The sequence below is a fragment of the Euphorbia lathyris genome, chromosome 5 (assembly GCF_963576675.1).
Source record: "Euphorbia lathyris chromosome 5, ddEupLath1.1, whole genome shotgun sequence".
Taxonomy (NCBI): Eukaryota; Viridiplantae; Streptophyta; class Magnoliopsida; order Malpighiales; family Euphorbiaceae; genus Euphorbia; species Euphorbia lathyris.
The window spans coordinates 10,826,935-10,896,617 of NC_088914.1; the positions used below are offsets into that span (position 1 = coordinate 10,826,935).

The window sequence follows — 69,683 nt, forward strand, 5'->3', positions numbered from 1 at the left end:
GGAAGCAGAGAGAATTTGCAAGAAGTTTTAGAGGCTTTTTGGCTTAGTTGGCATCGTAGGAGCAAAGAGAATAAATGAGTTAATGAGTTCTAATTATCTATGTATAATTAGTACTATATTAATACATTATTTATTTTCAATTAATAGTCCATCAATTAAGTAATAAAATAAAGTAAAAGTTACAGGAAGATGAAAAAACACAAACCAAAGGAAATCCAAAAGTCCACAAATAAACCTATATATAAAGCATGATAGATAGCATTCTATCATTATATTCATTGGCCACCGAAAATCAAAGTCATCATCGACCTTTATTTTTTTTTATTATGTATTAGTTTTATTCTTAATCATATAATTTTTTTTATATAATTTTGTTATGATTTCATTAAGAGATTCATATTTATTTAGGAGCGATTTCCATTGATAAACTGTATTAATAGTATTTTCTTCAAGAATTGTCAGAATTTAGACTTTGATATCTCCAATTGAAGAAATCTGATGGAAATAAAAGAGGCATGAACAACTGAAATCGGAAAAAGCAAAAGAGTAAAAAATTACAGGAAATCGTTATGTTTCCCAAGGTAATATTCTATCATTATATTCATTGGCCACCGAAAATCAAAGTCATCATCTACCTTTATTTTTTTTATTATGTATTAGTTTTGTTCTTAATCATATAAGTTTTTTTTATAATTTTGTTCTGATTTCATTAAGAGAATCAGATTTATTTAGGAGCAATTTCCATTGACAAACTGTAGCATTTTCTTCAAGAATTGTCAGAATTTAGAATTTGATATCTCCAAATGAAGAAATCTGATTGAAATAAAAGAGGCATGGACAACTGAAATCGGGAAAAGAAAAGAGTAAAAAATTACAGGAAATCGTTATGTTTCCCAAGGTAATATTCTATCATTATATTCATTGGCCACCGAAAATCAAAGTCATCATCGACCTTTACTTTTTATTATATATTAGTTTTGTTCTTAATCATATAATTTTTTTATATATAATTTTGTTCTAATTTCATTAAGAGATTCATATTTATTAGGAGCGATTTCCATTGATAAACTGTATTAATAGTATTGTCTTCAAGAATTGTCAGAATTTAGACTTTGATATCTCCAATTGAAGAAATCTGATGGAAATAAAAGAGGCATGGACAACTGAAATCGGGAAAAGCAAAAAAGTAAAAAATTACAGGAAATAGTTATGTTTCCCAAGGTAATATTCTATCATTATATTCATTGGCCACCGAAAATCAAAGTCATCATCGACCTTTATTTTTTTTATAATGTATTAGTTTTGTTCTTAATCATATAATTTTTTTTATAATTTTGTTCTAATTTCATTAAGAGACTTAGATTATTTAGGAGTGATTTCCATTGATAAACTGTATTAATAGCATTTTCTTTAAGAATTGTCAGAATTTAGACTTTGATATCTCCAACTGAAGAAATCTGATGGAAATAAAAGAGACATAGACAACTGAAATCGGAAAAAGCAAAAGAGTAAAAAACTACAGGAAATCGTTATGTTTCCGAATGTAATATTCTATCATTATATTCATTGGCCACTGAAAATCAAAATCATCATCGACCTTTACTTTTTTTTTATTATATATTAGTTTTGTTCTTAATCATATAATTTTATTTATATTTTTTCCTGATTTCATTAAGAGATTCAGATTTATTTAAGAGCGAATTCTATTGATAAACTGTATTAATAGCATTTTCGGCAAGAATTGTCAGAATTTAGACTTTGATATCTCCAATTGAGGAAATCTGATGGAAATAAAAGAGGCATGGACAACTAAAATTGGGAAAAGCAAAAGAGTAAAAAATTACAGGAAATTGTTATGTTTCCAATGTAATTATTCGATTTTTTTTATATGTAATAGTTAGTTTGTTCTCAATTGATGTTTTCTCATGATTACTATTCTAAGTTTCTTTCTCATTTTAATGATAGATTATATATATATATATTATATAATAGTGGAAGTAGAGAGAAATTGATATTGACTATGACTGGGAGTCAAAGACAGGCTCCTCACGAATGCAGATAGACACAGAAGGCACTTGGCTGTATCTGGTGCCTGTAGCAGATGCAGCGGCCATGTGGAAACCTTGTGCCATGCTTTGAGGGATTGCCCGAATAGTAGAAAGGTTTAGGAAGGGGTCCTTCCTCACCACATCATTCCTTCCTTTATGGGGTTCTCTGATATTGACTGGTTCTCTGAAGGCGTTAATGGGAATTTGTTGGCCAGTATGGAGCACGTGGCTATTCTCTTCGCTATTATTTGTCACCAAATGTGGAAATGGAGGAATGAAGAGTTATTTGCTGAGAAGACTGTCTTTATTCCTGACCTCCGGTGTTACTTCTCGAAAAAACTCTCTGTTATTACAAAGAGTTTTGAAGGAGAGCCCCTGGTTCACCCCTCCCCGGTTAAAGAGGTCCAGTTAGTTGGTTGGAGGAAGCCCAGGGAAGGGGTTGTCAAGTTGAATACGGATGGCTCCTGCCTTAGTAATGGCAGAATTGCTGCTGGTGGAGTTCTTCGGGATGCTGGTGGCGCCTGGCTGGCTGGGTTTACCCATAACTTAGGTACGGGCTCCTCCTTTACTGCGGAGCTCTGGGGGATCTTATCTGGCATTAAACTCGCCATTCGCATGGGTGTTAAAAGACTTTCGGTGGAGTCTGACAATTTGGAGGCTATCAACAGGATTTCGGATAGACAGGCTGTTTGTCTTAAGAGTCAGAATCTCATTAAAGCCATCTTGAGGCTTCGTCCTGCCTTCGATTCTCTTACCTTCTCCCATATTTATAGGGAGCAAAACCGCGTGGCGGATCGCTTGGCAGCTGCTGGGCATGGGGGGATGTTAGGTGTTTCTACCCTTTCCGTTCCTCCTTCTTTTCTGTTACATTCTCTTCTTGAGGATAGGATTGGGGTCAGTCTTCCTAGACTGATCCCGGGTTAGGTTTTTGTTTGTTTGTTTTTTTTCTTCCCTTCTTACCAAAAAAAAGAGAGAAATTGATGAGGAGAGTTTTACAGGCCTTTTTGATTAGTTACAAAAATAGTAACAAAAGAAAATTATAAATATTACTCTAATTTATATTTAATAGATATAATAAAATAACTTATAAAATATCAAAACGAAAAAAAATATGATGACAACATATATGTAAGGATCCATTCAAATTCCATTCATTTAACTTTAATAAATAGTATTAGAACCAATATAACTGAAAAAATTATATTTATATTTAATAGATATAATAAATTAACTTACAAAATATCCCAACGAACACAAATTATATAACGATAAAAAATATGTAAGGATCCATTCAAATTCCATTCATTTAACTTTAATAAATAGCATTAAAATCAATATAACTAAATTTTTTTATAACACATATAATTTTTCGTTGTGATAATTAACACAATATTTAAACCTCCAAACTACTATATAAACTAAATAAAATTTAAAAAGAAAGACATACTTTTTCAAATTCATGATTTATCAAAGGATTTAGAAAGCACGTGAATTTTTTTTTTTTTGAGAAGAGCTAGAATTTGATTGAAAAAATATCGCTACAAAGTGTAGTAAATATTTTAAAATTACAAGATTATATAAAAAAAATATTATACAAGAACGGAAATGAAGGACTCTTGCAAACATGTCAACATGGTCAATTGGTTATAACTTCAACAACTTCCAAAAACTATTATCAAGCAATTATAAACGGTTGTTAGTTCCCAGGCTAGGTTTTTGTGTTTCTGTTTTTTTCCTTTTCTTTTCCTGTTTCTACCAAAAAAATAAAAATAAACGGTTGTTAGTTAATTTATTTATAATTTTTAAATTTAAATTATTTTAAATCAAAATATTAATATCACTATATATAAATAATATAAAATATTAAAAATATTAAAATGTTAAATTTATGTACAAAATATTTATCATCCGCGCAATGCGCGGGCACAATGCTAGTATATATATATATATATATATAATGTTGGTTATGAAAGAGAACCAAATCAACAAGTTTTCCTGATCTATCTTAAGGAATTAACACAATCAAACAATAAACAAAAATTGGCGATAACAAACCAATCCTAAAGAATTAAAGACAATGAAAGGAGATTTAACCTTACACATTCCAATAATTAAATTGGAACCTGAGTGTTTGGCGATTCACAAGTACCTTATCAAAATACTTGTTCACGATCAAGATAATATTGCAAGAATGATGACCCGGTCTCTCAAGCTCACAATAAAGAATTCAATCCCGGATTGAAAATAATTCCCAAAGGAAAGAAGAACTTTTGTTCATAAAAGTATTGATATTCGATTGATGAAAAATAATGAAGAATACAAGCCTTTATATAGGCTACAAAAGAAACTAAACCTAAACTAAAAAGGAAGTCGAATCCTAGTGCACCAAGCTAAAAGAAATCCTAATTAGACAAGGAAAAACATGAAATTTGTTTTTGTCCTTTACAACCCAATTTCAGCCCACTAATTAACATTATTTGCGCCTTTTAATTAGTTAGAAATAAGCCCAGTCAAACCTATAAGGCTATAATATTAATTTTAATGAGTCCCAATGGGTTTTGCACATGCCAAACACATGCAAGTCCAAAGCTTCTCTTAAAACATGATCAACCTTTTTACATATCACTATTATGGGCTTGAGTTTAGATACAACACAAAAATACACCATCTCTAATAACTTCGTTAGAATCAATTCCTTGCTTAAAGAAGCTCAAGACGAGTCTATTAAGCATTTGTTGGTCTTTCTTTGCACGATTCTTCGTCATAGGTCCAATTGGCAGCTCCAATAGATCCCTCATGCTTCTAATACTAGGCTCCTTAACTCCGAGCTCTTTTGTTCCATGCTCTTGTGCTTTTGATATCACATATACTCTCTGACCGATGCATCTCTTAATCATTGACCAATCAGAAGCTCTGTCTAAATAACAATCTATTGAGTGCATTCTTCCAAATCAGAGTCAAGCTCAGTAGGCTGTATTACTCATTGATCTGAACTTGCTTCTGACTTTGAATTATGCCTCTGTGCTAAGCAAACAGAAACACGTCAAGTGAGTAAATTAGAAAAAAGGTTAAAATTAACTAATGGTTCCATTCACCCCCTATTTGGAACCAATCTTACCTCACAAGGGACCAACAGTAGCATATTCTCTGACTCCGATTTAGGCTTTTCCATTTCTATTCCTGAATCATTGATAAATACCATTGACAAAACCCTATAAATACCATTGAAATAGGATTGATGAACTAAAAGGAGTGACATTTAAGAGAATGAGATTCTAGAATCTTTAATCACGAGCCTCGCTTATTTCGTCCCTGTAACCGATAATGACCAAAATCAACATTGACATACCCAGGAAAGGAAAAACATCCATATTAGAGTAAAAGATAATTAAAAAATAGTACTCAGTTCATAAACCTGAAAAAAATCTAGATGATGAACTACGAAGGGTATAGAACGAGCAACTAGAACAACATAGAAAATTAAAACAATGAAGACGGAGTAAAAAGTCACGAATTGCGATTTTTTTAAGAATTCATAAGTTCCAAATGGGGCTATCAAATCACACAACTCAGTTTAATGATTCATGAATAGAAACAAAAAAGCATACATCGGAGTCGGAGAAGATGCTACTATTGTTGGTTGATGAGATAAAGAAGATAGATTAAAGAAAGATGTGAGAGAAGGAGGAGATTGTGAGTTTGATTTTTGGTTCTTATTTTGGGGTTTGTTTATGATAATTAGATATTAAGGGGGTTAATTTCTAAAATAATTAAATATAAAGACAAAACTCTTTGCCCTTTGACTTTTTTTAATACCGTTAGTCAATTTGGACCGTGTTTGCTAACGGAACTAGCCTCAATGTACCTTTTATCTTATTGAAAAATCCAACAAAAGACATGGATCCTTACGTAACCTCATTAATTTCTTTCCTATTATGAAAAATCACAAGGCTTTTGAAGTTGGGGAAAATAAGAAAACTTCAACCAATTGTTTTTTGATAAAGAATATAGAATCCATGAAATACAAGACCATCTGTTTCATTCCGCTTCTCATATTCTTCATAGTTAACATCATTAGGTTCAGTGTCTTTAAGCTCACAAGTAGCTTTTCTATCAACATTTAGTGCTATTAACATTTACCTCATCCAGGAAATATAATTGTTGCTGTTGAATTCGACCATAATTTTCAAGAGTTTTTTTATTCTGACAAAAATAAATTAATTAAGGAAATTAGATCCCAAAAAAATATTCAAATCAAGGAATTAAATTAAAATTGATTTAAGCTAACATGTTTGTTAAATGATTAAATAGATTAGCTTTAGATCAATGCAAAAACAAAAGGCCTTATAAAAGCCAAAGGCCCAAAGGCTAACTTCTGGAACCCAAAGTAAAAGCCCAAAGCAAAAGAGATGGACAGCTGACGTTGACCTTATCACATCACACGTATTCCCCAAACTGGTAACAAGTATACGCTACAACAACCTTATCCCCTCAACGTCTCTTTACACATACCTAAGATAAAAAGTTGGTAGACTGCACGTCTGCTGTTTCAGAAGCGCGACTCAAGACAGAAGAGCCCATCCTTTTGCAATGGAAATTTTTTGAACAAAAGGACACAGAAGTCAGAAGCTGATGTTGACATGTGCTGTTTCCCTCCAAACGGCTAGTTTAAAATTCAAACGGAACTTCTGTCCAACCTCTACTATAAATAGCAAGAGACATGCTTATTGTGAACTTGACGAAATCATAAGCTGCAAAAAGAGATCAAAACTTCCAAGTGTTCTTAGAGAAATATTTGTTATACACAATCATTGTAATATTTTTGTTCGTCCAAAAAGAGATTTAGATCTTCATTGTGTTCTATATTAGAACTACTTTTTGTTCATAGTATTTCAGAAGCTCTGTTGTTTGCTTTGGTTATAGGCAAACAACTGAGAAATAGATAGCTGAGTGAAATTGTAAAGGAAGGTACTTTACAGAGGCTTTGTCTATTGTATAAAGGTTTGTGCTCTACCCGTGAAAGATGTTGAAACACAATTTTTCAAGAGTTTTTGATTCTGACAAAAATAATTTAATAGAACCCCAAAATTCAATTAAACAATGAAATCTTAAGTTTAAATTAATTGTTATTCACTAACATGTTTGTTGAGTATATTAATGAACTTAAGTGCAAGCAAATTAAATGGGCTTGAGAAATAAAGAAGCCTGAACAGCTTCTAGAGGTCTCAACAAATCCAAAATCCCATAAAGCAAAATAGATGGACAGCCAGCAATGTACTCATGTTCCCAAGACCTGATAAGAAATACAACGCTACAGAAGGAGTGTCCCCTCACCGTACCTCTGTCACAACCACAGTAAAAAAGGTTGCAAAAAACCACGGCTCAAGACAGTCGAGCCTTTGGGTGTGCATCAGAAATTTTTGCCTAAAGGATAAAAGGTGCCAGAAGATGATGTGATAGGCTCTATTTGATCAAACTGGCTATTTCAAAATCAAACGGATCTTTTGCCAGCCTCTCCTATAAATACCTGATGCGCCTCCGTTAAGAAGGCTCACTAAAGGATAAGTGTACCCCGTCGTTATCAAGTAATAAAATCTGGACAAGTCCAGGTATCGAATCCACAGGATTTATTTACTACAAGTATCGAGCTACTTGGTCTCAGGTGTTATCTAGGCTGTGTGGGTTTTGAGTTTGTTTTGATTAAGTTAACCTACTCCTAGTTGAATTACTCTACTCATAGCTAAGTTATTCTAATTCTAATTAAGTTAAACTACTCCTAGGTGATCTTTTACCAATGTAATTACCCGAAGGGGCATGAGGTGATACGATAATAATGAGAATAGATTGTTTAGACAACGGAATTAAAACCTAATCTAAGTCACTTGTGTCCGAGGCGATTAACCCTACCTATCCTCCTGAGGTCCCTAGTTCGTGATTCCCTTGTAAGGCTGAAACTAGCTCTAAGGCTCAGCAATTTGGGCTTAATCTTCTATAGGGTCGTCAATCCTATAGGCACTGACTAGGTCAGATTCAGCTCGCAATATGTGCCAACTTAATTTTGGGATTATCGAATGAGTTAAACCAATCAGACAAAGCGTAAGACAAAGAATTAAGCAATAAAACAATTGAATAAACGAAACTATAACATATATTAAAGATGGAAAGTATTATCACGAAGATACAATGAGCCTAGGATTCATAACATGGATCAGAGGCTAGACGGAATATAAAAGAAGAAAAATCTCTTTCAGGGAACCTGTCTACCAATGCAGGCGTCTTCCTAGGACTTAAGGATGGAACTTGAGAAATCCTCGATGAACGGAGCTTCGGAGGTGTCTTCAATGGAGGTTGAAGGAGATGGAGGAGGTGGAGAGGATTTCTCAAGGTGGAAGCTAGGGTTTTTACAAAGATAAAAGATATCTAATTTACAATTGAAAAGTTCTATTTATAGATGCGGTTCGGGCCCTCTTTCGGACCTAATTCGTATCGTTTTGCAGGTGGGAAGTCGTGGGGTCAATCGTGACTTCGTGGGGCTGAGAATCAGTCTTTTGACTGATTCCCGCAGGGCAGCTCACCGAGCTGGCGCTAGCTCGCCCGAGCGGGCCCTTGAGCCAGCTCGTCGAGCTGGCGTCCAGGGGCCAGCTCGCCCGAGCAGCGCCTGGGCAGCTCGCCGAGCAGCGCCTGGGCTGCGCGCCGAGCAACGCCTGGGCTGCTCGCCGAAGCCTAATTCACCGAGCGACTGCCGGGGGTCCCCGAGACGCGATTTTTGCCTGAAATTGATCATGTTTTAACCTGCACACGCACATAAACTCCAAACAACATTAGTTCCGAGGCTAAATTGACCCGCCAATCGCTCATTTTGAGTAAACACTCCGTTTGGTGCGACTTTTGGCGGATCAATTAGCTGTAAAAGATAATGGAAATTTAAGGTGCATGCTATTTTGGCCATATTTGCCTAAAATAACCAGAAAACGAGCCTAAACAACGAAAAGTAAATAAAACATTTCCAATTTCTAACTAACTCACACAAAAGCATATAAATGCGAGAATTGCTCGCTTATTCATGAAATAACGCTAAAAACCGTCCTAAAACCGTACCCAAAGATAGGGGTTTTTGACCCCTATCAATACCATGCCATACGCTCCACTTGATGCCGACGAAATTCATAAGCTATCAAGAGAGATCAAATTCTTCAAAAGAGCTAGAGCAATATTCAAATACACAAGTCATTGTTCATATTTGTGTTCGTCCAAAAATATTATTTAGATCTTCATTGTGTTCTTTAAAAGAAATATCTTTGTTCATAATATTATTTCAAAAGCTCTATTGTTTGCTTCGGTCATAGGCAAGCAATAGAAATATAGATAGTTGAGAGATTGTAGAGGAAGGTACTTTACAAATGCTCTATCTATTTGTATAAAGGTTTGTGCTCTACCCGTGAAAGAGTGCTTTAGTGGATTAAAGCTCAAAAGAAGGTATTTTGGGGACTGGGCGTAGGCTAGAGGCCGAACCAGGATAAATCTGCTGAGTAACTATTTTCTAATCTCTAACCCATTGCTTCTGATTATTTATGCTGTATATCTGGTCTCCTATAATTGCTAAATTGTTTCTGTTGCATTATTGTTTATTAAAGCACTACACACCTTAAACAGAAGCTCTGTCAAACTAGAAAGGCATTCTCAAGTATAATAGTTAATATCAGAACTGTCCGTTTAGATAGTCTACTCTGATTATTGTGAATCAGCATCTGATATTAATTACCTTGCCTCTGTGTCTGATAAAGCTGTGCCAAGCCAAGTGAGAAAATTATAAATCATTAAAAATTGCCTAATAGTTCCATTCACCCTCCTTTTGGAACTAATATTACTTCACTAGGGACTAACAAAAGAGTGCTTTAGTGGATTAAAGCTTAGAAGAAGGTATTTTAAGGGTTGGACTAGGCCAGAGGCCGAACTAGTATAAATTTGCTGAGTAACTATTTCCTAACTCTGCCTTTTACTGCTTCTGATTATTTTTGCTCTAACACATTTATCTTCTATATATTGGCTCTGACTCATTAAGGCGCAAACTTTAATCACTGCTTAGTCAGAAGCTCTGTCCAATTAACAAACTATTGAGTGCACTCTTCCAAATCAGAATCAAGCTCAGTAGACTATATTTGCCGCTGACTTGAAGTTGCTTCTGACTTTGAATTCTGCCTCTGTGCTAAGCAAACAGAAACACACCAAGTGAGTAGAAAAGAAACAGGTTAAAAATAACCAATAGTTCTATTCACCCCGCTTTGGAACTAATCTTACCTCACAAGGGACCAATAGTTGCCACTCAATGAATTACTTATATAAAAATTAAGCCTAAATTTTTATGTCCTTAATGTGACTGAATTACTTATAAAGATTAAGCCTGAATTCTCATGTCCCTGATGTGATCGTATTGAATTAGAAGATTTGTTATTGCTAGTATGCAGATCACTATCATGAGATATTCCTCGGGAATTTTGATTTTTACTTGGTGTATTATTTGTTGGTCCCTAGTGAGATAATATTAGTTCCAAAGGGGGAGGGGGTGAATGGAACTATTGGGTAATTTTACCTTTTTATAAAATTCTCACTTGGTTGGCACAAAGTTGCTTTGAATGCAAAATAATTAGTATCAGAGGCTGGCTTAAGATAGACAGAGTGATCTATCCAGTCTAGCAGTTCTGATCTTAACTATCAGCTTCTGAGGTTGGCGTTGAACTTATCAAAGGTCTGTTCACAATGTGCTATACTTAAATGAATAAATAATGAGATAGAGGCAGTTATGCAGTTTATATGAGATCAGATATAGCACATGAATAATCAGAGGCAGCAGATCAGAGATTAGAAAAATAGTTACTCAGCAGACTTATCCTGGTTCGGCCTCTAGCATACGTCCAGTCCCAAGAATACATTCTTCTGGGTTTTAATCCACTAGAGCACTCTTTCAGAGGTAGAGCACAAACCTTGTACAAATAATTAGAGCCTTAGTAGAGTACCTTCCTCTACAATCACTCAACTATCTATACTTCTATTGCTTGCTTATTACCGAAGCAAACAACAGAGCTCTTGATGAAAAATATTATGAACAATAATTTTTCTTTTACAAGAAATACAATGAAGATCTAAACAATACCATTGGACGAATAAAATAAGAACAATGCTTGAATATTTGAATATTGTGTTTTGCTTTTGAAGATTAATTTCACTTGAGAGTTTTTGGATTTCGTCAACAGCAAATGGAGCTCCTTGCATGGTATTTATAGGAGAGTCAGGCAAGAGATCCGTTTGAATTTGAAATAGCCGTTCTGAGCAAACATAGCCTGTCTTATCAGCTTCTGACATCTTTTTGTCTTTTGTACGAAAAGTTCTGCTACACGTTCAGAGGACCCTTTTCTCTTGAGCCGTGGTTTTCTGCAATCTTCTTGACTGAGGTTGTGACATAGGTATGTTGAGGGGACATGTCTGCTGTAGCAGTCTCCTTCTTGTCAGCTCTTGGGAATAGACGTTGCCAGTTGTCCATCCGTGTGCTTGTGGGCTTCTTGAAATATTAGGGCCTCTAGATTGTATCTATTGGGTTTCCTTTTCTCTAGCCCATTCCTTTTGCTTATACTTAAATTCATTTGAAGAAACACTTAACAAACTTGTTAGTGAATAACAATTGAATTTAAACCTAAGATTTTAATATTAACTCAATTTTGGGTTTCTGATTTTAAATTATTTTTGTCAGAATAAAAAACTCTTAGAAAATTGTGTTTCAACATTATTTCCCATGGATTCCCCATATTCCACTTCAACTTCATCTTCAATGTGAAAAGCTACATCCAAGTAACCCAAGTAACTTCTTCTTTTCGAAGAAATTCTCAAATCAATTTGAGAAAAATCAATACAATTTTTTTAAGAATAACAAAATGAAGATTTCTTTAACAAGCCTCGATACCATGAAAAATGAACAAGGATCAAGAAAACATTAATCATAAATGCATAAAGGAATAATAGTCTTCATATGCCGCATAAACATAACATTTTACAACTTCTTAACAAAGTAAAAAAGAAAACTATTTCTTCCCGCCAACTTGTTGAAGTTTATGGTGATTGATAGGGGTATTTTACCCCTATCTTTTAGCGTGGTTTACGGTTTATTTTCGAGCTAAATAAATAAGTTTAATTACAAAAATATTACGTTTTAATAAAATAATGAAATAAAAATAAAAACCGAGCTTTCGGGTAATTTCCGCTATTTTTAGTTAAATTTAGGGAATAAACGTCAAGCTAACTCGACTCGTGAGAAGTGTATTTCGCAGGTACAAAAATACAATACACGTAGGGCGTATTCCCATCCACGCGGGACGTGTAGGCAGGCGTGTCAGAAATGATTGATCAATCCTGAACCACCACATGGAATCTACTCAGCACACGCAGGGCGTGTCAACCACCACGCAGGGCGTAGGACATCTGTCAGAAAATGATTAACCCAATCCTGAAAGTCAGACTGCATTGTCCCCTAAGTCAACTATCAATACGCAGGGCGTGTTTTGGGATACGCAGGGCGTACATAGGGTAATTCGAGCAATAAAATGCCAGGAGCTCAAACACGCAGGGCGTATAGCAAGACACGCAGGGCGTCTCCTCCCATACGCAGGGCGTGCCCTGAGAATTCTGCACCAAATAATGTACCTCTATGATTGTACTTTGTGAAATTACCACTCCACCCCTAGCTTGATGTATAAATAGGAGTGACTAGCACTCATTTTAGTATCTAGACTTGGCTATAGAGTTTAGACATTCAGATTTTGTATAGCTTTATTCTATCACCTTGAGAGCTTGTTTGTATATCCCGTCATTCCATCAAGTTCCGCTCCATCATTCGTCACCAAGCTCGAGAGTTCCACCTCCAAGTCCTAAGAGACGGCTTTGAGTCCGGTTAGCTAGTTCCAAGGGCGGATTTTCCCTTTTTACTTGCTAATTAGCTTGTACTCTTCCTATGTACTAGGCTTGGTTGTATTTCATCTAAACACTTTCCATATTTATAATTTATGGTTTATAATCTCTATTTCCCTTTACGTGTTAATGTTTATTGCTTGTTTTGATATTGATAATTGATTATTGTGTAGGAGCACGCGATTACCGCCGCCATCCGGGCTATCTTTAGGGAATTATATAGGTGTTGCCTTACCGGAAGTGACAAACCGGAAACCGTAGGAATTGACAAGCCACGAAACTTACGGGCCCTAATTTCTAGTTCCCCCCGCATTAGACACGCCTTGACTAGGAATCACGTAGTCTAAGTACTTCACGGGTCGGTCTTACTACACTTGGTCATCTTTGCAAGAATAAACCATTATCCGTATACAATTAGAGTCGTTATTTATCGTGGTTATAACTTATCATACACGCCCCGCTTCATAGAGTTTTAGCTACACGAATCTGTGTCGCCAATAGTTAGGAATAGTGTGTAGTTGTGTCTTACTTTACCCCAAAGTAATCACCGCTTAAATAACATACGAAACCGAGTCGTCTAATACTTGTAATTATAAATCCCGTGGATTCGATACCCGGTCTTAACCGGATTATTACTTGATAAGACGGGGTACACTTGCCCCTAAGTAGTCGTAGCGTCTAAGTAGAGTCAAAGAGCAATTTGTAAAGACCATATCCATAGACATAGCACATTCACCGCAATACACATTTAGTCGTCGTAAGAAACTCTACCACTAGATCCTACGCGCTATCAGTGATCAGCTACGTCTGTCCTATGTTAATTTGTTGCTCTTCCTTTCCTTTTTTCCAACAAAATCTCAAAAAACGACGAAAAAGGAAAAGAGCCAAATAGAATGCCTAACCGATAAAGATAACAAGACAAGAGCAACCCATATAAAGTTATTCAACAAATTCGGGAGATTACTACCAAAAAAGCTCAGAAAAAGCATTGGACGCCTTATGCGTAAACAAATTTGAGATTTGAAATTTCGTTCTCAATATCTTAGGGAAAAACATCGACTTTCCCTAAAACGCTCCATTGGATCTATCCGGTTTGATTTCCCCCTTAGAACTTGAGTTGACTTGAAAGAAAAAAACAAAATGATTTTAAATAATTGAGTAGTATATTGAATCATATTTTTGAATGTAAACAAAAATAAATAAAAAGAGAAAAGAATATAAAAAAGGGAAAACCTGAAAACGACCATTTATTGATATAAATGGATTTGGTAATGGAGAGGTCCACATATCTCAAATGGACTCTCTTTCTCTGATTTAGCAATTTTGCACAGTTTATTGATCTAATCTAACCGATAACGTTGGATTAAATAAAAACATCATATGCCAAAATAAAAATCCCAACTTTACGTTTTTCTTGCTGTGGTTAATACAAATTTCCCATTTTTGTTTAAATTATTTTTCTTTAATCCTCTAAATTCTGATGGGTTCCATTTACGGTCTGTGAGAGAGTGTTAAAGGAGGTTGCTTTGGCCACTTGTGCTTTCTCTTTCTCTTTCTCTCTCTATCTGGCCCATACTAATTGAGAAAAAGGAAAAGGGGGAAACGAAAAAGCTTTTCGGAGCACTGCTTCTCCTTCAAGTCTCCTGTAAGTATCAAACATTCTAGGGTATTTTGAAATTTCCCCAATTTTATTTTGTAATTTGGGGTTTTTTTTTTGTTTTGCTTCATTTTAATCTCTTCCTTGTTTGATTCATTGTTTATTTCATTCAATTCCGGTGAATTTTCGTGTAGTAATGCTATTTTGTTGTTTTGATCGAATCCAGATCCTATCCCTCTCTGATTGAGCTGTGTCAGCTGTTTTTTGGGGTATAATACTGGAAAAGGAAGAGTTTTCTGGTATGAGTGATTAGAGGAGCAGTTCTTGGGTGTTCTTGAATTTGAGGTCAAAAGGTCTCAATTTGCTGTTCTGGTTTTTTTTTTTATAAGATGAAAAAAGCTTGTGGACGATTCTGTAATTGGTGCTTAAATTGATGCATCTTGGTTTCTGTAGATATGAAGTTGGTTTGATTATCCTGTTGTTTGATATGGATCTTTGATTTTGAAGTTGAAAATCTGTTGTTTTGATCTTGAAAACAACTGGGTTGGAGGTGTTTTTTTATGGTTGTATATAGAATTTTGAGTAATGTTCAAACAGATACTTGGTAGGCTTCCAAGGAAGCCGTCGAAATCGTCTGACAATCGCGAAATTGGCAGTCAGTCTGCTCTTTCTTCAAATAGTTCATCTAGAAGCAATAATCTCGGTAATGATTTGTCTGGAGGAGCTGTAAACAATTCGTCGAATTCGCTTTCTGATTCTGCTCAACATTTAGGTTATAATCATGGAAGTAAGGTTGTAAATCCGAAACTAAATAGCAATTCAGTAGTTGCTCCTTACGAGGCATTGCCGGGTTTTAGGGATGTCCCTAGCTCTGAGAAGCATAATTTGTTTATTAGAAAGCTTAACTTATGTTGTGTGGTGTTTGATTTCACTGATCCGACTAAGAATTTGAAAGAAAAGGACGTTAAGCGGCAGACGTTGGTTGAACTCGTGGATTATGTTACTTCTGCAAACGGGAAGTTCACCGAAACTGTTATGCAAGAAGCTATAAAGATGGTATCGTTGAACTTGTTTCGGCCGTTAACTCCACAACCACGTGAAAATAAGACTTTGGAAGCCTTTGATATGGAAGAGGAGGAAGCGTTAATGGATCCTTCGTGGCCTCACTTGCAAATTGTTTATGAATTCTTTCTGAGATTCGTTGCATCGCCTGAGACAGATGCAAAGTTGGCGAAGAGATACGTTGATCACTCGTTTGTTCTGAAGTTGTTAGATCTCTTTGACTCTGAGGATCCAAGGGAAAGGGAGTACCTGAAGACGATTCTACATCGCATCTATGGAAAGTTTATGGTGCACCGCCCGTTTATCAGGAAGGCTATCAACAACATATTCTTCCGTTTTATTTTTGAAACGGAAAAACATAACGGGAGTGCCGAGCTTTTAGAGGTTTTAGGGAGTATAATCAATGGTTTTGCTCTGCCACTAAAAGAAGAACATAAATTGTTCCTTGTTCGGGCGCTAATCCCCCTTCATAAACCGAAATGCTTACCGATGTATCATCAGCAGTTATGCTACTGTATTACGCAGTTTGTCGAGAAAGACTGCAAGCTTGCAGATGCTGTTATAAGGGGTTTATTAAAGTATTGGCCGGTGACTAATAGTTCTAAGGAGGTCATGTTCTTAAGCGAGCTCGAAGAGGTCTTGGAGGCAACCCAACAGGCCGAGTTTCAAAGGTGTATGGTGCCACTTTTCCGTCAAATTGCTCGTTGTTTGAGCAGTTCACACTTCCAGGTAATACTTAAATAATATCTTTTGCAATTTAATCTTTAATATATTACCTAATGCATATACTTGCTCGTGATGGAAGTTCGATTTTGATTTCGTTTTCCGATATGATATCGTAGATGAATTTCCATGTGTGGTGCTAAGCTTGATAACTTTGATGATATGCAAAAGCCTAATACATTACCAACTCCCTGAACTTGTCCAAAACAGTAGATTGACTCCCTGAACTTTGCAAGTGTTTCACCAGCTCCCTAAACTTGCTTATTTCGTATCACCAGCTCCCTAAACTTGTCCGTAAAAGTAGATCAGCTCCTGGAACTTTGCAAGTGTCTCGCCAACTCCCTAAACTTGCTTATTCTGTAACAACTAAATACAAAAACTTATTAAGAGCTAATCCACTTTTATGGACAAGTTTAGGGAGCTGGTGATACGAAATAAGCAAATTTAGGGAGCTGGTGAGACACTTTCAAAGTTTAGGGAGCCAATCTACTATTTTGGACAAGTTCAGGGAGTTGGTGATGTATTAAGCCGTGTGCAAATAACCTCAATTATGAGTGAATAGAGAATTTTAGGGCTGGCATTAATTTGATTTTGCCGGATCATCTGCATCATGTACTGCATACGTTTTGGTCCATTGGATCGGGAAATTGAAAATACTCTGATGCTGTCTTTAGCCACTAGAAACGATTTAATAGCAACATATTTGCAGTCATGGCTTCTGAATACCTTAAAAATCTAATTTCCAATCAATAGAAAAGAACAATAATTACTAATGTTGCTCGGGTCGAGTTTAGAGTCTGAAATAAGGTGGTATGGTATGGTGTGACGACCCAGTCCTGAGCAAGGAGCGGCTCCTAAGGATGGCGATGGGCCCACTTCCGCAAGTCAACCCTCCCAAAAAGCCATATATTAGTTTTATGACCAAAAGACATAAATTTTTAAGATAACAATTGTGTGACTTCTGGTGACTTATCCTTCCCTATTCTAGTCCTTTTCAAACTCAATCTAGTAAGACAAAATAAGTATGAAATATTATTGAGTAAAATGACAAAATGTCCATATGTGATACTTGTCTGACTTCTGTGTTGTCCGTTTCACTTGCGAAGTTATTAAGCCTTTTTTTTCGGTCATTTTTCAATCAGCAAAATTTGAAATTTAGCTGTTATTTTTCAGCTAATTGCATAATTGTCTCTCAAATATTATGTCCCAACGAGTTCTTGAGTCGTAATGTTTTTTTTTCCCAATGTATTATTGCTGTGAGGGCGAGCCTTGGCGTAATGGTAAACGTTGTTGTCGTGTGACCAAGAGGTCACAGGTTCGAGTCTTAGGAGCGGCCTCTTGCCAAATAAATTGGCAGGGGAAGGCTTGCCCAGTACACCCTTGTGGTGGGACCCCCTCCCCGGACCCTCGCTCAGCGGGGACGCGTAGTGCGACCGGGCCGCCCTTTAATGTATTATTGCTGTGAATATCTTCGCTTCCGTTTTGTCCGTGAAGTTTGGTGTTACTTACAGGCTGCATAACTCATTGCATTTGGTCAGTTTTTAATGTAATGTTTGATCTGAGAACATGTGATTTGGAAGTAAAATTTTGTTTCCTAATGGGGCTGGTAATGAATTAATAGCTCGGATAAATGGTCAATTTGCGTCAGAATGAACTCTCAGAATCAATTTAGTGCAGAACTTGACATTTTGGGTAAAAATAGTCCAAAAATGACACTTGTTAGCATATGATTCGTGGTTTTTGTTGACACGTGTCAATTTATGATGCTGATGCGTGTCATTTTGGACTAATTTGTTAAACGCCAAGTTGTAGACTAAATGGATTAGTAAAAAGAGATGGATTGGTCTGCAGTTTTGACATTTTTAGGTCAAATTAGTCCAAAAATGACGCTTGGCGCCTCTTTAACTGTCCAATTACATAATAACAACTGATGGGGGTTGAGTTCCTATGTCGAGTGGACAATCTCCGATACGTCTACTCGCCCTTCTCGTGGAGATTGAATGGCCTAGATATTATTGTTCTTGTTCTCAACTATGTCAAGTTGTGTTCTTGATGACTGATCTATGTCTTCAGGTAGCAGAAAGGGCTTTGTACTTGTGGAACAACGACCACATCGAGAATTTGATCAAACAAAATCGAAAAGTTATACTGCCAATTATCTTCCCTGCCTTGGAAAAGAATGGACGTAACCATTGGAATCCCGTGGTCCAGAGCTTAACAGTTAACGTCCGCAAAGTCTTCGCTGACAATGATCCCGAGCTGTTCGAAGAATGTTCAAGACAGTTCGAAGAAGACGAAACAAAAGCAGAAGATATCAAGTCGAAACACGACATGACATGGAAGCGCTTAGAAGAGATCGCTGCAACAAAAGCTACAAGTAGTGAAGCAGTGCTGCTTCCCCATACCGCACCTGCTGTAACATCTTCGGGCTAGAGATGGTTCAGTATTCTGTAAAAAAAGTATTCAATTTTATTGATTGGTCTAGAAGCCGAAAGAAAGATGATCATTATCCTTTTACAAACCCGAAACACGTCCAAAATTTGTTCTTTTTGCTGCAGTACGAAGCGTTTTTGCTCGCGAGGGCGGTAGAAGGGATCTTCCACCATTATTGAAGGGATGAGATTTAGCGAAGCCAGCTACTTCGGCCTTTTTTCTTTTTTCTATAATAGTTGCTGATATTCTAGTGTCTCAAGGGAGAACTTATTGGGAACACCAGGTGTTCCCAACACCCTATGGGGATTGCGCTATGTGGCGCAAAATGCCATGTGGCGCAATCCCAGTGGAGGCGTTGGGAACACCCCGTGTTCCCAATAAAATCCGGTTTCGAGGAGCTATAAACCACAGGTACTTAAAGCACTGAGTATTTATTTTTAATTGGTTTTACTGTAATTGCTAAATTTCTTGACATCATTTGATTTTTATGTGTTGTATAATATAATATAGTTACTACAGTATATACCAATATGTATTTATTTTTGTAAAAATGAAACCTTTTGTGTTTCGGCTTCATCGTCGGAGTGGACTTATCGATCTGTCTTCATCGGTATCTTTCGGCAAAGACCTTAGATTTGGGTAAGGCAGCTCAATTCTGTTATAGCTCAATTATACTTGATCTAAATTTTAAGAGACATGTATCACATTGTGTTACAAAAGAATTTTATTATATTTCCAGAGTAACGCACTCGCGGGCACGGGACGAACCGCGCAGCGCCTCCCGTGTTCCTAGCACGCCGGTTCGGCTGCTCTGGCCCACGGGACGGGGCTCATGCTCTCGGATGCGGAACGTTGGACGGGCGGAGGGATTCGGTTTCCTCACCACGCTCGTAGTCCCTCGATCAATCATCAGTCAATTGATATCGGGTAAGATGTGTAAACATGAAAGAAGAGAAAAGCTAGTTCGAACGAGTCCACATCTCCAACTTACGGTAACACGGACGCCAATTTTTAGATGGACAATTATAAGGTTTTCACATGTAAACATTATGGACGAGAAGGACTCTCGTTCGAAGGAGGCCAATCTCCAACTTATGTAACATGGGCACCCAACTCTTAGATGGACAGGTATAAAGTTTCCACTTCTTAACCTAGTAAAAAGAGGGCTAAAGAGCTTTATCAAAAAAAAAAAAAAACTGCTATATGGTAGATCTGTTCATGAACCCGATGGTCCGTCCAGTCCGTCCAAGCCCATAAACAATGGGATGGGCTTGATCAAATTAAATTTCTATTTAGCTCGGTCCGGTCCAAGCCCGAATATATCCATTAATTTATGGGTTGGGCTTGAGATCTATTGTAAAAGCCCGTTTCAACCTGACCCGCAAAATTCAGGGAGCCAATCTACTATTTTGGACAAGTTTAGGGAGCTAGTGATGTATTAGGCCATTTTAATAAAATTGATAAAGTGTAATTATCATTACAATATGCATATTTAGTTAAATACAATTTTCATGTTTTTCACGTTTTTCTGTTTTTTCTTTCATTTTTTATATTTTTTTGTTTTTTTTTCGTGTTTTCTGTTTTTTTTTTGCGTTTTTCGTTGTTTTTGCTTCCATTTTTGTTCTCATTTTTCGTGTTTTTCTTTCTTTTTTCGTATATTCATGTATTTTTTCGCCTTTTTCCGTTGTTTTCCTCGTTTTTACTCTTTTCCATTTTTTTCTCATTTTTCGTGTTTTTTCCCGTTTTTCGATTTTCACATTTTTTTGTATTTTTTTTCACGTCTTTCTCTTTTTCGTATTTTTTGGTTTTTATGTTTTCATGTTTTTTTCATATTTCTCCATTAGTAAGAAAAATACAAATCGTGATGGGATTCATGCCTATTTTATTCGTAATGCCAATTACATAGATTTGTAAAGAAAAATTAAGTGATGTATTTGCGATTCTATTACGACAAAAATGATAGGACTAACCAAACATGGTAATGAGCCTCCATTGTAATGGACATTCCATTACAACGCTCATTACAACGTACCCAACGGGGCCAAAAGAAAATATAAGAACATTCAATAATTACAATTTCAAAAGCTCTAAACAGGGGATAGCTCAGTTGGGATAGCGTCAGACTGAAGATCTGAAGGTCACGTGTTCGATCCACGTTCATCGCAAATTTTATTTTATATATTTTCATTCCATCAACTTATTTATATATTGGAAAATTAATATAAAATTTCAGATTTGAAAAATTATTGACAATAATGTCAAGTAATAATTTAAACAATATCGAATTAAGCAAATTATTGTTTAGATTTTATAAATTAGAGATATAACATATATTTTTTAAGGTTTAATATTTCTGAATTGAGATTTAGATTTTTTAGGGTTTAGTATTTATGAATTGAGGTTTAAAATTTATAAATTAAGACATAAAATTATATTTTGTTTGTTATTTATAAAAAATAGTGACATATAGAAAATTAAGTTTTATAAAATGATTTAATTATAATTTTATAGTTAAATATAATTTTCATGTAAAAAGGCCTTATATTTTTTTTTAGAAAAATGCTTAATACAGTAGAGACTTTTTGAACTTAGCCAAAAAGTTAATTGACTCCTATAAATCATCTCATTAGCCATATGAATTTGCTTAAAATAATTTATTGAGAAAAGTACAAAAATAAATCATGTGGTTTGAGTCATTTCTAAACATAAACTATGTGGTTTAAAAGTTGATAAACAGGTACTTTGAGATTAATTCCGTTAGCGAACATGGTCCAAAAAGACTAACATTGTTAAAAAAACTGAGGTGACATTTAAAGTCAAATTACTAGAGGGGTATTTTTGTCTTTTTATTTATTTTATTTTTAATACTTCAACTAATCAAAAAGTGACACATCACTCTTTCTCTTTTCCTCCCTAATCTCTCTCTTCCAAGAACCACCACTTCAAATGAGGAACTTTGGGGTTTCTTAGGATCTTCAGCCTCTTCATTTCTATTGCTTCGAAGTTTGCTTTTCTTACAAGAGTTCTTATCCTTACCATGAGAATATCTCGCTCGAACCATTTAATGAGGAAAAGGAGAAAATGAAAGATAGAACGAAAATAAACTTATTTTAGAAGAGCAATAACTTCTGAAATCAAATCTAGAAAGAAAAAGGACAGAAACTTGAAAGCTCTTTAGAAAAAGAAAAGTACCGAGAAAGAAAGGAGTAGTAATCATAGTGAACAAAAGAAAGGAAGATAAAGAGAGAAATCGAAAAGACCCAAGTCAGTTGAAGAGTTTCCTCATTATCACAGTCATACTCATAAATGAGCCCCAAAAAGCACGAAGTCCCAAGTCCAGTCACAATCAGACACATCAGCAATTTTGAGAGCTTAAAATAGGCGGCATCATTAAAGCTTCAAAACGATAGTTTCGAGGGATAAAAAACAAAAGATGCTCTTAGCAAAATAATTATTACAAAATAAATCCTGAAAGAATATAAATACTAAGTAGGGTGGGAGACATATGATATCATGAAAAATACATCATATGGATGACGTCATTCTCACCCTCTTTTGAGGTAAAAGGCCACGTGCAAAAATGAGCAGTCCAAGACTAAACGATAGCGGCCCAGTTGTAATAAAGTGACGTCTAACAAGGTCCAAGACCAGCAAAGGCTTTAGCCCCAATCACAAGAGAAACTTTCGGAATTTTACGAGATAAAAGATTCCTCCCAAGATTTAGACTCCTTGAATAGAAATCCTAAATTCATAAGGATTTCTAAAAAGCTGACAACAAGTTTGATGGATTATTTCTCAAATTGATCCAATTTGTGAATGTTAGAAGTAAAATTACTCTTGGATTCCAATGTTAGGTCTAAAATTACACTATTTTAGATGTTACTGTAAAATTGCTTAGGACTGTTTAGGGATATTTTTGCATCTTATCCCTATATATAATATGTACGGCATTGATATATCTGAAACCAGATATTGGGAATAAAATGAAGTGAACAAAAAAGATATTTTTCTGGACCTTAATTTGTTTCTTTAATTTTGTGTATACTCTCTCAATTCTATCAAGGAAGAGTTCATCTAGATGCATGCATTTCCCTTTTCCAGTTCTAAGTTTCCAAGATAAGATATTTGGCTTGATATCCATTAACTAAGCTATATATAATGTACATATCCTTGGATTAATATGACAATACCTATCCAAGTCCTAACATCAGGTTTCAGAATTGAAGAACCAAAGATGCAGCCTGAGATAATTTCAAGAGAGATTGTAAAACCATCATCTTCAACTCCAAATAATCACCCAACAACTCACAAACTTTCTTTCTTTGATCAGATGAGTCCTCGCTCCTATATTCCTCTACTTTTCTTCTACACAACTGATCATAATCCTAATCTGCTCAAGCTTTCCTTATCTTCTGCTCTCTCCGAATTTTATCTTCTCGCCGGAAGGATCAAAGATGATGTCTCTGTCGACTGTAATGATGATGGTGTTGAATTTCTCGAAGCAAGAATGGAATGTAATTTATCAGAAATTCTGAAAATCCCTGATTATGAAACATTGAAACTCCTGTTTCCTGATAGTTTATACTACCAAGATTCAACGTTGAGTAGTCCAGTAGTAGTTCAGGCAACGTATTTTCGGGGCGGAGCGATGTCGATTGGATTATGCCTGTCATAAGATGCTAGACATGTCAAGTACGTGTTCTTTCATCAAGAAATGGTCTGGTTTTGCTAGAAACTCGGGTGACGAAATCAATCCCGAGTTTAACATCGGATCTCTTTATCCGTCTTTCAACCTGCCAATGCTGAAACAGATGCAGCCTCCTCCTCAGAAAATGAGTAACTGCGTTTCGCGGAGGTTTGTTTTTGATCCCCAAAAGATAGCCAAACTGAAGGAAATGGTGGCGGATCAAGTACCGAATCCTACACGAGTCGAAGTAGTCGTTTCATTACTGTATAAATCAGCCATTTCTGCAAATGCTAAGGCAAGTTCATTAGGTTCTTCAAAGCCAAATCTTTTGCTCAACACAATGAACCTGAGGTCTAGGGTTTCGCCTCCTGTATCAGAAGGGAATATAGGAAATCTATCCGGGTCCTTTCATGTAATGGCTACTGAGGGGAAGGAGCTAGATTTAGGGCATATGGTGAGGGAATTCAGGGAAGAAAAAACCCGGTTTTCGAATTCGTGTAAAGCATGTAATGAGGAAGAATTATGTTCATTAGTCCTGGAAAAATTGCAAATGCTAATGAGAGGATCTTGTGAAGGGTATTTTTGTAGCAGTTGGTGCAGGTTTCCATTTTATGAAGCTGCAGATTTCGGATGGGGAAAGCCTTTTTGGGTTACTACTATTTGTTGGGGTCTGAAGAATGTAATTGCTGCGTTGGATATAAAAGGAGGTGATGGAATTGAAGCTTTTGTGAGTTTGGAAGAAAATGCCATGGCTGTGTTTGAGCTTGATGAACAACTCCTTGAGTATTGCACTATCAATCCAAGTGTCTGGGAAGTTGGTTATTTTCATTAATTAGTTTAGGAATAAGTAAATTTAGTTTTATGGTTAGTTCTATTGTAGTTTAATTTGTTGTGGAATGTAATTGCTTTCTTTTTCCTAGTTTTTAAAAAGTACTAGTTGTGTTTGATGGAACTGAAAATTAAATATGAAAAAATAAGTATGCAATTTTAGTATTGAATATTATAGGTTTAATATATCATTTGTCCCCTGAACTTATCTAAAAATGTTGATTAGCCATCTGAACTTTTATAGTGTCCCGATAGCCCTCTCAACTTGCATAAAATGTTCAGTTAGACTCTTGAATTTGCGCAAAATGTAATAAATTGATCACTCGCTTGCAAAAAAAAAGTAAGTTAAATGCGGAAGATGTATTGCAGAGTCTTAAAAAAAGTAAAACTTCCAAAATTCAGAGTATACGGTTCTAATATTAGAGATGACAAGTTGTATAGTTGAGCAAGCAATAACTTCATTTTTAATCTATTTTTTAATTATGTAATAAAATTCTAAGATGCGTGGAATGCATCTTCCGCACTTAACTTACTTTTTTTACGACCGAGTGATTAATTGATTACATTTTATGCAAGTTTAGGGGGCTAAATGAACATTTTATGCAAGTTGAGGGGGCTATCAAGGCACTTTGAAAATTCAGGGGGTCAATCAAGCTTTTTGGACAAGTTCATGGGGAAATGATGTACTAAGCCAATATTATAAGTGGTAAAAGTATTGAATGACATAACTGTTTGATAAATACTAAAAATATAAGTGCTAAATATAAAAATATTAGTAGTTGATAATGTTTAACTTAAAATATTAAGAAACTTCAAAAAAAAAAAAGCTTAAAATGTTAAATTAAATTGTTCGACTTATTAAAATAATTGATTTTTAACTTAATGATCTAATTATTTAAGTGGTGGAGAAATCACCTTTAATTTTTTTTTTGAAGGAGGAGAAATCACCTTTTATTAAATACACTAAATTAAACAAGTGCTTAATATTTTAATTTAAATGATTAAATGAGTTATCCTCTGCAAAAAAAAAAAAAAAAGAGTTATCAAACAAGGTCTTAGTATTGTACTCAAGGAGAACACGAGATAAAGTTAGAGAGGGCCCATAAATTTTAAAGGGAGCGTGGAGGGCTAGCATATGAGAATTTTGATAGGAGCTAAAATCCTTCACCCACCGTACTAAAAGGTATTTTTAGGCTGGCTAGGGGCCCAAAGTCCCTCCCAACCATAGTGTCGGTCCGCCCAATAAAGAAGAATTTGTTTGGGATGATTTATAAATGTTCACTTTCAGTAGTAGAAGGTCGAGTTATAGTTGATTGTTTTTTTAGCCTTGTTTTTATTATTATGTACCTTGAACTTTTGAATTCAATAAGAGTTTGACATACATTGGAAACAATTTTAAGAATGGATAATTTGAAAATATTTAACCCTAGAATAAATTGTTGAAATAATAAATTTATAATTAATAGAGTTTTTATTTTAATTGTTAGCAAAATAAATTAACTTGTAACTATTAGAGCTACTTAAGAATAACTTACGAGAAGTTATGTGAAGTTAAGTTTACTTATGAGTTAAAATCTTAATTAGTCATTAAGAGTTATTAAGTTTTATTAGGTTTGTAATAGTTACATTTTCATGTACTATAAATAGTTATCTTGTATAAGCTAAAAGTGAAGAAGCATGAATTAGAAATAAAATAGTTATCTTTGAGCAGCCGTCAATTCCGCCTCATTCTCTAGCTGATCATATCCGGTTTCTACCATTTCCCATACATATTGAGAATCCAACAAAGCCTTTATTCTAATGCACCAATTATCATAGTTCTCTTTGACAATTGTGGATATTTGTATGAGATTATTCCATTCATCATTGTAAGAGAATTTTTGTCTGGCACTGATACCAATCTGTTGGAGAGAAAAGAAGAATATAAAAGAAATTAAGAAAAGTTTCCTCTCTTTTTTTTCATTTTTTTATATTCTTTTTTTTTCTCTCCAACAAATTGGTTTCAGAGCCAGACCAAAATTATTTTACAATGATGAATGAAATGATCCCATACAAATATCTACAATTGTCAAAGGAGAACTATGATAATTGGTGCCTTAGAATGAGGCTTTGTTGAGTTCTCAAGATGTATGGGAAATGGTAGAAACCGGATATGATCAACCAGAGAATGATGCGGAATTGACGGCTACTCAAAGAGGAAATTTGAAGAATTTAAAGAAGGACCAACAAGAACTCTCTCTAATCCAGATGTGTCTCGATGAGAATATGTTCGTGAAAATTTCTACTGCAACAACAACGAAGGAGGCATGAGAGATTCTCGAAAATTCCTTGGGAAAGATAAAGTAGTCAAGGTGCGTTTGCAAACCTTAAGAAGTGAGTATGAGAAACGCAAGCTGAAGGAGTCTGAGAAAATTGATGAGTTCTTTAATAGAACATTGGTAATTGTGAACCAGTTGAAGAGATATGGAGAAAAAATGAAGGATGTTCTTATGATAGAAAACATTTTTCGTTCTTTGACTCAAAAATTTGATTACATGGTGACTGCCATTGAAGAATCAAAGGATCTGGAGATTATGTCTGTAGATCAACTCTTGGATTCGCTACAAGCCCATGAGGAGAAATTATCAAAAGAAGATGAATAAAAAACTAACGTAAAAGAACATGCATCCGATGATGAGGAGAAATTGGAAGATTCTCCTGTGATAGGCCTTTTGCCAGAAACTAATCCAGTCAGTAAGAAGAAAGAAGTTCCAAGAAAGAGCAGCATTAGCAAGGTTGTAATATTCTGATTTTTTTTTGAAAATGTATATTGATTAAAAACATATTTGAATTAATTATATATATATCTTTTAAAAAAATTAGTGATTGCCAATTGTTATATTTGGTGAATTTGTATATGTTATTCATATTTAATTTTTTTTAAAAGTTTCATTCCTGCACAAAAGCATAGTATTTAAATTTGAATATATTTTTGAAAAAAAGTATATCATAGTGGTTTTTTTTTTATAATTATCCTTCTTTGTTTAAAATATATATATATATATATATATATATATATATATATATATATATATATATATATTAGATATACTCTACACCTTATGCTTCTCCTATATTTAAGCTTTCTATTTTACTTAAACTACTTAACCTCTCAACAAATAAATAATCAAATAAAAACAGTTCTCTGCAAAAATCGAATTCTTCTCCTTTTCACCGAAACACTTTATTTTAAATGTATTCATCGATTTGATCTTACTCTTCAAACAACGAAAGGTAACTAGTTCTTGTTTTTTTTTTATAAAACCATATATTTAGTATTTGTTTTTCATGGTGTTAGAAAATTATATTTTCTTTACATATCACAGTTTTCACTAAACTCGTATTTTTAATACCATTTGTTATATTAATTCACCTACTTCGTTTCCCCTATAGTTTAATTTGACTCAATCTTATTTGGGTTGTAGATTTCATTGAGTATGATAGAAAATTTTGGAGTAATTTTAGTTGGATATGTTGATTGGATAGGAAATTTGACGGTGTTCAGATGGATTGGGAAGATTGATAGCTAAGATTTGGAATTCGAGGTGAGTGGTAATTATGGTTCATGACACTATTTGTTTGATTTTGAAATTTCTGGCATGGAATCTGTTTGATAAAGTATTTTGTTTAAAATATCTTTCGGTCTTTTGGTAATTAATATTAAAAGGTTTGATAAATATAGTTTTATCCGATTTTTAAATTTATCTCTTATTTTCGTTCCTTTAAAACAGTTGTGATGAATTTTCCTAAAAATGTTATTTGTTCAAAATAGTCACTGTTTAGTTAGATGATAAACATTTTCTTGAGCTTAAACTTATTTGTCAAATGTTCTATGCATTAGAGCGCAGGCTTCTGGGAACATGCTGATGCTTACGGCGCCTAGTGTAGAGCTTTACTTCTAATGTCGAAATGAATATTGCGATGAATGTGCTAAGACTATGGATGTGATCTTTCTAAATGCTCTAACTCCACTAGACACAACGACTACTTAGGGGCAAGTGTACCCCGTCGTATCAAGTAATAATCCGGTTAAGACCGGGTATCGAATCCACGAGATTTATAACTACAAGTATTAGACGACTCGGTTTTATACGTTATCTAAGCGGTGAATACTTTGGGGTTGATGTGGGAACCAACTACAAACTACTCCTAAACTATTAGTGAGACAGATTTACGTCACAAAAACTCTACGAAGTGATATGAATGGTGATAAGATATAAATACGATAAACAATGATTCTAAATATATACGGTTAATGATTTACTCTTGCAATGACGACTATGTGTAGTGTGACCGATCCGTGAAGTACTTAGACTACGTGGTTCCTAGTCAAGGCGTGTCTAATGCTCGGGATTAGAAATTAGGGCCCATAAGTTCCGTGGCTTGTCAATTCCTACGGTTTCCGGTTTGTCACTTCCGGTAAGGCAACACCTATATAACCCCTAAAGATAGCCCGAATGGCGTCGGAAATCGTGTCTTCCTACACAATAATCAATTACGAATATCAAAACAAGTAGCAAGCATCAACACATATAGGAAATAGAGATTGTGAATCATAAATTATAAATATGGAGAATGAAAATATAAAATACAACCAAGCCTAGTACATAGGAAGAGTACAAGCTAATTAGCATGTGAAAAGGGAAGAATTCACCATCGGAACTAGCTAACCGGACTCAAGGCCGTCTCTTAGGACTTGGAGGTGGAACTCTCGAGCTTTGTGGATGGAGGTGGAACGAAACTTTGACGGAATGCCGGAATAAACGAACAAGCTCTCAAGGTGGGAGAGTTTTGCTAACTAAAATCTGAATCTAAAACTAAAATAGCAAGAACTTAAAATACAAAAAGTTGTATATCAAAAGGGGGGTGTCTAAATGAGTGCTAGTCACTCTTATTTATACATCAAGCTAGGGGTGAGATTGTAATTTCACAAGGTACAATCATGGAGCAAAGCATGGAGCAACATGACTTTGTGCATATTTCCCATTCCTACAAGCATGGAGCAACATGACCCATTCCTTCAATAATTTCATGCATGTGGACTTAATCCGGGTCTTGTTGTCTCAACCACGCCCCGCGTATAGTGATGTACGTCGCGCGTGTTTGAGCTCCTGGCATTTTATTGCTTGAAATACACCATTTACGCCTTGCGTATCCTAAAACACGCCTCGCGTACCGATGGTTGACTTAGGAGACAATGCAGTCTGACGTTTATGATTGGGATCATCATTGCATCTACGCCCCGCGTAGATTGGGGTACGCACGCGTATCAGTGGTTGGATCCCACGTGGAGTCTGTGGATAAGGCAATTATTTCTGACTGAGTGTTCCACGCCCCGCGTGAGGAGTGATACGCCCCGCGTATTTTGGTAGATTTCCACTCCTTGCCCGAACCTGAAATACAATTCTCGAGAGCCGAGTTAGCTTGACGTTTTATTTTCTAATATTAATAAAAAATAAGGAAAATTAACCGAAAGTACGGAATTTATTTTTATTTTGTTATTTTATTAAAACACTCTATTTTTTGTAATTAAACTTATTTATTTCATCCAAAATTAACTCATAAATCACGCTAAAAGATAGGGGTAAATACCCCTATCAAACCTTCTTGGACTTTAAAGTTTTACTTGTCCTCAAGTAAAAGAAATCGAAAGACAAGGGATTGAGATTATTAAGAAACAAACTGTCGGTCGGTTTTACCAAGTGCGTGATTTCAAAGTTAAAGTTTTATGCAAAGTTTTCGGTAAATACCCACGCAAACAATCGAGTGACCAAAACTTATTTGAAACCTCCATGATCAAAATTAATAGGCAATATTAACGGGGGTCGATTATCTTTTGAGAACCCGATAGTACCTCACCAAGGGATTTCACTCTTACGCTCAAACTTTGGCGGGTCGGTGTTTTAGCACTCTTCTTTGCACTTACCCGAAGTCACTTTGAGTGTGCATTTTCATCCGGGTTTTTCCTCCTATGTTATGGTCTCAGCAATATTAAAAATGAACCCGGAGGGGGGTTGTAATGTGGGTGGCTTTTTAGTGGTTAATTTTTGGAAACTCGAGTTTAAATACTATTTTGATGATCGCACCGTATTTTTATTTTGGCCTTGGCGAGTTCATAAGATATAAGTTGAAAAATTGCTCGGGTAGAGCTTGAGAATGCCTTTTTGCTCTTTATTGTATTTTTTTCTTTTTTGTTTTAGAGCGGCACAAAAATGACTTCGAAAGCTTTTGGTGCTTACTTGTCAAGGCCTTTGGCTTATTTCGGGTAATTTTGGTGCGATTTGATCTTATTAGCATTTAAACAAGAGGAAGAAGGGTTAAATGTTAGAAAGGGTATTAACAATAAAAAGTCGGCTAATAGGCTCGAGGGGGTTTTCCTAGAGGTTAATGAAAATGAGAAAAATAAGTTAAGAAAAGAGTTAGACTAAGTGAGTTCGTTTTATCATCTATTGCCATTTTAACCAAAATAAGTGTACTAAACCCGGTATTAGGTGCAAACTCTATGAGTCGAGTGAAGTCAAAGCTCTCGAATAATTGTAAAAGAAATAGAGTTCTCGTACGAACTCCTTTAGGCTCAAAAATACCTTACAAAAATTCGGGTTAAAATGTGTACGTTCAAGTTCTCGTCAAATTTTCAACTATCCCGTTTTTATTGCCTTTTTAAATTTCATTATAGAGATGACTTATGGGTTAGGACTCAATGCTTTTGTATGGTACGAACCTAGGCTTTGCATAAATTCTAGTACTTCAAAATTTAAGACTAAAATTTCTTACTAAAACCGATCATTTGTGTCAACGTCTTTTTATTTAAGGACAAATAACAGAACATTTAATTGATTTTCGAGGGGGGTAGTGTGTCGGAAGAATTTTAGGGATCAATAAATTAGTTTAATTATTTTGTTGTTTATTTGATTTTTATTTTTGTTTTTGTTAGTGCAACACAAACTGAAGGTGCGTGGTTGCACGACCCTCCGCGTTATTAAAATGACGTCTATTCCAAGGACGTCGCAAAAGAAAAGAAAACAAAAACAAAAAGAAAGATAGAATTTAAATTGAAAGATAGAGGGTTATCTACCCTATCCCTCCTCACACTTAAAAACGCAATAAGTTCCAACATTACGAAATAAATTTGAAGCACAAAGTGTAAAGAAAAAGAGTAAGGTAGAGAAGACTCCCTCAAACATCTTCCGATGGTGGTGGATATAACAAGTTCCGCTCCCGATAGTGAAGTGTTCGAGGCATCAACTCTCGAACTCGGTTGGCATTTATTTAAAATATAAAATTTAAATTGGATGGAAAGATTATTAATGTAAATATATATATATATATTTTTTATTTTTTTTACTTAATTTATATATATATATATTTTTTTTTATTATTAATAAAAAAATTAGAGAAGAAAGAAAAAATAAAAACAAAATTTCAACTCGTTGCGGCCGGCGGGCGTCGCACAGCGGCGGTGCCTAGCGCTGGGCAGCGCTGCGCGCGGAGCGTTCTGCCGCGCGCCCCGCGTGCCGCAGCGGCCAGCAGCACTTTTTTTTAATTTTTTTTTATTTTAAATCAACATATATATATTTCAAAAAAAAAATAAAAAAAATACAATACAATAAAAATAATTTTTTTTTATTATTGTTATTCTTGTTACTATTATTTTTTTTGTTTTATTTTTGCCAACGTCAATACTTACAATTCTCTTCCAACTCGTCCCACCGAAACGACAAAATTACACAAACACCTAATAAAATTGTAAGAAAAAATAATTAAGCACACAATAATAACTTAAATGTAAAAACTTAAAAGATAGATTAAAGACATAAAATTAAACTTTATTCAAGCTTGGGTTGCCTCCCAAGAAGCGCTACTTTATAGTCGGTAAGCTCGACTTAGGATTGCCCCCTAGGTGTATGCTTCCATTCGCGTTAGAAATGCAAATTCTTGAATAAACAATCCGTACCTACAAAACGGGTTGTTAGATTCAAAGAAATTTAACGAAAACCAAAAACTATATTTAAAGAAATTATTGAAGAGTTTAGTTTGCTCCCTTTTTGACTCGTTGTGTAGTTCAAAAAGAGTGAAATATTCCGAGGTAGAAGGGACCTCAAACTCTTCTAACTTTGGATTTATTTCCATGGGTCCGCACACAACCGGCTCATCGATGTCTGTTTTCTCGCAACCGAGGCAACCTTCATTATTTGGGGAATCCTCTTGAGACGGCTCAATTAACTCGAGCTTTTCATTTTGATCAACCTGATTGGCATCTCTAATTGATTCGTCCGCGGTTGAATCAATATGAGACTTCAATATAGTGATTTGATCTCCCAAATCCCTGCAATATGCCTCAGTGTTAGATAATCTTATATGAATGTCTTTAAGCATAGAGATTACCACATCGAATTGCGAGGTTGGGTGTTGGTGCGAACATTCGTCCTCCATGTGGTCATCCCACATATGACGACTATGAGGCATCATACCATGGAAAAAATCATTAGTAGCAACAAGAAACAAAATAAATTATTCACAAAAAGAAAGTAATATCTACAAATGCTTATTAGACTAACAATAAAACACTTTTGTCTAATATTGCAAGAAATTATAAATACCCGGCAACGGCGCCAAAAACTTGATGCGTACGGCGCCTAGTGTAGAGCTTTACTTCTAATGTCGAAATGAATATTGCGATGAATGTGCTAAGACTATGGATGTGATCTTTCTAAATGCTCTAACTCCACTAGACACAACGACTACTTAGGGGCAAGTGTACCCCGTCGTATCAAGTAATAATCCGGTTAAGACCGGGTATCGAATCCACGGGATTTATAACTACAAGTATTAGACGACTCGGTTTTATACGTTATCTAAGCGGTGAATACTTTGGGGTTGATGTGGGAACCAACTACAAACTACTCCTAAACTATTAGTGAGACAGATTTACGTCACAAAAACTCTACGAAGTGATATGAATATTACTTGATACGACGGGGTACACTTGCCGCTAAGTAGTAGCGTCTAGTAAAGTTAGAGCACTTAGAAAGATCACATCCATAATCGTAACGCACTCATCACATAATATATTTACCGTTCTACGGACGACATGCATCAATTAGTATTCCCTATTTCTTCATAAAATCCCTATACTTATGGTTCAACACCTTCAAACCAGGGTTTGGAACACGTACACTGTGCTTCACTTCACCCTGTTATCATCGTTCGAATTCCTAAAGTTAGTATCTCCCTAACAAACTTGAAGCAGCCAACATCAAATTTGAAAAAGGAAAACATCGATTAACAAAATGACATGTAAAGGAAGAAAGAAGAGATGGAGCAGTTAATCGAGAAAATCTTTACCTTTTCAATAGATCCACTATATTTTTGATTTAATAATTATGCTGAGATAAAAATAAATAGTAAATCTATTTTGCATTTTTGTTATTAATGGGGTAGTTGATTTATGGTGAGTGGTTAGGGGAGGAGTTGATTTATGATGAGTAGGGATATAAGTTGATATTGTGTGGAAGGAGAAGAGAAGTTGGAAATTTGAGAGAGGGAGAGAACGCGCAAGTATTTGAATTAATATATTTAAGACACATCAGTAGAAAACAATATTATGTTGACACATAGAAAATGTGACTACAAATTTATAATATATATAGATAGGTAGATTGGGGGAAAAATATATTCATTCCAAAACCGTGCAATATAAACATTAATTTTAATGGGATGAAATGTATTTCAAGAGCTTTAAACATGTGCGGGGATAGCTCAGTTGGGAGAGCGATAAACTAAAGATCTGAAGGTCACGTATTCGATCCATGTTCACCGCAAAAATTAATTATGTATATAATTGTTTTCAATTTTTTTGGAACAATTTGAAGCTCTATTAACTATTGAATAAACATGTAAGCTATATAAGCTCTTCTATTCCAAATGGCATTACAAGTAAGACAAAATAAAGTACAAAAGTAGCGTTATGGTTATTAGGGTAAAATTTCATGCATGTTGACCTAGTTTTTTACATTAGCGATAGTCTAATAGACTTCTAATTCAGAACTGAACAATGAATAAAAGGAAACATGTACATGTACTAGGCATGTCTGTGCTTTGAAGTGGAATTTCATATCGTTAATGGAGTTTAGAATTGTCCCATTTCATACATAATATCATTTTTTACTTCAATAAACATAAAACTATTTTTGCATTCTGCCTTACCTGGAATGTCATGTGACGTAGAGGACGTGGTGCCCATGTGGATAAAAAATAACATAAAAATTAGATTATGCGAATTCTTTTTTTAATGGAGTCTCAAATTACTTCATCTGGCTAATGTTAGTGTTGATATTTTACGATTTTATATGTTGGATCTAAATTTTATTTTGCTCTAATAACTATAAAGATAAATCTGTACCATTATCTTTTAGAATAAAATTAAATGAGATTACTTTTGAATATGATAAAATTTACAGGGAGGATAAATATTTTTAGGGTTATTGAAAACCTCAAGGTCACAAAAAATATGAAAGAATTTATATATGACATTACTTATGGACACTACAACGACTATAATAAGAATAAATTTAGGTGGTAGAGACCATAATAAGAATCACTTCTTACTGTTAAGCTATCTCTATAGGTAATTAAATGAGACTATAAGTGTGCATTTGTTTCCAATTTTTCGAACTTCTTTTTCTATTTTAATTTTAAACAGGAGATAAAAAGTGTTTGGTAAATTTTCGAAACAACTGCTTTTAACAGAAAAATTAACTAGCATTACTACATATCAATGGCAAACAACAAATAACATTTAAAACCAAACATGCATTAAAAGTATTGAGAGATTTCTTTTTGAAGGAATTATAAATTTTGACTATAAATTCAAAATATGTTGGCACATGAATTTCTTAAAAGCAAATAGTTAGATTAAAAAAAGAATAATGTTAAAAGAATAAGGATTTAAAATATAAATATATGCCTAAATTATGATCTATCAATTTTATTTAAGAAGGGATTGTTTCAAACACCCTTAATTATAGCAATTCCATCTCTCCATAAGACCCAATAACTAAGCCACTAAAAGGCAAACAAACTATTGAGCTAAGCTTTAGTTACATAAAAGTTAATAATTCTTTAAATAATTACACATATGTCATACATAGAAAAATTCTAACTATGTCAAAATCATTGAATTTGACAGAAAATCAGTATGAACTCATTGGTTCTTTTACTAGATTTTAAATTATTAACTGCCACTTAACAAGACTAAAATAAAAAAGATGAATTTCTGATATAGTTATTAAAAAAACTTCATGGGATTAGTTAACTATAAAATAAATTTGAAACTTGTGTTTTCATGTAATTTTCTCTTTAAAAAAAGGATTTGTTATTAAAAATTATAAAATTACAATTAAATTCTATTCCAGAAAATAATTCTCAATATATGTACATCCTTACAAGAGGGGAAACACCGGAGAAAAAGGAGCTCTAACTGTGTCTTCTCAGGTTCTTTGGATCTTCAGTCGAGTCCACTACACCTTATCTAGAAAATCTAATTGAGATCCTGTCATGCCATGCCTTACCGAGTCCTCTTATTTTTGGAGATCTATTTAACGTCCAACCTTAAGAAGCTATCTCTGTTTAGAGTGTTAGTGTTTGGTCTCATATCCTCGTTGTTTTGAAAGAAGACCATTGTAATTATTTTGCTGAAGATATGCCTTTTCTAATATTAGAAGAAGCATCTAGAGTTTTCATTTTTTTTTTTGCTAAAATTATGTAGTTGTTTCCTCCCTTTCAGATTGGTACGAACATTGTCAGAAAGTTTGTAGAAAACTCCTAAAATTATAAGATTTAACTTCTAATCAATGATTGGGTAAGATAAAAGGACAAAAAGCTAAAGGTTTGAAATTAAAACCGTAAATAAGATGACTTAATTAGAATAAACGATGCCGAATTGAGAATAAAATGCTTGAATGCTTGAAATTAAAATTGAATTTGAAGGATTACAAACTTAGGAATTGAAATTCTATAACTTGGAATTCAAATGAAGATTGTAAACTAAGAAACTCTTGAAAGAAACTAAGGATTCCCTATAACTAGATTTTTTTTTTTTGAGTGAAACTGAGTTTCAAGGAGGGAAGGAAGAAGGTTAATCCCAACTAGGTTGACACCAACCAAGCAACCAAACCCCGAACAAAAAACCAAAAAACTTTATTAAAAAGAAAAAAGAAAAGTACAATACAATCAAGGCAAATGCCTATTTAACAAAGCGAAAATACTCTGTCCTATTTGCATCTCTAAACACAGTATTAGAGCAAAAATAAGGAAAAGAGTTCCACCAACAGCCCGAGGTAGCTGTGACGGTAAACTTGGAAAGACAATCAGCAACTGCATTCCCCTCCCTAAACACATGAGAAACTCGAACTGCATGGGTACGAATAATGTCAAGACAAATCAACCAATCCGAGAGAAGGCTCTAATGAACATTTCTCGATCTCGATTTCAGTAACTTAACCGCATGGATTGAGTCACTCACAACGCACAAAGGAAACCAATTCCGCTCAGCTGCTTTGAGGATAGCAATGGTGATCGCTTTCAACTCAGCCATAAAAGCTTCTTGTTTTTCCAAAGGATGCGCAAAACAAGCTAAAGGAAAACCACGGCAATTCCGAAAAATTCCGCCGGCGCCCGCTCCCGTCAAGCCTGCTGCCCCGTCGGTGTTAACTTTAATCCACCGCTGAGGAGGGGGCTGCCATTTCAGAGAGAAAACAGTAAGAACTGGCCGAGCAATGCCCTTAACTCCGAAATTGTCCAGGATGCTCTTATCAAGAACGGTATTGTACATATATCCCTTCATCCTAATGCTAGGACTTAAGTTGAGTTTTGTGTTTTTGAGTTGATTTGGTTGCTCATTTTTCTAGTCTCATTCCTCCTCTTATACTTTTAATATTCTGCCCATAACTCCCTTCCATCTCTTTCCCACGTCCAACCCAAGGATGGTCCCCAACTGTCTACCTCCACTAAGGCTGCTCCCTAACTTCCTACATCCACTACACCCTATTGATCTCCCACTACGACCATCATCACACACTGCTTGTACTTAATTGGTAAATTACCAAATCGACCCCAAATTTATAAGTTACACAAAATTTGGTGGGAAGAGTACGTAATTAATTAAATAATTATAAATTCAAACTAGAAAGCTTGGTAAAATTACCTATCACCCCGAATCCCACCAAATTATATAATTAGACCAATAAAAGCAATTAATTACATATTTGAACCAAAATATTGGTAATTTACCTATTCGGTCTATATCCAACATGTTACACGATTTTAGATCAGAAAAAGTACTTAATCACAAAATAGACCCAAATAAAAGTAAGGGTATACCAGTAGCTTTTAATTGTAAATGGACCAACCTTTTTGAATATTATCCATCAAGTATTATAATTATCAAAAGCTTGTCACTGTTTATTAGAAAATGGGTGGTCTTCCTCTTCAAGAATGAGGCTTAGGTATTCAGAAATTATGCTTCCTTAATGATTCCACACTTCATAAACTTAATTGGAATATTTTCAAGGAAAGGACTTATTGCAACTCTACTTACCAAGTGTTCCCCTATAGGACTGATCTGGCTAGGCCGATGCTAATTTCCTGTTCAATTTGGAGTTCTATCAAATGCAGTTTTGGGGAAACTCATAGCCACATTTTTTGGTATGTGGTGTGTGTCCCAAGCTAAATGGTCCTCCTTTAAATAGCTACTTCTAGAACGGTTGATGTTACTACACGACATAGTGTTTGAGGATCGATGGACGTTAGAAGCTATTAGCATTGCTGCTTTTTATAAAGCCAAGAAACAGTGGCGGAACCAGGATCCCAGATGACCCGAGGCTCAAACATATCAATAAAAACGTAAAAAAAAAAATCGAAATTAACTGTGCTGTTTACGGTAAATTTTTAAAGTCTAGCCCGTTACGGCTCGAAATTTTTTTTTTAGCCTCCAACACATTAAAACTGTAAAAGCGTTATCATTTTTTTTTCAAAAACTAGCATTGAACTAATAGAAAATTAAACATGTTTACTTTTTTTAATGGTAGAGACATAATAAAAATAAATATTAAATATGTTTATTTTTTTAAATGGTAAAGACATATTAAAAATGAATTCAAAAGTGTTATGAAAATAAAAATAAAAATAAAGAGTCCATTTAAATTAATTAATAATGGTAACATGTTTTTATAATTATTGTAAAATAAAATTAAAATAAATAAAAACTTTTTAAAAGAAAATGAGGTTGAGGGGAATTGAACACAAGACCTCTTAAATTAAAACAAACATGCTTAACCATCTCATCTACCTTTATATATTAAAATAATACTACATAGAGTCAATATGATTCTCTCCAAAATATTACGAGACACCATTACTAAATTTTTTTTCCCCCGGCCTGATGCCGGGGCTCGAGACCACCATAACCCCCCTGGTTCCGCCCCTGCCAAGAAAGATAACCATAGATTCCTTATTAGAAAGCAAGTGAATTCGAGAAGTTAGGTACACGTGGAAAATGTCATTTCCCCTTCGAAAAGAGACTTTAAACACCCCTAATACGCTTAGTAAACCCAACATCAATTCTAAGCTGTTATTTCGAGTTTTGCCAGCCTCTAAACACTCCCTCCATAAATTTGCAATACCTCGAATTGAGGCTTGAAACCACTTGAAATTGAGTGAAATATCTTGAAAATATAGCTAAACCAAAATCCGGGAGGATTTTCTGATCACTAGCCACGACTGTGTGTCCTCAGCGGAGGCTAGCCGTGCCTCTACACTTCTTTAGCAACCATGTTTCATTATTTTGGTGAAAAATCAATTCTAAGTTATTTTTGCCCCTACATGGCTCCAACCTCTTATATATACATGATATATCATAATATTAGGGTCCTATGGTAAAGAAAATGAAGTGAAAATGATCTTGAATGTATTCAGAAATTAGTGAAATTAGGTGAAAACTGGTCACTGGTGAGAATGAAGCAAATGAGAAATATTTGCGTTTGGAACCCGATTTTTACCCTCAAGGAATTACCTTCTCTATGTGAGGAGCCAAGACATGCAATGGTTGTTCTTTTCACAATAGTTTTTAAGCCTAAAATACCTCTCGTTATTGCTAGATTTTTTTTTACCCTCTTAAGATGGTTATTGCTACTTTTTCAGTATCGATGGTTATGGCTACTTTTTTACACAATGGTCCAAATTTCAGTATCGATGGTTATAGCTACTTTTTCAAAAATTGTGTAACATGTGCGCATTTTTTAGATAACCGATTTCAAATGTTTGCATGCTTTGAAGAGGTAAGATAACATTGCAAGATTTAAAACAAATTTATGACAAAGTAATTTTGTACCTAGTATTACTAACAAATTAACATCAAGGTTTTAGGTAGTTAGTTTAAATTCCACATATAGAGCAATACAATTTTAGTCTCCATCTTTATCAAAGGTAACCTCTCACACTTTGGGTTGCACTAGTCTAATTTCATACATAATATTTATCATCAAATAATTCCTCTCACGGATGGATTTATCCAGTCTATCAACTTTGCTTCATTATTAGAGTGGAAGCATGACTGTTGAAATTAAAGGAACTAAAATTATAATTTGGAGAACTTATAATTTAAAGATTGAAGAATGACACAACGCTGATGATAATGGAGTTCGAACCTTAGACTCTTCAAGTACACTCCACATTTCTTACCACTGAGCCAATTGATTTTCTTGTGTATTATGTTGCGCGCTGCTTGATATACTACTGCCCTTTTAGCTTCCATTGTTTAATATTTGATGTATACACTTATTAATATCGATTAAATGTGCATAATAATGAATTATTAATAGAAAAAAAGAAATGTGCATAATAATGAATTATTAATAGAAAAAATCCAAGAACATGCTCTAATTTCTTATTTATTTAATTCTTCTATATTTTTATAAGGGAAAAGTACAAAAATAAACATTGTGGTTACATCTGTTTTCGATCGGCACCCTTGTAGTTTAAAAGTTTGCAAAATGGTACATTGAGGTTCATTCCGTTAGCAAACACATGACAAATTGACTAATGGTGTCAAAATTCAAAGGGAAAAAAAGTTAATTTAGTCCTTATATTTAGTTATTTTATAAATTAAGCACTCTTATTATCTAATTATAACAAACAAACCACCAAAAAAAATCAAATACACTATCTTCTTCCTCTCTCGTTAATTTCTTGTTTTTCTTTTTGTTTCTCTCTCTACTCTATTCTTTTTGTTACTTTTTCTCTCTCTAAAATCAACCCATTATCCCATCTCTTTTTTTTATAGTTCTTATCAGCTAAAGAAGTACCATCTATTAAATTCAAAAACAACTCAACTAACAAATGCAGAGTGAAGTTAAAGAAATTGAAAATGAGAGAGAGGGAAAAAGAAGTAGAGAAAGATGAAAATTGCTCATTATGAAAGATCTAAGTCTGCTAAATTTGAACCCAATTATGTTCTTCCTAATTCTAATTACGGCGTTGTTGATCAAATTCCGATCAAATCTCATCATGAACAAGATAAGATCAGATGCAGTTTCTCACGCCAAATTCAGGTTTGATTAGTTAATTTTTAATAGAATAAGCTAATCAGGTTGATAGGGCCCACGCCCATAGATTATTGAAATCCACTAAGTAATTAAATATGCCTTTCTATGGATATAAAACGACTAGCATTGGAGATGGTGGCCATGGTTGAGCCCAGCAAAATCTTTCATTTTCCCAAACCTAGTAAAATTAAATACATGGAAATCAAATTAAACCGGAATCATTAATGGGTAGAGAAAAAAAGAGTGGTGAGGACTGAAAAAAAACTAGTGTAACTGTTACTTTGTACTATTCGACGAGAATTTCCAGCGCATGTTATTCTGCAAACGACTTGCAGTTCATCATGCTAAATTCAATTGATTTTAGAGGGAGGAATTAACAAAGAGAATAGAGTAGAGAGAGAAAGAATAAGAAAAACAAGAAATTAATGAGAGAGTAAGAAGATATTGTATTCGATTTTTATTTTTTATTTTGAGTTTTTTTTGTAATAATTAGATAATAAGAATGGTTAGCTCGACATTATTCTGAAGCTTGGTTGGAAGTCTTAGATACTTGACATGTACGAGACCGGATATTCTCTATGCAATCGGCTTAGTAAGTCGATATATGGAAGCCCAACGGTGTCACATTGGAATGCAGTATAAAGAATTATCTGTTACGTGAAAGGTACAACTAATTTGGGATTACTTTATTTAAAAATTGACGGTTTCAAATTTTGTTGGATACTGTGATAGTGATTGGGCCGGTGGCAAGGATGATCGAAAAAGTACAATTGGTTTTGGATTTTTTTTGGTGATACTGCATTTACGTGGAGTTCGAAGAAGCAGGCGATTGTGACGTTGTCAACCTGCGAAGCTGAATATGTTGCTGCAACCTCATGTGTGTCATGTGATTTGACTCTGAAATTTGCTAGAAGAATTTCAGATGAGTCAAATTGATCCAACAGAGATTTTTATTGATAATAAGTCTATTTTGGCATTAGCAAAAAATCCAGTGTTCCATGACCGGAGTAATCACATTGACACAGGATATCATTTTATTCGTGAGTGCATTGAGCAAAAAGAGGTGACACTGAAGTACATGAAGACGCAAGATCAAATTGCAGACATTTTAACGAAGACGTTAAAATATGATGTCTCCAGTCATTTGAGAACTCAACTAGGAGTCATGAAAGATTAAGTTTAAGGGGGCATGTTAAAATATTAAACTAAATGATGCGAACCCACGAGGAACAGTGCCCCGAAAACCAACAACTAGATTTGATCCCTAGGAAAGCTAACGAATCAGGGTCGAACAGAAAAGAACCTTTACAAAACTAGGTTGTAAAGACCCAATCCCAATCTCCAACAATTAAGGATTTAATCCCGAATTGTTCAAAGTAGTGCCCCAAAGAACACAAGAAAAAACCACTCACAAATTCTTAATAGTAATATTTTTATTAATATCAAACTTGTTACAAACTTAGAAAATTGGAAATATTTAAAGACTAAAACTAAATCATGTGGACATACTTTGCCCTTACATAACTAAAATAAACATAATAAATATAAGGAAAAAAAAGTAACTAAGCAAGTCAAAATTATTACCTTGAAAGTCAAAGTAAAAGTCATCCCCATAATTCTTCATGTAGTCCCATACTAAAGAAAAATTGTGCAATTCTTTAAATTGCAATTAATTTCCCACCACCCAAAACTTATTATAATCCAATTTAATTAGATCTCCTAAAATCCAAATTCAATTTCCTCAAAATCCGAATTAAAAATGAATTAACTCTAATTGATTTGTTTTCAATTTCATCTTCGTGTAACTCGAAAGTGATTAAATTATTTCATTTTGAACTTCGCACGCTTCATAGGATTATCGAATAAAGGATTAAAATTCGTAAATACAATCGCATTATTAGCATGGATCCGATTCTCATCATTCCCCCTCTCTTCAAGACGATTCATCCTCGAATCGCAATGTTGTTCGTGGATAGTCATAAACACCTGCAATTTAGAATCTAGAACACTAAACAAACAAATGTCAAGTTTGTTAGTGTAAGTACGTATCTTTTCAACACCCACGAAATCAACAAAATTTGTCTTTTCAACTCCACACAATTGTTCATCGATTTTCACCTCATCTTCTTTTGCAACCAGTATCTCTGAAATAGAACATTGGTCAGTTGCAGATACATATTGAATCTCAACCTTGTCTACATCATTCTCAACTTGAGATCTTGTTTCAATTTTTTTGTTCGGCGGCGTTTCATCTTTCTTTGTTAGTTCTTCAATTTAAAGAGCATCATCCTCATCATTGCGTGCAGTGCTCTCAGACTCTTCCTTCACTATGCCTGACACATCAACAACTTTTCCAGTCTTTTCACCCTTTATTTCGTCACTTACATATGTATGTTTATCGTTGTTGCCAATAATCTCATATCGAGATATGAAGTCTTGTTTGTTCTAGTAGTTCTCGACTCGATTGAAATCTTGCATTAGGCTCGACATGTGTTTGTACAAACCCATATAGAAATGGTTAGGAACAAATTGTTTTCTCATAACGACTTTTAGCTCTTTCCAAGAATCAATTGGTGGCTCTCTACACCTCTCTCTGGTTGTCACAAATTGATCCCACCAGATTAAGGCATAATCTGAAAATCCTGTAATAGCTTTCGTACCTTCTTCCTTTCAGAAAAATTATTATAGTCGAAAATCATTTCCATTTTCTTCTCCCACTTCAAATAAGCTTCGGGATCGTCTCTTCCACCAAACAATGATATTTTGAATTTTACATTCCCAATACCTATTTCTTCTCTACCATAGTCACCCTGATTTCTAGTCGATCTTTCACTGTCATCATAATAATACATTACATCGCATTGGTTTGTTTCAGCAACTCGTTGATTTTCCTCCATGATGTCCATACGTTCCATCAAGTAGTTCAACATTGTTAACACTTGATCTTCTGCCATATCACTGTGCAAAAGAAATTCAAATAGATAAAGTAAAATATATATAAAAAACTCACGATTCACTCGGTGTTTCACTCATTTTTTTTGGCTATTCTCTCTAATATGCTCACCACTCTGTGCCTTTTACCGCTCGATTTCTCTTACAGTGTTCTTTAAAGAACTTAGTAGAATAAATTCAATTTTAAAAACTCAAAATTTAATCGTACAACCTAAGAAGCAAAACGTTAAACAATGAAAGGGACGCGGATAAATCAAACTGATAACCAAAATTTCAACAACGATAAAACGACTAGTAAAAGAATATATGTGAAAAAAAAGGAAGAAGAAAAGAAAAAAACAAATTGAAATTAATTACTATTGTTTACGTAGTGCTATTTCTTTCTTAATTTTTTTAACAAAAGATAAGGGAAAAAAAATACAAATTGGAATTTTTTTTGGGTATGTATAAATATATATATAAAATATAACTTTGTCCTCCAAGTGAGTAAGCAACTATGCTGGAAAGAAAAGGCTTTGATTTTTTTTCATTTTTTTTTTCACAAAATTAGGACAATAATTTTTTTTTTTACTTCTAACCGAAAATTAGAAAAGAAAAAGAATAAAATAAAATATCAAAGAATATTACGGATAGATAAAACCTGAAAAGTTAGAGCTCGGCTCTGATACAAAACTGATGCGAATCCGCGAGGAACAGTGCCCCGAAAACCCAACAACTAGATTTGATCCCTAGGAAAGCTAACGAATAAGGGTCGGACAGAAAAGAACCCTTACAAAACTAGGTTGTAAAGAGCCAATCCCAGTCTCCAACAATTAAGGATTTAATCCCGAACTGTTCAAAGTAGTACCTCAAAGAACACAAGAGAAACCACTCACAAACTGATAGAATTACAATTTTCTATCTTGAACTTCTTTAAGATCTCCTTTGCAAAACCACTTTGAGAAATAAAAATTCCATCTTCATTCTGCTTCACTTCAATACCAAGATAATATGACATTAGACCAATGTCAGTCATCTCGAACTCACAAGCCATTATCTTCTTGAACTCTTCAAACATCTTAGAATTGTTCCATGTAAAAATGAGATCATCCACGTACAAACAAACAAGTAACATATCTCCATTTTTCACCTTTGCATACAGGGCATATTCATGTGGGCATTTGACAAAACCATTTTCTTGAAAATATTTGTCAATGCGATTGTTCCAGGCTCGTGGTGTTTGCTTAAGATCATAACTTGTCTTTTTCAATTTTAGCACTTTATTTTCTTGACCTTTCACAACATACCCAGGTGGTTGCTGTGTAACATCCCAATTTGGTGCATTTCATTTCATATAAACATATGCATTACATGACATTAGAAGATAATATTTGCATTTTAAATGTCATTATATCATTGAATATATATAAATAACAATATTAGGATAAGAGTAAGCGCTTGTTTAACAATATTAGGATAAATAACAATATCAGCATCTGTAAACGAACTTTTTTAACTTTCTCCACCCTTTGAAGAGAAACTCGTAGGATTTCCCACGCTTGTTTGGCGATGGTAGCTTCGGCTACTTTCTCGAACATTAATTCATCCAAACCTTGATGGATGAGAGTAAGCGCCTTTTGATCGCTTTTGCGATTTTTCTGCAGAGTATCTTTTTCTGCCTGTGGCAACGCTGCCTCGTTGGCTGGGACTACGTATCCTTTTTCAACAATGTCCCAGACATCTTAACATCCGAGTAACGCCTTCATTCGAATACACCAACTTGAATATTTGGTTTTGGTGAGCTGAGGGTATTGATAAGGGAGTTTGAGATCATCTGACATTTTTGTGGGGTCTTTGGAACACTTGGATTTGAGATAGTGTAATTATTTTTACGGAAGACTGACTCTCATAACGTGTCTCTGATACCACTTTATTGAAATTAGAGGAACTAAAATTATAATTTGGAGAACTTATAATTTAAAGATTGAAGAATGACACAAAGCACATTTTCACTTATTTTTTTTCTTTTCATTCAACATAATACAAAGGAAGACTCTTACACACACATATAACTAAAACCACATACTTGTCAATTTAAAGACCACACATACAAATCTATACCTACCATACATTAATCTTTATTTTCTTCAACAAATTAAATGCATTTGACTTATGCATTTGAAGGAAGACTTCTTCCTTATCTTCACGTGAACCTGCCGATATTACTTTTTTTTTATTATTCTTTATTTAAAATTAAGTTTAGTTTTAGTTTAATATTTTAACAGTGACACCTAGTATCGATGAGTTAACAACAAAATCATACAATATGCAAATTTCTGTTATTAAAGTCTTTAATTTCTGTTTATGAACATTAGGAGTGGAACTGTACAATAACCTCAATTAGTTCTTTCGCAAGAACTTTGAGACTATATTAATTCTTTATCTCTCAATATATATATGTGAGATATTTTTGTGGAGTATGCTTTACAAAATGTGTAAGGTAGTGAAGACAAATTTGGGATAAATTTAGAAAGTTTTTGTTTTTATTTATTTGAGCTTTCTAAATATTTATATCACTATATATTAAATCCTAAATTTGCTCAAAATTTTGTTATTATAACAATGAACCTAAGTTTTTTTTTTTTTAATTATCATGCCTACCATAAAAATTTGAATTTAATGAGAGAGTTTGATATATATTGTAGATTGAATAACAATAGTTTAAAAAGTTAACTAAATATGAAGGCATTTAATAATAGTATACATTTCAAAAGCTTCAAACATCTGCGGGGATAGCTCAGTTGGGAGAGCGTCAGACTGAAGATCTGAAGGTCACGTGTTCGATCCACGTTCACCGCAAAAATAAATTATGTATTTAATTGTTTGCAAATATTTTATTTTTTTTAGAGATTATGGATATTTGTACATCTAAAGGTCACATGAGTATATAATTATTGGGGAAAAAATAGATTTACATCAAAACCGTGCAGTATCAGTATAAATGTTAGTGAGATGGAGCCATTTGACACTCTATTAAGTATTGACTCAACATGTAGGCCATATAAGGTCTTCTATTCGAAATGATATTATAAGTAAGATGAGATAAAGTACAAATTTTATACATAGAGTCTAAATTTGTACTCCAATAACCATAATGTCATGTGACCTAGACAGGGATAGATCCATAATTTTTAGGTAGTGGGTGAAAACTATATATGGCGGTGTATAATTTTTTTTTTTATATATAAAATCAGTAACAACATAAATAAATAATTTTAATTAGAATATATCAAAATAAATTACATAAATTAATATCTTTTATAATTGTGCTCTACATTTTTCATATGTTGAAAAGTTTGGATAACTTTTATTATTATCAATACTATCAAATATTTCTATCTCAATATATCTAACTAAAGAATCATTTAAAAATTCATCACTTAAACAGTTTCATAGTAGAATTTTCACAAAGTTCATGATCGAAAACAATCTTTCCACTGAAGAAGTTACCGGTAAAATTAACAAGCATTTAAAAATTTATCCCCAAAAACGGTTTTGTAGTGGAGTTCTCATGAGGACGTGACACTGATACGGATAAAAAATAACGGAAAAATTAGCTTATATGGATTCTTTCATTAATGTAGTCTCAAATTGCTTCATCTAACTAACATTAGTGTTGTCATTGCATAGTTTTATATGTTGGGCTCTATTGCTCGAATAAGTATAGAGCTAAATTTACACCATTATCTTTTAGGATAAATTTAAATGAGATTTTTTTTTTTGGGTACAAATGAGATTATTTTTCAATATGGTAAAGTTTAGGGGAGAAGAGATATTTAGGAGTCATATTGCGAACCTTAAGGCCATAAAAAATGAAAGAATTTATATATGACACTACTTACATAAGTTTCTTCTAAAAACAAGTAAATAAGGTTAAAAAATGGAATAATCCTAAAATTATAAGGATTTAAAATACAACTATATGCTTAAATTATGATTTATTAGTTTTATTCAAGAAGGACCATTTCAACACCATTAGTTGTGGCAGTTCCAACCCTCCACAAGGCCCAATAACTAATCCTGCACAAGGCCAACAAAATTAGGGCTGTAAATAAGCCGAGCCGCTCATGAGCAGCTCGATGGTCGGCTTGATAAAAGCTTGGCTCGATCCAGTTCGATTTGTAAATGAGCCGTTCATGAGCACGATTTATTGGCTTGGTTCGTAAACGAACCGAGCTTGAGTAGGAAAAAACTCGGTTCGAAAGCTCACGAGCAGATTCGTTTAGAACATTTATGAACAATTTTTAGTTTTCTACTTTGTATTAATTCACAAATATCTGAACTTAATATTATTCTATTTACTATTAGATGAGTTCATTCACAAACATAATAAATGAGTAATAGATGAATAATTTGTAAGCATATTCTTTATTTATTCACGAACTTTGCTTGTGAGATTTTTTATGTACATAATTAAAGAGTTATTTGTGAGTAAACTTCATAAATATAATTAACGATTTACTCACAAACAATTAATGGTTAGATAATTTTTTTATTGAACCAAGTTAAAATAGGATTTTGGGCTCGAAACAAGTTCGAAACTTGACTCGAGCTCATTTATTTTCTAATGAGTCGAGCCGCGGGTTCTAGTTCGTTAATTTTATAGCGAACCGAGTTTGAAGAGGTCAGAGCTCGGCTCGGCTTGGCTCGTTTACATGCCTAAACAAAATGTTGAGCTACCAGGCCTAGAGAAAGGGCCTCAACCTTTTTTTAAAAGAAGGATAATATGATGCGGACATCCTTCAAAGAGGGTAAAAATCGTAGAAAGAGGATCTCTGACCCTGTCTTCCGAAGTCCTTTAGATGCACCTCATCTAGATCCGGTTGAGATTTTGGCGTGCGACACTTTACCGAGTCCACTTAGTTTTGCAGATATATTCAACGTCTTGCCTGGGTGTCAGTATTTGGTCTTCTATCCTTGGTTCCTCTTTTTGAAAGAAGACCATTGTAATTATTTGCTGAAGATATGGCTCTTTTAGTATTTGAAGAAGCATTTAGGGTTTTAAGTTTTTGGCTATAAATGTGTAGTTTCAGATTGTAAAGACATCAACCATTTTTAATGTTATCCATCAAGTGTGATCATTGTTAAAAGGTCAATGTTTATTTTGAAGACATATTCTTCTTTAGTGTCGCGTATTGAATAATCCTTATTCATGCTTTATGGTCAAACTAATGAGGGCGTTTGGTTCACAAGGAGTAAGGGAAAAGGAATCAAGAAAAGGAAAGGAAATGAATAAGCATTAATTTTTTTGTGAATCAAAAAATGACTTTTATTAACTTAAATCAGAAGATAACCCATCAATAATAAATGGTGGTGGACAAGCCCACTCATCACGAACAAAACTAGAAGTAACAACTTTAGCTAGGCTATAGGGTGCTAAATTCGCCGATCGTTTAATAAAAGAGATCGAACATGAGTTCAAATCTCGTAACAAATCACAACACTCACGTATCACATCAGATAAATAAGATAATTGACATTTTTGGAGCTGGATAGCCCGTACCACCATCATACAGTCAGACTGAACTTCAACATGGCTTAAGTTATAATCCTTGATCCATGATAACGCTTCGCGGATTGCCATTGCCTTAGTCAAAGGTGGATTCGTTATCTCAGCAAGGTAACCCATACTTGCCAGATAGTCGCGTAAAGGAAACCAAAAGAGCAAAAATTATATAACCCATTTACCCCTGCATTAACATTGCAGATGTAGCAACCTGCTTCCGGTTTCTTCCATTTACACAATGCACCCGTGTATTGATTTGTTGATCTTGGTGATGTCTTTGCGCTGCCTCCCAAGCCGTCAATTCCACAGTGGCGGTCTGAAATATTTCCTCAGGCGATCGAAATTTATCCTTCCAAACTTTTTCGTTTCATGCCCTCCAAAGTTGCCAACAGATCATCACAATAAGGTTATAATTCATTGTCACATCACCAAGGAGATTTGTAAACCAGTGGATAAAATTCGAGACTAGATCCACCCGATTGTCTTTGAGCAATAATTTCCATACCTGAGCAACTCGAGGACACCCTATGAACACGTGAAACTCATTTTTCCCGAAAGCTCCGTACACCGGACAACAGTTAGGCAGCGAACTATGACGAATTGCAAGATTATTCAAAGTTGGCAGACAGTTGGTAAAAATTTGCCATAAGCAGTTCTTAACTTTCAGGGCAACCTTCAAATTTCACATCAGGTTCCAGTTTATTCCATTCAAATTTATTTGATTTGTCGGTATCAGTCCCCTTGCCCGAAAATATCCGCTCCTAACTGTATAAAAACTAGATTTATCATATGGCCAGAACCACCCATCTTCAATACGCGTACGTCTGACCGGTATGGAATAAATGAGTTTGACATCCCGTGGGCTAAACAAGTTGTTAATAACCTCGTGATTCCAATTTTCTTGAGCATCCATAAGGTCTTTAACAAGTCCTAAGGGCAAAGACATTACAACTGAGCTTGTTGGGAAAGGGTTCAGATCGTCCAGCAGCCAAGGGCTGTTCCAAATAGAGATGGATTCTCCATTGTCAATTTTCCTCCTCAAACCGTCGATCAAGATCCCTCGACCCGCAATGATGCTGCGCCACACGAAGGAAGGGTTGTGCCCCAAGGTAGGGAAAGGGAATCCAATTCCCTACAGAGTATAGGGTAATGGGCTTAACCTAAAGTGGGGTAAAGGGAAATTTTTTTTTTTAAACAAACAAGAACAAAGGGAATGAAACCCTTCCATTCCCATTCACATTCCTAAAGACCTCGAACCAAATGCCCCCTTATTTTTCTTGATTCACTCTTGATTTGTATTAACATATGTTTCCATCCTAATTTTTACTATTCAGTTTTTCTGAAAGAGAAAAAATTATATATATATGAGATGAGTAACAAACATCTCAAAATTTTGTTGCACGAATACAAATTTATTAAACACAATAATATGAGATGAGTCGCAAATAAGGTTGCTCTCTTTAAAACCATGTATTGTAAACTTTTCAAAACCATAGGCATTCGAGTGATGAGTGTATTGGAGATAATCATAAAATTATTATCGGACTTAACTATCAATTAAATTTTTTAATTCTATTAATTCTTTAACTATCAGTTAAAGGTTAAGTCGCTTAAGTTAGATCTCTAATTAGCGTTCGCATAAAACTTTAAAGAATCCACCTAAAAGGTGTCTGTTGAGCCTCAAACCTAGAAATCGGATAAACTATTAAAATACTGAGTTTATAAATAGTAAAACTTCGAATTCAAAAAGCAGTTGCGTACCACACAAATATTAAATATGATTCTTAAATTTTACCCTATCAATCCAAACATTTGGATCAATTGATTTCAGAACAACTATTATTAATTCCATAACAGAATATTCAAACAAAGTCATTGTCTGTCTGTATATAAAATCATCTTTCTATATTTTAAGTTTCATAATAATTATATATAGATATATATACACTTTCATACAAACCATAAAAAGAGCAGCAAATTAACCCCAAACATGATGCCTGACGTAGTCTCGAGAGACATTGTTAAACCATCACATTCAACTCCAAATAATCACAAAACTTCCCATAAACTTTCTTTCTTTGATCAGATGGCTCCTTCCATTTACATTCCTCTACTTTTCTTCTACACAAATAAAGATACTGAAACTGATAATCTTAGATCTAGTGTGCTCAAGAGTTCCTTATCTGCTGCCCTTTTGCATTATTATCCTCTCGCTGGAAGGATCAAAGACGATGTCACTGTAGACTGTAACGACGATGGGGCTCTATTAGTCGAAGCAAGAATGGAAGTCAATTTATCTGAAATTCTGAAAAGTCCGGACGATGAAATACTGAAACTTCTGTTTCCTGATAGCCTATACTATAAAGATTCAACATTGATCGGTCCTGTAGCGGTTCAGGTAACGTATTTTCAGTGCGGAGGAATGTCGATCGGGTTATGCCTGTGTCATAAGGTTCTTGATATGGCAAGTATGTGTTCTTTCATTAAGAATTGGGCTTCAATTGCTAGAATACTAGATGAAAAACTGGAGTCACCTACGGATATTGCTGTCAGTAATCCGTCGGTAAAGTATTTTAGGGACGGAATTAGGGTTTGTCCCGAGTTCAATATAGGATCTTTATATCCGCCCCTTGATCTATCAGTCCTGAAAATCGAGCTTCCCCCTCTAGAGGTGAAGAAATGTCCGTCGAGGAGGCTTGGTTTTGATGCCCAAAAGGTCACTAAATTGAAGGAAATGATGGCAGATCAAGTTCCAAACCCTACACGGGTGGAAGTAGTTACTGCATTACTATATAAATCAGCTATTACTGCAGCTGCTAAGGCAAGTTCTTCAGGCTCTTTACAAACAACTGTTTTGCAGCACGCGATGAACTTGCGTACGAGGATTTTTCCTCCGGTATCAGAAGGATTAACAGGGAACTTAATTGGCTACTTTCCTGTATCGATTTCGGAGGAAAAGTATATAGATTTAGTGTGGATAGTGAAGGAATTCAGAAAAATGAAAACACAGTTTTCAAGTGCTTATGCTAAGGCTTGTAATGCGAAAGAACTGTGTTCGTTAGTCGTGGAAAGCTCGAAAACGCTAAGGGCTTGTTATGATGATGATGAAGAAGGGTATTTTTGTAGCAGCTGGTGCAGGTTTCCATTTTATGAAAGTGCAGATTTTGGATTGGGGAAGCCATTTTGGGTTACATCAGTTTGTTCGGCTCTGAAGAATATGATTATTGTGATGGATACAAAAGGAGGTGATGGAATTCAAGCATTTATTACTTTGGGTGAAGATGCCATGGCTATGTTTGAGCTTGATCAAGAACTTCTTTCGTTTTCTTCCATTAATCCAAGTGTACGTTGATGTTGATTAGCATGTTTTTGGGTAGAATGTACCGATGAGAAAAAATGAATAACACTCTGTTAACATAAAATAATGTTTTAAACTTACTTTTATCAAAGTAACATGTTACGCCATTAAATCAACATATCACGTATAAAAAAATCAATAATCCATTGTACCACATGACCTAATGTCTTACATAATCGAAGTTAACATACTATATCACTAAAGAATGACACGAATTAGTCGAATTCTTTATTTTGCTAAAGGTGTAAAAATAACATCTTTTTTCACTAATTTTTTTTGAAACAACAATGTTTTTACTGTTCCCTCCTAATTTGGCCTAACAATTTATTAAATTAGTTTCATAATCTGTGAATTTAAGAGCTGCAAAGACTTATGTTTATGTGTATATTCATGCTGCTGGAATGATTGATACAACTTGTTAGAAAGATATAAAGAAAATGACAATTTTGTTTAATTTGAAAAGGGTACAAAATGGACCCAAGTCAACAGCTGGAACAAAGTGGGTAAAACAAAGTCCCACATCGGAGATCCAATTGTGAAAGATATAAATTTTGTTGGTTTTGTCAAAATGAAAGAACAAAAGACATCATCTTTGGAGAAATCGCAGATGGAAGTCAATCAAGAAGATATAAAATACAAACTAGATCAAACTTAGAAAATAGTTAGAAAAGAGGATCCTTTGCTCAAAATTTAATTATATATACAATGTAACCTAATTTTAATATATATATATATATATAATTATCATAGGTACCTTAAACTTTGGAATTCAATGAGAGAATTTGATATATAGATTGGAACTGCAGTTTAAAAATTGATCAAATTTTAAAACATTGGATAACAGAATAAATTTCAAAAAGGTGAAATATCAGCGGGGATAGCTCAGTTGGGAGAGCGTCAGACTGAAGATCTGAAGGTCATGTGTTCGATCCACGTTCACCGCATAATTAATGTATTTTTTTCAAATATTTGTTTTTTTTTAATTGTTTAGAGAATTAGGATACACCTAGAAAATATGTATTAAGGTCTAAAATTCCATGCAATGTTGAAACTAGCATTTCACAAATCCAATAATTTCAGCCCTCATTACCAACAGTTTAACAAAGTTCTACTTCAAAGCTGAAAATAGAAAAAAAAAAAGGCACGTATTAGACATGTTTGTGCTCTAAAATGGAATTTTGTTAGACCTATTATTAGTGGATCCTGAAATTCCACGGTTTGTGAGACGTTAATTTCAACATTGCAAAAATTTTATACATAGTCTCAAATTTTCTTTTCAATAACCATAAAACTCATTGAAAAAACCTAAACCTAATTTTTTACATTATCCCGCATTTCTTATAATGTCATGTGACATAAAGGAGCTTACGTGGCGCCGATATGGATAAAAAATAACAGAAGAAATTAACTTACGTGGAATTGTTAATGGAGTCTCAAATTGCTCCACTTAGCTAACTTTAATGTTAATATTACACGATTTGATGTCATATCTAATTTTTTTTTCTCCAATAATTACATAACTAGATTTCTACCATTATTTTGAAAAATGGAGTTCAATAAGATTACTTTACAGTATGGTAAAATTTAGGACAAATTACAAAATTAGATCCTGGGAGAAGTCGTAGACTCATTTAGACATATGCTACCAAACTAGACACTTCCAATATATTTTTCCAAAAATACCCTTACAAACCTTTCATCTTCTCCAACCTAATCTTCTTCTTCATCCATCTTCTTTCCAATCTAGTAGGCAATTTAAACTAAAGAAGAATAAACAACACGATCATGTTTCAATCTAATAACAATAAAGAAACAAAAGAAACTAAGAACGATGAACAACAAGTAGAAGTAAATTTTGAATGTGAATATCACAACTTCCATGAGTTCTCATTCTTAATAAAAAGCTTTAGTTGATAATCTAAATCCCCATTTTCAATATTTCTTATTCCCATTTTATGAATTTGGGATCACATTTCATAAAATGTGAACCCATGGGGTTCGCATTTCATTGGGTTAGCATTTTATGAAATACGATCCAAATTCATAAAATGCTAACCCTATGAGTTCGTATTTTAATATACTTTCAAATTTAAAATTACGCAGAAGCTAGGTTGAAGAAGAAAAAGAGGTTGTAGAATTTTACTATAAACATTCAAAATTTACTTGTATCTGTTCTTCATTATGCTTAGTTTTTGTTTTTGTTTTCTGGTTGTTCTTAGGTTCATTGTGTTTAGTTTTTGTTTGCTTAGGTTGTAGAAATTAACTCTAAATATTGAGAAGATAGGTTGAAGAAGAAGATGAGGTTGAAAAAGATGGGATGAGGAAGAAGAAGATGCGTTGAGGAAGATGAAGAGTTTTGTAAGGGTATTTTTGAAAAAATGTATAAAAGTGTCTAGTTTAGTAACATATACCTAAATGGGTCTAAATATATAAATGAGCTTCTCCAACTGTCTAGTTTTGTAAATTTCCCTAAAATATAAGGGTAGAATGTTATTGTCGTAGACATATATACTATGGAAAGTGTACCAGTCAAGTAAGTATAAAATAGTAAATATACTTGAATCATAGCGTCAACAATGGACGATTAGTCCAAATACTTAGAATATGTACCTATATAAGTTGAATGAAAATTTAAGTAATTTTTATGATTAAAATGGTTGTTCAAAATATTTAAATAACAAAGTTTAGATGTAAATAAGCAATAAAATATATTAATTATGAGTACAAACTTTTGATTTTCTAATCCATTTGTGCGAGAGAAAGATTCCCGAGGTTTTCTTAAGGCTTGAAAGCAAGCAAAATCATCTGAAATAGAGTAAAAACTCAATTACATTTCTTGGGTTTTCGGGTAAACGCATCTATTTGTTGTAATGTTATATTGAAAATATTGTCAAAAAATAATAACGTTTTTTATAATAATTCAGACATTATTGTTAAAACTAATAATAATAAAAATTAAAATAATTATAATATACTAAGAGCATCTCCAATGCAAGCATTTTTTAAAGTTGCAAAAACTTAATATATTTTCTCAAAATATATTATTTTATTTTCTCTTTCATCCACATCACTTTTGACAATTTTTTTAAAAAAAAAGTCTCCAATACTAAACAACACTAAAAGTTGTCACTATAGCCCCACAAATCATTACTTTGTATATAATTTATTTTAATAATAAGTATTGCTATAAAATTCCACTAATAATAGACAACTAAATCATTTTTTCATATTATAAAAATTAAAGGTGTGAAAGGAAAGGGATCCAAAAAATTAGTAACAATATCATAATCATTTAAACAACATTTGTTACACCAATACACGATAGTCTTTCTAGCACTCTCCATGTTATCAGACATTCTTTTAAAAACCTTGTATCGAAGTTGCTCTAATAAATAACCAATTAGCAAAATATTTAAATTTAGTATATGTTCTACGCAATACGCGGATCTTCCAATAGTTAAAATATAAAATGACATATCAAATTAATTCTGCATGATAAAGTGTTTTAATGAAAGTACATGATAATTTTTTTAAAAGTATAAATTAAACTATCACATAGATACGAATTGTTTTTTTAATATATAAATAAAACTATCACAATAATTGCCGCATCATAATTTTTTTTTTTTGAAACAACAACTTATGAAGTGGTTTGCTACATACCGTCTCCTAATTACTTATCATCGCTCCCTTTTGGATACTTTTGCCCTTATCATTTATTTCTAACAAAAATTTCCATTCTCTCTCTAATTTCTTCCAAAATCACAAACCCGAGCAAGAATCATGGTTGGCGGACACGACAAAGGAAAAAGACTATTGTTCCTTCCGGTACGTTTTTTGAAGTAAATTTGAATCGAAAGCACGAGTTTCATCTCTGGATTTGGAGATGGAATTCGTTGAATTTTGCTTGGACGGCGGATGACCGTCTAAAGGGCAGGCGGGTTGTTCATCCGTCTGCCCGCCCCCTCTTTACGGGAGGCTATATTCAATTTTTTTGCTATAGTTTTGGTCGGGGTACCATTAAGGGGGTCGGAAATTGAAAAAAAAACCTATACCGAATTACCTAAGTATTGAAATTGATAGTAATGAATAAGAACATATCTCAATTAGATAAATTACTAATCACATTGCAGTAGATAATAATGGAGATGCTTAAGGTTTATGAATGGATTTCAATTAGAAAACGGAGGTAGCTACAAGGGTGTTAAGTTCCACAAAACAACCCTACACTGCCCCCTTCCTCATGTTCTTTTCTTTTTTTCTTTTTTCTTCTTGGCCGATGCAGATAATAAAGCAAACTATATCTACTTGGAGGAGGGAGGAGGAAGCTTGTTCCCTTCTTCCTCCTCTTATATATTTGGAATCTATACATATCTCATCGGTTTTGTTCTTTTCATTTGTATTTGTCAACTATATAACTCTTTCATTTACATTTTTTTTCCAGGTTTAGAAAGAGTGGAAGCATAATATCTTCTATGTAGAAAGAGCTCAAATTCAATTGACCAGAAGAAACCTATCAAGCACGGAAACGGTCCTGGACCAGCGTTTCAATGTTTCCTCAAGATGTGGGAAACGGAAACGGAAACGTCCGGAAACGGAAACGAAACATTTCCGGGCACGTTTCTGTAATTATAGAAAAATTGAAATGCGTTTCCTGGATATGAAGCAATTCATGATCTAAAAATAAAACCGTTTGTACTTATTGCCATTCTTAATCCAAACTCTAGTTTCTTCTTCTTCAACTCTAGCGATTTCTTCTTCTTCAATTCTGGCAATTTCTTCTTCGAGTCTGGTATGTTTCAATGCAAACTTCTTCTTTGAGTTTAGTGATTTCTGCGATTTCTTCTTCTCCTGCAAATCTGTTGTTTTTGTTTTCTCTATTTACTACGATTTCTTCTGCTCCTTCAAGTCTTGAGAAATCAGAAGACCAAGAAGATGGATGCTTCTGGAATTTGTTGGGCTCTTCTTTTGTTGACGAAAATCAGAAGACCATTTTTTTTGTTTCTTTTCTTGTTGGGCTCTTATTTTGTTGTTGGACTCTGTTTTTTTTTCATGAAGCTAAAGTTCTGTACTCTTTATTTATTTTTATTCTTTTAATGTAAAGAATTTAATTTGAAAGACCATCATTATTTTATGTATTTTTTTTGGTAGGAATAAGAAAATAAAAACAAACAAAACAAAACCTAACCCGGGATCAGCCTTGGAAAGCTAACCCCCACCACATCCTCCAGAAGAATCGAGGAAAGAAAGGCCGGAGGAGAAGGATAATTAGTGACTCCCCAACTTCCTTCATGACCCGCAGCCGCCAGACGATCCGCCACCCTGTTCTGCTCTCTAAAGATATGACAGAAAGTGATAGAAGTAAAGGAATGGCAGAGCCTCTTGATCCCTTTAATAAGATTCTTGCCATTCATCCCAATAGCTAAATTGCTAGAAATTAACCTGATAGCTTCCTGATTGTCAGATTCAACACTCAGATTAACTATCCCCAAACTCTTGGCCAGGGCAAGACCAGAATAAATTCCCCATAATTCAGCCAAAAAGGAAGACCCTATGCCAAGATTATGCGAGAACCCAGATATCCAAGCACCCCCATCATCTCTCAAGACTCCACCTGCAGCAATATTACCATTAGCAAGACAAGAGCCATCCGTATTGAGCTTAATCAACCCTTCTCGAGGTCTTTTCCAACAAAGAAAGTGAATAGCCTTCCTTTGAACATATCTATCAAAAGAATCTTCCATAAAACTATTAATAACATGGTAAACCTTTTTAGCAAAAAAATCCACCAAGTCAGGGATATTAATAGAAACAGATTCAAAAATCTCTTTATTTCTCCAATCCCAGATTTGGTGACAGACAATAGAAAAGAAGATCTCTCCATGGTTTAGATTAGAAAGCAACTTTCCACTGACCCCATCCTCAAACCATTCCAGATTAGAATAAGAGAAGAACATATCAATCATATGACTGGGGAGAATTTTCCTCCAAATACCTTTACTTTTCTCACAGTCCCTCAGAGCATGACAAACAGTTTCTTCATGCCCTCTACATCTGCTACAATCTCCCGACTCCACCAGATGGCGCCTTTTCCTATCTGAATTAGTAAGCAGCATGTTCTTGATCCCAAGCCATAAGAAACTTCTAACTCTGTAGGGAATTTTCATTGACCAAATCAACTTCCAAATAGCAGAATGAGGCTCTTCATCACTGTTGCTCAAAGCCTCAAAGGCAGACTTACAAGTATAAGCACCACTGTTGGTAGAAGCCCAACAATAGTTATCCTTATCCTCTTCCATGCTACTAATCTTTACTCCTCTAATTCTAAGGAGAGTCTCCAAGCTAAGAAAGCCTCAAATTTAGACCAAATCCAATCACCTTCAGAATCCACCACATCCGCAATCTTCCAGTTACAAAAATTATCAGGAGGAAGAGAGCTACAAACCTCTAACATAGACTTGTCACCAATCCACTTATCATGCCAGAAGCTGATAGTCTTTCCATTTCCCACATCCCAACCAATCCCAGAACAAAATTCTGAAAAAATAGAACTCAGACCTTTCCAGAGGAATGAACAATTAACAACTCTATCTTTAGGCCCTCCAAAAATCTTATCTTTTCTATATTTTCCACAAAGTAAGCGAACCCAAAGCGCCGAAGGATTTTGCCACATTCTCCAAAGAAGCTTCATCAAAAGAACCTTATTATTATCTTTAGCTTGTCTAATCCCCAAACCCCCTCTATCTCTAGGCTTACAAACCTCCTTCCAAGGGACTAGATGTATCTTCTTACTATCCCCAGAATTCCCCCACAGAAAACAGCGATTAATTTTATCCAGATCATTAAGGACCGGCTCCGGCAATCTACAGGCTTGCATAATATGGTTGGGAATCGCACAGTTGACCGACTTAATAAGAGTAAGACGCCCCGCAAGAGACAAAGTCTTAGCTTTCCAATTATCACATTTGTTATTAGTTCTATCCATAATCTCTTTAAAAGAAGCTTTAGAGACTCTATCGCTATGGAGAGGAACCCCAAGATAATTACCAAAAGAATTGGTTAAAGGAATACCTGAAATATCACTCAACTTCTTGCACATTCCAGTACTCATATTTTTAGAACAAAACATTCTAGACTTCTGAATATTAAGCTTTTGACCAGAGGCTTCACAAAAACAATTAATGATTTTCATAATCTCCCTCATTTGATCCTCAGTCCCTTCCACAAAAAGCATAACATCATCCGCAAAAAATAAGTGAGTAATAGCAGGACAAAATCTATTAATAGATACTGGATGAAAAGTCATATTATTAATAGCTTCCTGGATTAGGTGAGTTAATCTTTCCATAGCTATAACAAAAAGAAAGGGGCTCATGAGATCACCTTGCCTAATACCCCTTGATGAGGAGAATTCCTCAGACATATCCCCATTAATCAAAACCTGAAAAGTAGGAGAAGAAATGCAAACCTCAATTAACTTCCTCCAACTCTCCGGAATCTCAGCTTTTTCAAGACACTGAAACAAAAAACTCCAGTGAAGGCGATCATACGCTTTCTCAAGATCCAGCTTGAGAGCCACAATACCTTTTCTATCATTCTTGATCTTTATAGAATGAATCATCTCCTGGGCAATAACAACATTATCCATCATTTGTCTACCAGGAACAAAACTACCTTGGTTCTGACTAATAATATCAGGAAGAATATTTCGGAGTCTATTAGCCACCATTTTAGTAACTGTTTTATAGATAACATTACAAAGGCTTATCGGTCTCATTTGTAAAAAAGAAGAAGGTTTTTCAACTTTAGGAATCAGAACAAGCAGGGTTTTATTCACATGCCTGATATTTTCAGGATTAGTAAACACTCCTTCAATAAACTTATAAATTCCTTCCTTCACAGTATCCCAATGCTTATGATAGAAACCAGCAGGAATGCCATCAATCCCCGGAGCTTTAGTGGCCCCCATGCTAAAAATAGCCTGATCAATCTCCTCCTTCTTAAAGGGCTGGAAGGCTTTCAGAAAATTATCCTCCTCAATCCTGGGATAAGTAGTCACTGAATGAGCTTTGTTAAGACTAACAGAAACTTCTTTGAATAAATCTTTATAAAAGTTAAAGGCAAGATTGCGAATATCTTCATTCTCATAGACCCAATTACCATTACAATCTTTAATCGCATCAATCATGTTCCTTTGCCTTCTAATTATAGTAGAAAGATGAAAAAACTTGGTATTTCGATCACCATCTTTAATCCAAATTTTCCTAGACTTCTGAAACCACAGAAGCTCTTCCTGTCTCAAGACAGCTTCAAGCTCCTTCTGAAGGGTTCTCAGAAAACCATCCAAACTATGATCATATCTAGCCTCCAATCTCCTATGAATACCCTCAATTCTTCTCAACAAGTTATTCTTCCTCCTGATAATATGACCAAAGATCTTTTTATTCCAAACAATAACATTCTTTCTGAAACCTTCCGAAGCTTGTAAGACATTAGAATGAGGAATCCAATTCTCTTTCACAAAATTTTTAAACTCAGGATGAGATTCCCAAGCAATCTGATATCTAAACAGCCTATTCCCTTTAGACTGCTGGCCTCTACACAGCCTAAATAAGATAGGACAATGATCTGAATGTCTAAATGGTAAATTAAGAACAGAAACCTCAGTAAACCTGACTTGAGCACAAACATTGGCATAAACTTTATCAAGACGAACAAAAGTATTATTCCGCTTCCAAGTAAATTTATGACCAGCGGCTCCCAAATCTGAAAGCCCACACATATCCATACTCTGCTTATGATTCAGACAACGATTGACATAGTGATTGGCCCCCCCTCTCTTATCACTTATCACAGCAATATCATTAAAATCACCAGCCACAAATCAAGAATCCATCATATTAATACTAATAGAATAGAGGGCTTCCCAAAGCCGATTACGATTAGCCATGACAGGATCAGCATAAACAAAGGTAAAAAAGAAGGGATTACTCCCAGGCAAGTTCACTTTACAATGAATGAACTACTTATCCATACTAATAACATCGAAATGAATACGATCTGGCTTCCAAAAAAGCCAAATCCCACCAGCATGACCAATAGCTTCTGATCTAATACAATTCCAGTTTCTAAACTTTTTAACCACCTCCTCTGCCTTAACACCACTAATCTTAGTTTCCATTAACACAAAACAAGATGGATTAAATTGTTTAATTAAATCATTAACATGGACCCGGGTAGCCTTGCTAGCCGCTCCTCTAACATTCCAAGCCAACAAATCCATAGAAAGGAAGACTACTGATCACACCAAACCTTATATAAGGTATTTATTAGGGGCTCCTAAGAGCCTCCCTGAGGTACCATTAGGACCCCTCTTATCCAGACCATTAACTGAGTTTATAGAATTCTGAATATTTTTCTGCTTGCCGTTTGGCTTTTTCATACTAATCTTATTAACACCTATGATTTTTCCACCATATTGTTCACCATAGGGTTTCAGACTACTAACCTCTTTATTCTTCTCTTTCATATTTGTAACATAGCTTTTAGACACATTCTGACCATCATCTCTAGAGATAGGAGGGGGGTTGACCTTCACAATCCCTCTGTTAGAAGTTTCTGCTATGTCTGACCCTGGTGTGCTCTTCCCAACAAGCTTCTCAATCTGATCTGGCTCTTGATCTTCCACCATATTCAAGGCCCCAAATCTAGAACCCGAATTCAAGCTCGACTTTCCCCCGGAACCCTGTTTTCCTCTCTCAGAAGAGATTATTTTTGCATGATTCTGAGAATTCTGGCTATTAATATCTGGAGGGCGATTCTGAACAATCGGAGGCCGAGTCCTACGCCTTGCAGATCTTTTAGCAACAATCCAGGGACCGAAATCTACCTTCTCCTTATTAATACTATCATCTCTACCTTCAACCACCTCACTAACCTCTTTCTGCACCTTTTCCCTCTTAGGGCACCCATCACAAGTATGGCCATATATGCCACAATCAAAACAAATATTATTCAGGCCCTCATATTCTATCAAATAGATCTGATTATGCACACAGAACTTAGACAATAGAGGTTTAGCAAGATCAACATCAATGCAAACTCTTGCAAACTTTCCTCTAATAGCCCCTATAGTTGTTTTATCCACATTGTGGACCTTGCCAACCAAACCACCTATTTTGTTAAGAAAACTTTCGTTGTAATATTCAATTGGAAGCCCTGGGAATCTAACCCATGTCAGAATTCTATTCACCGAGAAATCATGTGGATTGAAATTAGGAACCCATGGCGTCAAAGCTAGAACCTGGTTAGAAATAATATAAGGAACCCCACTAATAACTGCATTAAAATCCTCAGAGCTTGTAAACTTAATTACATAGTAATCATTTTCAAGGTCCGTAATGCTAATTTTGCCTTTCTTTGCCCACTGTGCATGAATTCTCTGAGCAAAATAATTAAAACTAATTCTCTTACCCAACACTGTAACAATTAGAGCAAGCTTCCACTTGGTTCTCAGAGCACGCTTCTCTGCCGAGGAGAGACGAATCACAGGACAGAGCTGATCATCATGAATATTGTCCTCTTCATCCGAGTCTGACAAGAACTCTTCTGTCTCATCCTCCATAGTATCTTCCTCCAAACTAGGTTCCTCCATCACCACACCCATCACTTTATCTCTCCATGAAAATTAGGATTTTGGATGGAATCAATAACTCATCAGTTAAGACCACAAATAGAAGCTTGTGCTCATGATTGGAAATCAATGTTATTATTATAAGTGGGTATTTCCGATGTATTCCATAGTTTTGTTAATTCCTGTGTTATCATTTCTTGGATTTGGATTTGATTTTCTTGTATTAGACTAAGAGTATTCTTCAATTGTTCTTTAGCTACAATTTCTGTCCATATTTGGTCTAATTTTTGGTTAGAGTCACTCATTTTTGTAAATTCGTTTTATCCATCCATCCTCGAGTTTGATCCATTCTTTCTTAGGTTTCTCTAATAGAGATTTTAATTGTTTAATCTCACTTTCTAATCTGTGCTGTTTAGATTCAATTTCTAAGTATTTTATTTGAGATTCTATTATTGTTTCTGTCATAATATTGTTTATTGTTTGTAATTTTCGCTCTTTTTTATCAAGTTGTTGTGGTATGTTCATATTTTATTAATATACCTGATTTTGTCTTGATCTTCTATCGTAATTCCTTCATTATTTATCTTATATTTTATTTTAGTTAAAAAGTCGTATCCTAATAATAGTGCATATGTACTATCATATTCTGTTACTCCTACAATTATCTCATATTCTAAATCTTGAATTTTAAATCTAATTCTTATACTTCTAGTTATGATTATTTCTCTCGTACTATTTGGACAATTATACGTTTGTGGTTCTATTAGTTCACATTTGTTCTCGTTTATTTTGCTAATATGTACTAAACTTTTAGTTCCTGTATTGATTTCAGCTATACATTCATTTGCTATTAGCTCATTAAATAATATTACTTTTATTCGTAATTTATCTTCATAATATGAATGTAATAAATCTAAGGTTCTTGGTTGTCTTATTATCTCTTTTCTAAAACTTACTCTTCCTCCTTCAATCTTGGGTAACAATTTCTGGATTGGTTGTATTTTTCTAGAATTAAAATCTATACATATTTCGTCTGGTATTGTTATGATTGAATATTCTTTATGTTCTATTGGTTCTAATATTTCCTGATATAATTTTGGTACTAATATCTCCCTATCATTTTGTTTTCTTATATGATGATTACCTGTAAGGGCATATATCATTTTTGTTTCTATACTAATTACTTTACTCCCTGGGGGCATTCTTATTCCTTCTAATTTATAATATAGGGTTAAAGCTAGATCTTTATGTTTATCTTCTAATGATACACTAAAATCTGGTTGAATTGTGAATTTAAGTTTCTGATAAATTAAATTCCCTCTTACTACTGATATTAAGGCATCTTGTATATTATCTAATATTCTATCATCTAATACATATATTTGAATAGGAGTATCGATATTTTTCTGAAAATATGCTTTTATAGTGAATTCTATTCCTCCAAAATAAATATTCCTATATTTCTTAGATTCTTTATGTGATAATTTTGATAATTCTCGTTTTATTACTTCATCTGTTATCAAATTTATCCTTGCTCAACCATTTATAGTAGTTGTATCTATGATATTCTCATGTTTCTGAACAATATATCTTATATTTTTATTTCTATCAAACCATTTAGTTTTAAATATCTTATTTACAGATAGCTCTTCAGTTTCATCTTGTATTTTTTGATAAATTTCTGGTTTAAAACTTAAAGTTTGAGTTATACCACATTCATAAGTATTCATTTGATAATAAGTATTATCGATATTAGTCTGTTCTGTTATTTCCTTATTCTCTTCCATTTGTTAAAGCTTGAATATGTCTGTAACTTTCAGTAATTATTTGTTTTTGAATTTCTATTGTCTCTTCTTGCTCTCTATGTTTTTCTTCTAATCGTTTTACTTCATCTTCTAAGTCAAAAACTTTTTTTTGTAATTTTATCTTTTCAATACGCTTAGCATCTAAAGCACCTTGTGCTAATTCTAATTGTCTATCTTTTAATTCCATAATTTGTAATGCTCTTCTACAACTTATAATATGTTGATTAATATCCTGATTATAAATTAATGGTTTTTCAGCAATAATCCTAAGACTTTCAACTGGTATATCCATTATCTAGTGTGTATAATCCTGAAAAATCACGATTGTGAAATTAATTAGGCTTTTAATCATTACTACTTTTCGTGTTAACATTATATGCCTATTTAAATCATTAGTTCCTATATTAAGGAGATGTTGGTAATATTCTAATAATATAATTATTTTGCCTAATAGAATAGAAATTTCTAAACTATTGCTTAAATCTAATTCAATTATGCCGCTTGTAATTTTGTCAACTGCTTTCCTATGAATATTAAGCTGTGATGCAAACATACTGGTATATGAAGATGACATAGTGATTTCAAAAAGTTCTAACTATTTGTGAGATCCTTTTAAAGCTCTGATACCATTTTTATGTGGACCGTTTTTTCTGATGTGTGCAATGTGTGCAGGATCGCTCTTATGACCCTAAAAAGGGTAGGAAGACAAAAGACCGCTGAAGTAAACATTGTTAAATGAAATTTAACATCCATAATATATTAAACCTTTAAGTGTAACTAATGATAACAAATTAATTTAATTAGAACAAGAGTTATAGAGGAACTCTAGTATACCTTTCAAAGCAATCCTCAGTGGAGACTTCTGAACTCTGCCTGACACCCTCTCATCATCATCATGGGTTATGGCTGTGTTCCAGCATCTCTACACACCTCTTGGATTCGTCTGAAGGCTAACTATTGTTGCTTTATAACTCTGGATCTTTTTAAACTAATATGCTATACGGAAGTTAAACTTAAGTAGTTAACAACTATGGATGCTAAAAGGGGAAGTTTAGAAAGCCATGGATATAGAGAGAAAGAAAGCTTTTATTGCTCAAAGCAAGTTATATCTTATACATCATATGTCTTCTCCTTATATAGGTAGAAGATCAAAGGTGAAATTACAAAAAAGGAGATTACATCATTACAAAAGTTAAAAGTACAAACTTTTAGGTTACACATGTCGAATGCTTCTTATTTTGCTCTTCCACATCAAGCTTTACATCTTGCCACTAATCTCTAATGTTTCCACCTCATGCTTCTTCTTTGGACACATGTCTCTTCATATCTTCATGTCTTGCCACGTGTTGATCTTATTGCCACCTTTTCTTTAGGTATTGACACCTCGTTCTTATATTTCTTATTTTTCTTATACATTTTTATCTCATTTTCTAAACAAATGGATCCTCCTCTTTTCCTGGATGGGCTTCTTCTTTGGGCCTTATGGAGTCAATATTCATGGGCTCAGGTCTTATGGGCTCAATTCTAATTAAACATGATTTTCTTGGGCCATATATGGATTCATAATGGGCCAATGTATCTGAACTATGTTTATATTTCTTATCCATCAATTTCGTATGCATTTCTATCAAAATTTGTTGACTCGTTTCATCACCCATTTCCATTAAATAGTTGATAGTTATCATTTCTTCAACTTCTCCATGATTCGATCTGGCTATTATAGCCACCTTTTTATTTCTAATATAGTCTTCGAGTCTACATTTGATCGTATGGATTCCATGTGCTCGTTTTTCTCCTAACCAAGATTTAAAATTTTCTAATTTGCATGGAATGTCCCATTGATGGCGGAATTATCTACATCAATCTTAGTGTTTCTACCAGTCTTAAAGATCTGAGCAATTATTATTGGTTTCCCTTCTAAGTCTATAGCAGCATCAAAAATTTGAACACAAAATATTCCTCTTCCAAATCGTAATCCAAGTTCGTCAATGGATCTGGGTATGATAGATGGGAGTTTTGAAACACTAGTAAGGCTCTCATCAGTCATGACTTTGTCCAGAAATCCATATCGAAATAGTTTCTGAACAACATCTGGACTGCAGTCTTCTGAGCATATATACCTAGGGTATTTGGTCATCTTAATGGTTCTATATACGGTTTGACTCTTCTTATATGTAAAAAATTTCATGATATTCTTATATGCTTCTGTCATTTCTGGAGGGAATTGTATAACCTGGGAGGTTGTGATTTCTGATGAGTTTTGATTAATCAGCTTAGAATGGTTCAAGGTGGTGGCTCCTACAAGTCCACTTGATGAAGTTGGCATCTCAATTGGCTTCTTATGAAGATCTCCTAACAACTCATAAGATGATCTAGGAGTCATGGTTCTTATATTCTGATTGTTTTGAGACTGGAGTTTCTTGAGTTCTTCCTCAAGGTTGTCCAGAAAGTTCTCATGATTTCTGATCATTGCCAGCATCTGGCGGTTCTGATTTCTGATTTCTGATATTCGCTGGATCATTATCTCCATTCCTGCTCAAAAAATCAGCTAAGATATTTCGTTTTCCAGAGATAGGCTTAACAACAAAATTATAGCAATTGAAAAAACTTTGCCAATGCCTTCTTTTGTTCAGTTCTGGTAGGGGATCTATTTTATTTCTGATAAATGCTCCTACTTGTGTATTATCTGTTCTTATGATAAATTCTATGGGTAACAAATGATACTTAAACCCTTTAATTCCATTTTTAACAGCTAGTAATTCTTTTTCATTGATATGATAATTTTTCTCTGAGGGTTTCCAAGTTCCTGATCTATATCCACATATTAAAGGAGTTTCTTTGTCTATATCTTCTTTTCTATATGCGATGAGTACTGCTCCCCGCCCGATATCACTAGCATCTGTATATAATTCTAATTGATCATTATCTTTCGGTAGTCTTAATTTTGGGAGAACTTTTACTGCTTCTTTTATTTTTCTTAGAGTATCAGTATGAGTTGTAGTCCATTCAAATACTTTATGTTTCTTAATGAGCTCTTGCAAGGGTTGTCGTAATTTTGGTAAGTCTTTTATATAATCTGATGCATAATTTATTATTCCTAGAAATTGTTGGACTTCTTTCTTAGTATCTAATTTTTCTTTAAAATTTTCGATCCTAGTTACAATATGATCTTGTAGTTGTAATCCTTCACTATCTATTATATATCCTAAATATTCTATTTTATTTTTAAAGATTTCTGATTTCTTTTCAGATAAAAGGATTCCATGTTGTCTCACTGTTTTTCTAAATGCATCTAGGTGTTGTAAATGATCTGCTATATTATTACTGTAGATTAATATATTATCGACATAAACTACACAGAATTCATTTAATTTTCTAAATATCGTATCCATTCTTCGTTGAAATATCTGGGGTACATTTTTCAAACCAAAAGGTAACACAATCCATTCATAATGTCCTTGTGGTGCACTAAATGCTGTTAATGGTCTTGATTCTTTAATAAGCTTAATTTGCCAAAAGCCACTTTTACAATCAAATTTACTAAACCACTTTTTTCCCGATAATCTATTAATTAAATTTCTCTTATAAGGTAAAAAGTATCCATCAAAAATCGTTTTCTTATTTAGTTCTCGATAATCTATTACCATTCTTGCTTTGCCTCTCTTTTGTTCGCTATGTTTTCTTACTAAGAATGTTGGGCTACTATGAGGGCTTTTACTTTCTTGAATTAATTTTAAGTCTAATAATTCTTTTATTTGTATTTCAAATTCCTTTTGATCATCAGGACTATATCTTATTGGTCTGGTGCGAACAACATCATTAGGGTTTATGAGTTCTATCTTAGCATATATCTTTTCTTTTTCCCACAACGTTATAAGGTTTTCTCCAAAGTTAATCTTTAAATGGTCTAAATATTTCTGTTTTAAAAGTTCTAAATTATTATCTCTGTTTGTTTTGATATTATGTATTGTGAGTGGATATAAAGGTAGGACTCGCTTAAAGATAATCCATTTATTACAAGGAGTTAAAAGACCGATGGTTTCAGGTTTGATTAGTTGGACTTTAAAGAAATCAAGGAAATTATTTCCTAATAATATATGTTGTTTCATATTATTTTCTTGATAAATTATGGGTAATCGAAAGATTGTCTTGTTAAGTATTAATCTCATGTTTTCGGCTATAATATCTAATTCTTTCATTTGTTCATTAAATCCTGTAACTCTGACCTTATGTCCTTTAGATCTTTTCCATTTATGGGGAACGAGTACATCTTGCTTCGCTAAACATATATCAGCTCCACTATCTATAAATATACGACGTTTTATAATCTTATTAGCTTTATATTCTACTGGGGCTTCTACATATATAGCTACCATTAGTTATCAGTTTCACTATCTTCATATTCTAATTGTTCTA

General features: G+C 34.1%; 2 protein-coding genes, 2 non-coding genes and 1 pseudogene across 4 annotated transcripts; all 5 read left to right on the forward strand.

Moving 5' to 3' along the window:
* Window positions 1-14,329: 14,329 nt before the first annotated feature.
* On the forward strand, window positions 14,330-19,395 carry LOC136229177 (serine/threonine protein phosphatase 2A 57 kDa regulatory subunit B' theta isoform-like). Its single transcript, XM_066017769.1, has 3 exons — window positions 14,330-14,649; window positions 14,828-16,392; window positions 18,460-19,395. Exons 2-3 carry the CDS (start codon window positions 15,187-15,189, stop codon window positions 18,817-18,819), a joined length of 1,566 nt encoding a protein of 521 aa, XP_065873841.1. The 5' UTR covers window positions 14,330-14,649; window positions 14,828-15,186; the 3' UTR covers window positions 18,820-19,395.
* Window positions 19,396-22,999: 3,604 nt separating this feature from the next.
* Window positions 23,000-24,338, forward strand: LOC136229663 (BAHD acyltransferase At5g47980-like; annotated as a pseudogene).
* Window positions 24,339-46,691: 22,353 nt separating this feature from the next.
* On the forward strand, window positions 46,692-46,764 carry TRNAF-GAA (transfer RNA phenylalanine (anticodon GAA)). The gene has a single exon. It is a non-coding gene; the product is annotated as a tRNA-Phe (tRNA).
* A 3,717-nt stretch (window positions 46,765-50,481) lies between these two features.
* On the forward strand, window positions 50,482-52,823 carry LOC136229664 (BAHD acyltransferase At5g47980-like). The gene is made up of 3 exons (XM_066018583.1): window positions 50,482-50,580; window positions 51,408-52,000; window positions 52,061-52,823. Exons 1-3 carry the CDS (start codon window positions 50,482-50,484, stop codon window positions 52,821-52,823), a joined length of 1,455 nt encoding a protein of 484 aa, XP_065874655.1.
* Window positions 52,824-53,700: 877 nt separating this feature from the next.
* On the forward strand, window positions 53,701-53,773 carry TRNAF-GAA (transfer RNA phenylalanine (anticodon GAA)). Its single transcript has one exon. It is a non-coding gene; the product is annotated as a tRNA-Phe (tRNA).
* The last annotated feature ends 15,910 nt before the right edge of the window (window positions 53,774-69,683 follow it).

Bases quoted from the DNA above. Each gene is read 5' to 3' on its own strand.
- LOC136229177 (XM_066017769.1), top strand. From the start codon at position 15,187: ATGTTCAAACAGATACTTGGTAGGCTTCCAAGGAAGCCGTCGAAATCG. The intron at 16,393-18,459 runs GTAATACTTAAA...CTATGTCTTCAG, and splicing joins TGAGCAGTTCACACTTCCAG to GTAGCAGAAAGGGCTTTGTA.
- LOC136229664 (XM_066018583.1), top strand. From the start codon at position 50,482: ATGGATTCTCCATTGTCAATTTTCCTCCTCAAACCGTCGATCAAGATC. The intron at 50,581-51,407 runs GTAGGGAAAGGG...AATTATATATAG, and splicing joins AGGAAGGGTTGTGCCCCAAG to ATATATATACACTTTCATAC. The intron at 52,001-52,060 runs GTCACCTACGGA...GGACGGAATTAG, and splicing joins ATACTAGATGAAAAACTGGA to GGTTTGTCCCGAGTTCAATA.